Source organism: Tauraco erythrolophus, chromosome 3 (genome assembly GCF_009769465.1).
Source record: "Tauraco erythrolophus isolate bTauEry1 chromosome 3, bTauEry1.pri, whole genome shotgun sequence".
Taxonomy (NCBI): Eukaryota; Metazoa; Chordata; class Aves; order Musophagiformes; family Musophagidae; genus Tauraco; species Tauraco erythrolophus.
The window spans coordinates 26817505-26889593 of NC_141467.1; the positions used below are offsets into that span (position 1 = coordinate 26817505).

General features: G+C 39.1%; 2 protein-coding genes across 2 annotated transcripts; one reads left to right on the forward strand and one right to left on the reverse strand.

Moving 5' to 3' along the window:
- Positions 1 to 1794: 1794 nt before the first annotated feature.
- Positions 1795 to 23973, reverse strand: ZPBP (zona pellucida binding protein). The gene is given in 7 exon segments (XM_086608937.1): positions 1795 to 1866; positions 2738 to 2853; positions 13585 to 13803; positions 15516 to 15659; positions 20488 to 20613; positions 23594 to 23674; positions 23952 to 23973. Coding segments are annotated over 7 exon segments (780 nt in total).
- A 778-nt stretch (positions 23974 to 24751) lies between these two features.
- SPMIP7 (sperm microtubule inner protein 7) lies at positions 24752 to 60188 on the forward strand. The gene is given in 7 exon segments (XM_086608938.1): positions 24752 to 24870; positions 43575 to 43618; positions 44280 to 44416; positions 44873 to 44940; positions 46053 to 46088; positions 46638 to 46745; positions 60077 to 60188. Coding segments are annotated over 7 exon segments (624 nt in total).
- Positions 60189 to 72089: the final 11901 nt, after the last annotated feature.

The following is a 72089-nucleotide window of genomic DNA, read 5'->3' on the forward strand; positions in this document are numbered from 1 at the left end:
GGCAAAAATACCACATAAAACAGTAAGCACCCAATTCCAGCAGGATATAGAGCACCGCTGCAGATTTTTAACAAACTGCAGGCCATCTGCAAAAGTGGAGTGTGCTGAGTGTTTCTGTGCACACAGATTTTACCTCATTGTGAAGAGGTGAATTTATGAAAAATTATGGAAATAGAAATGCGAGTATCAGTTCACACACAATGTGGAAAACCAGCAAACACATAGTAGATGTAACACGAGGAAGTGAAAACAAATTTAACATGTCAGTCTTTCGGGGAACCGATAAACAAGGAAAACTTTTCTCCATGGTTTTATACTCACATTTCTTTATTCTGGCTCCAGTCACGCAAAACAGTAAACCTAAAATATTTTAGCAATGTATATTTGTATATATAAAGCATGCATGCAGTGACAAATGAGAACTTTTCTTGGTTAAGCCAGCATAAACCAAGAGTAATTTAGAAGCCCAGGTTAATACTGTTAACTGAGATCAGGATTTCTTCCACAGAATGCACCTATAATAGAGCATCTGTACTTGACTGCAGTAAGTGAACGAGAGAGAACATTCAGAAATACTCATGTTAAGTGTTTTTGTTCATAGTAGGCAGAATTAAAGACAAACCTTTATAACCACTTACTTTACTTTTTCCAGTAAGCCTTAAAGGGCATGGAAACTTTGTGAATTAAAGTGAATTTCACCGATCATGAAGACCAAGAACCATTGTTTCTATATCCTGCTAAAATCCGTAAAATATGTGCATGGAAAGCCAATATCCGAATGTGTATAATAACCCAGTGAAAACTGCATCAGCTTTATTATTCTTCCTGCAAGTATAGATACAATACTATAAATGCATTTAATTGATGAGATGCTCTGCCAACCAGAGCTTTCTGTTTCTGATACGCAACAGGAAGGTAAATATATTAAAAAAAGTCAAAATGCTGCTTAGTCTATATTGTTGTTGCCTTAAAAAGCTGCATCCCTTTCACAGGGTAATCCTAAAATTAATTTGCTATCCGTACTGTAGGAGGCTCCGTGTATTGATACAACTTGGTACAGTGTTTTTTTAACAAAAACAAAGTCTATATTTTTGCAAAGACAATACTGCATACTATGCTTTCTTTTTAGCCATTAATAATTCAAACTAATGCTAACTAATTTAGTGCTGTTGTGAGCGGGATATGATAGAGATAACATGGATGTGCAGTGCTCCAGCCTAATGTAACGACCCTGTGGTTTGTTCATTTCTAAGTACCACATGAAAATAAGGAATAAGTAGCCTTTAGTCATAGTGCTAAACATTTTTTTAATATGCTCTTTCCCAGCTATTTCTTTTCAAATGGCATTTGATAAAAATAGCTATTTTATATATTCTGCTAGTTACGCTGTTTGTACTAGTGTTTGAGCCATACTCAGTGTCACTCTGTGGAATCCTCATAATGCTTGATTTCCCTTTTTTTCCAAATGCCTTAGTAGCATATGTTTTATTTAGTTACTTTAGTTCATTCAAACTGGAAAGGCAAATCGTCAGTCTTACTAGTTACTTTCATATGTACTGTTTTCATTTTTTGTGTCCTTCACATCAAAATATAATATATTTGGATCTTCAGGCTCTGTCATGTAAACAGTATACTAGTGGGATGCTTGTAGTATAGTATCTTTAGATAATATATCATATTTAAAAATTACTTCTTAGAAGTAGCACGGTATTTTTTTATTCCTTTTTTCAGGATAAGGTTCCTAAAGACATTAAACCTGTGGTCCGTATTTGTGCCTGAAAAAACAAAACACCTTCAAACCTCATTTTCCAGATACGACAAAGAGCTAAAAAGGGGCTTCACATCTAGCTCATTTTTATACATGAACTAGATAGGAAAAAGAGCTAAGGGGAAGAAGAGTATAAACTTACATTTTTATTAAAAACTTCGCCATTTGCATGGGGTATGATCTGCAAATACAAAACAAATAAGACTTTAAACAGGATTCTGTTACTGAATACCAACTTGAATAAGGCTGTTGAGGAATGACAATGACAAGGAATGCATTGAGCCAACCACTTGGTAATTCTCAACAGTTTTACAAAAGAAAATAAGATGGGTGTCATTAAAAGTACCATGGTATTTTATGTTAGTGTTTGTTTCCTTCAGGTAGGAGCAAAAGTGTTATGCTCAATGTGGTATCTTTAAGGGTGGAACAGATGACTGACCCAAGTGGAATTCTGCATTCTTTGGGAAGAAGTTACCAACCGGTCAGTAGTGATATTATAATTCATCTTGAAATAAAGTTTTTAGGATGTTTTTGCAATTGAGGCCACATCGAAACATTCATGACCTCTCAGTGCTGGATGTACCTCAGGAGCTGTTCCCTATAACCCTCTTAACCAACGACTGAATGGACAGGTAGATGAAAACTACAATATAGACTCCTTACACCAGTCCGTGTCAAGAGGAGCTGTGGTCTGTCAGCAAAGGACTAAGTACACAAAATACCTCTACTTTTATATTTTCTTCTTGTGATTTTAAATTGTTGTCTCTACGGCTATTAACCTGGCAGATGTTACAAAGATCTTAAAAATGAAGTAGTCCTGAGTGGTATGACCTAAAACATTTTACCAATATGCTGATGAATCATTATTTCTTTAAAAAAAGGGTATTCTGTTGACGTAACCAAAACAAACTGTACACATTTAAAAATATCTATTAGTATTAATGCCACGTTAAAATACATAAAACCTACTGCAGGAGTGCAATCCCTCAGCCTTTGGCACTTTGTTGCTCCATATATCAAACTGCTGTCACACCGAAGACAGTGAATTCCATCACAAGGATTGTGTGATCCTGGGCTGCATACAACTATGGACAAAAAAAACCAACCAAACAAACAAAAAATGTGGAATTTAAGTTATGTTAATAAAAAAATATTTACTTTTGAAATGTTTAGAATGCATGTTTATCTATTTGAAAACAAGATCAGATTTTTTCCAGCATTCTGCTAGTTGATTAAAAAAAATATATATTTTATACATATTTTATATATGTATAATATATAATAATATGTGTATAGATATAATATATGTATAAAATATTATATTGCATATTATATATTTTATACACCGCCTATTTATTATACCATACTTTTCTGTTCGTCACTCTCACTCCATCTAATCACAGGTGATTTGTCCATCCATTACATTTTAAGGTGGCGTGTATCAAATAATGTTTTAAATAAACTGTATAGCTACTTCTATAAGTCATACAAGGCAAAATAAAGCTGAAATCTAAGCTCTGATAATTATTAAGAGGCAATGCAAAATCATACATCAAACCAGAAATCTCTGTATGATGCAGAACAAGTGTTCTGAATGAAACATTTTTTTCTGTTGGATCATGTTAAGCCATTTGATGAAGTCTGTACAGTCATCTGTAGAGTGACTTCATCACAAAAGACTAACTCAGCATTATGCTCTTGGCAGAAAAAAAGCAGAATTTGAGCTATTTGGTTATGACTATTCTGAGTCATACTTCAGTTTGTCAACGGTAGCCTTCCTTTAGGATAGTTCTTTAATTAACAGCATTAGTGTTCAGTATACAAAGGTAATTAAGACCTTCCTTCCTTTTGCAGAGTCGGTGCTTACTTGGTTATTAGGTTTTGCCTGGCTTAATGTTATGACTTCTTAGTCACTACTGCAGAAACCTTCAGTGGGATTTTCAATATTTGGTTTGGTTTATCATTTGTTGAGGCGACAGGTTTCACCCTAGTGGCTGTTTTTAGCTTGCTCCGCATTTTTTACCACTGCTATTGACTGAAGAGGGTTTTAGAGGTCTTAAAAAATGTGACAGAGGAGTCCTCTGCAGATGACATCAAAACCTTGCTGGTTTTGTTCATTAGTATAGGCAGACCAAGATGGCTTAATGGGAAAGAGAAAGCTTTACACATACATGTAACTAAAGGCATTTTTAAACCTTTCTGTTTGGAAAATCAGTCATATTGTGTACCAGAGGCATAATCCTGCTCTTTTTATTGAAAATTATAGGCGCACTTCTCATAAATTCTTCGGAATTTTCTGTTTATTTAATTGGAGCAAAGTCGACTTCTCTTACAGTGGGATAAGAAGTTTATTCTCCGAAGTGCGATCTGTTTGCCATCTAGCAGAAAGCATGAAAAGGAGAGAGGAATCTGAAGTGGGGATCTGTGGCTTATTTAGCCAGCTGCTGGCAAGTTTCTTTAAGCAGTAAACTTAACTTGTTTCAATCTCTTCACAAATGGAAAACTACTATCCTTCACTTTGGAAGTATAAACAAAATATTCTATCTTTACAGCATATTTTATATACTTGACATTTCACACCTCACAAACTGAAATGCACACATCTTAATTTGTATCCTGTAAGCTAACTAATATTTTGCAGTCTCTTCTGATTTTAGGACTATTTAAATATTCTCTTGAATAATGTATTACATTTTGAACTTTCACGTTACTATGTTTCAGTAATATAAATAATCACCATACTGTGTGAAAGAACTGAAGAAAATCAAATTAGAACTGACTCTTCGCTATCTGGTCTGCTAAAAATACCACAGAAATCAAGCTCTGGAAAATAATAAAGGACAAAAATTATTTCATAAAGCTAGTATGGGGTATCAATAAATTGTCTCTACAGAGATGCTCTAAAAAACATTGGACATTTTGTACTGTATTAATCTCACAGCTGCATCTGATTTAAAAAAAAAAAAGAAACAAACAAACAAAACCCCCCAAAAATAGATTTATAAAAGCAGAAAAATTCTGTTTAGAAATTTTGATGACGTGAAAGTGACTCAGTTGCCTATGTTAAGGAAAATTTAATGATGGATCATACCTCATGTAGCTACCAAAATATTTAATTAACTTATCCTGGAATAATGTGCTTTATTTAACACAAAACAGGGCTTTAAAAGCAGAAAAACATTAAAATTAAGATAAAATTACATGAAATAATTTCTAAGATGTTTGTACTCATCAATTCTGTTTATTCAAGACTGCTTTACAGAGACAGAAGACTAAATGGAATTATTAATCAGCAGTAACTCCATGTCTTTAAGTCATTGCCTCTACAGAATCACTCAGCAAAGGGTTCTGCCTGAGGCTTACCTGGTACCCGATGAAAAAAATTTGTATGTGATTTACTACCAGTGTTTTCTGCCAAAAAGGTTTCTCTAAAGAGAGGTACATCACACAGTGACTAATCAGCTTAACATGATTAATTGACTAATTCAGAACAAGATTTAGACTAGAAAATGGGAGTAGAAGGTGAGACAATAGCTCAATATTTAATGCGATTTTAATATAAAAGCAGAGGGGGAATAAACAAGTGAGGATATAGTGTGATATAAAAGAACATGAGATGGAAGCATGAGGAAGAAAATGAAAGCAAGTTCTAATACAGGAGAATTAGATTTGTAGATGATGCAGTGAAAGTGAAAGGGTTATGCTTAGTGCGCAGATTTTGTGATGGCAGTGTGAAATAAATGATGCCTTGTTCACAGAGCACTGCATAACAGCATGGAGGAACCAGAACTACTAGAACATTACATAAAACTAGGTATTCTAAAAATAGGGGAAAGTGAACAGGTGTAACTGAACATCCAGCTAGTTTGCTGTACGAGAAGTAAAAATAGCGAAGGTTTGTTTGTGAACCCTGCAGAGGCTACGCATAGGTTTTCATTTCTCCATGTTCCTGTGCCTACTCCGTAACTGTTCCAATCGTGTCATATCCGTATCAAGACACAGAGACTAGAAACAGTCGCGCTATTCAGAGTTTAATGTACTGAAATTAGAAAGTCTGAGTAACATCAGTTTCCATGTTCCAAAATAGAACTGGCCCAGGAAAGGGTACACAGATGATAAAAAAGAAAGTGATTGGTGACAGCCAACATGGCTTCACTAAGTGCATATCCTGCCTGAAAATTTGGCAGCCTTTTACAATGGGATTACGGCATTGGTAGATAAGGGAAGAGAAACTGACATCATCTACCTGGACTTGTCCAAAGCATTTGATGCTGTCCCACATGACATCCTTGTCTCTAAACTGGAAAGACATAGATTTGATGGATGGACCACTCGGTGGATAAGGAATTGGCTGGATGGTCACTCTCAAAGAGTTGTGGTCAACGGTTCAATGTCCAAATTGAGGCCAGCGACGAGTGGTGTTCCTCAGGGGTCAGTACTGGAGCCAGTGCTATTTAACACTGTTAAATTAAATTGTTGGTGACATGGACAGTGGGATCGAGTGCACCCTCAGCAAGTTTGCAGATGACACCAAGTTGTGTGGTGTTGTGGACACGCTGGAGGGAAGGGATGCCATCCAGAGGGACCTTGACAGGCTGGAGAGGTGGGCCTGTGTGAACCTCATGAAATTCAACAAGGCCAAGTGCAAGGTCCTGCACATGGGTCGGGGCAATCCCAAGCACAAGTACAGGCTGGGCGGAGAATGGATTGTGAGCAGCACAGAGAAGAAGGACTTGGGAGTGCTGGTGGATGAGAAGCTCAACATGAGCCGGCAATGTGCACTGGCAGCCCAGAAAGCCATCCGTATCCTGGGCTGCGTCAAAAGGAGCGTGGCCAGCAGGTCAAGGGAGGTGATTCTGCCCCTCTACTCTGCTCTCGTGAGACCCCACCTGGAATACTGTGTTCAGCTCTGGAGTCCCCAACACAAGAAGGACATGGAGCTGCTGGAGCGAGTCCAGAGGAGGGTCACGAAGATGATCTGAGGGCTGGAGCACCTCTGCTATGAAGACAGGCTGAGAGAGTTGGGGCTGTTCAGCCTGGAGAAGAGAAGGCTCCGGGGTGATCTTATTGCAGCCTTCCAGTACCTGAAGGGGGCCTACAGGAAAGCTGGAGAAGGACTTTTTACAAGGGCATGTAGCGATAGGACAAGGGGCAATGGCTTCAAACTGAAAGAGGGGAGATTTTGATTAGATATAAGGAAGAAATTTTTCACATTGAGGGTGGTGAGGCACTGGAACAGGTTTTCCAGAGGAGTTGTGGATGCCCTGTTCCTGGAGGTGTTCAAGGCCAGGTTGGGTAAGGCTTTCAACAACCTGACCTGGTGGAAGGTGTCCCTGTCCATGGCAGGGGGTTTGGAACTAGATGATCTTTGAGGTCCCTTCCAACCCTAACCATTCTATGATTCTATGATCTGAGGTTTGCAATGTGTCTGCGATGATACTGTAATACCAGTGCTAAGCTATGACTGGTAAGAAACGTATTATAAATTTTTCAGAAAAGGAAAAAGGAATCTAAGAAACCACAGAACAGCTGATCAGGCTTCTATACTATGTAAAGATTTCATGAATGAATGCTGAAACACATGCAGGTAAGCGGAAAGTAATACAATTTGATGTTTTACAATGAAGATAAACACGTAATTAATTTGAAAGCACCTGATATGGCACCACATACAAATGTAATCAACTACACGGACTATGATTAGAATGAAATTTTAAAAAGAGTACTGAGTGATGCTTAAAAGGGAAATAACAGTTGGGGGGAAATTGCAAAAAGGATTACTCATGAGCTTGCTCTTAGACAGACTTCACTATATATTTCCACTAACAAGATTATTAGAAAAAGTCCCAATGAGCTATGCTGACAACAAAACTGTGAAAAGCTGTCAATAAGGACAAGATTTAAATAGACAGAAAGAAATAAAAGAATGAGAAAGGCCTGTATATTTTGTTTGATTAAAGAGAACCAGGAGCACGATCAGTCACAATGAAAAGGGGAACCATGGTACTATTACATATGAGAGAGAGGTTCTTAGGACCAAAAGAAAAGCACTAACGATGTAAAAGGCACTGGTAAGGGCTCGTCTGAAATACCATGTGAAATTCCAGTCACCTCTGTGCAAGAAAATTAAATTCAAAATAGGGCATGTGCGATAAAGGTTTGCTGAATGCAAACTTTTACAAAAGCAGATAGAAAGTAGTTGGCTTGTTCTGATTATAAATTATCTACTTAAGCTAAGGGGCACTCTCCCCATCATGGCAAATGAGTATGAACTTTCCATGAATTAATTTAGATTAATTTGATCTTCCAACTACAAAACCTATAAGATACATATAAAGTATACCTAAAGAGACTCAAACTCCCAAAGAGTTCTAAAATGGACCTTAAAACTATTTTAACTGGATTACAGGACCTGGTTTCTGCAGCTACAAGGGAAACTATTTGTCAACCCAAGAAGCTGAACTATGCTGTACTGCCATGGAAATGTGTTTATCAAAATGTTACTACAAGTAAGTGGATGTTTCAGAAAAAGCTCCCCCACTAACCAAGATACAGAGAAAACAGTTCATTTTCTATTTAAGTAACAGCTAGAGATTATAGCTAGAGATGTAGTGATCTAGGGATCACAACTAATTCTCCCATGGTCTCCTGAGAACTGCTGCATGATGGTTGAGGTACTGAAAACAAATGTGGAGAACCTATAGTGGACAGTTATAAAGCTGATCATAGGTCTGTCAAACGTGACCAAAAAGACTGAACTTGAGGTGGTTTAGTTCAATGAAGACAGTATCAGAAAAAGAAAATGGTCAGAGTCTTCTCAGATACACAAAACCTATTGCTAATATAAAGTTGACAGAACCATTTCCAGATATACTGAGACAGAAGAAGTAGTAACAGGTATAAACTACATCAAAGAAATTACAAAAATATCTTAGAAAAAAAGCTTCCCAATGGTGAGGATGTTAAGTACCGAGTTATATTTCCTTGGAAATCTATGTAGTCTGCCTTCTGGGTTTTTTTTGCCCATATCTTGCCTTGAGGTAGAATGATAAGCAGAGGATCTCTTCAGTTTTAATGCCTATAATGATGGTGTTTTGGATTTTGGGAAAGGAAATTATTCATTTTACCAAGAGGTCAACTAAGGGAAAGAGTGTATGTTTGAGCAGGCTGACAAAATGACATCCTCAACTATGGGAAGTAGTAAGCAGTCAAGTTTCAAGGCCGGCTGTTTCAGATTCTTGGGTACCTCGGATGTGAAAGCTTGTCCCTGTATCTGCCAAAGAGGTGTTTGTTTACGATCCCAGCTGAAAAGGGACCAGCTTCCTGGGCTGGGCACTGGTGTAGGGCTACGTAGTGTTTATGTCTAGTGCAGGTGGTAAAGGAGCATGGCAGCTAAGAAAACAGTATTATTTTTTACTATATTTGTTAAACAGCCATCAGAGCTAAGATAAAAGTTCTGTTTTGAAGGAATACAAATTAGTTTAGAATGAAGTAAGATTTTTTTACAATGAGTGTGGTGAAACACTGGAACAGGTTGTCCAGAGAGGTGGTAGATGCCCCATCCCTGGAAACATTCAAGGTCAGGCTGGACGGTGCTCTGAGCAACCTGGTCTAGTTGAAGATGTCCCTGATTATTGCAGGCGATATTGGACTAGATGATCTTTAAAGGTCTCTCCCAACCCAAACTATTCTGTGATTCTATGAAGATGTTCTGGGGGAAAACCCAGAACAAAACCACAGTCTGTACAAAACAAGTCATATTTAAAAGAAGACGTGCTTTTCTAAACTTCATTTTCATGTACCTTTCCTTGAAATCATGTGCAACAACATTCTGTATTACAATAAATGTAATAAATTCTATATTTATATATATCCCTGTAGTGGTTTTAGGCTGATCCAGCAACTAAAACTCACACAGTCTCTCCTTCTCCAGTAAAGTAGAGAGGAGAGAAAAAAACAAAGGGACTGAGGGTTGAGACAAGAACAGAGGGAGCACCCACCAACCATGGTCCTGGGCAAAACAGGCAGAGCTTTTCTCAAAGCAAAACAGTTTATTAATGATTACTTAGAAGGACAAAGGGAAACAAAAACCGATTACTTGAGAGGACAGAAAGAAACAAAACCAGATCTTAAAACCGACACCTTCCCCCCCCCCCCCCCCCTCCTTTTCCTCCCGGCTCTACCTCCTCCCCCCAGCAGCACAGGGGGCAGGGACTGGGGGAGTGCAGGTCAGTTCATTCCGTGCTGTTACTGCTGCCTCTTTCTTAAAGGAGAAGGAGTCCTTACACCCTTTTCCCCTGCTCCAATGGATCCCCTACCCACGAGGAAAAATCCACAAACTTCTCCAGCGTTGGTCCAGCCCACTGGAAACAATCCTTCCCCACAGATTGCTCCGGTGTGGGCTATACCACAGTCTCGGGTACTTAGGGAGCTGTAGCCACTCGCTCCGGCGTGGGTCGTCACTCAGACTCCAGATGCCTCTCCGCCTTGTCGTGCACCCCAACACGACCATCCTCAGGCTCAGGCATCTTCTCCCCACGGGCTGCGAGTGGGTCGCTGCTCCACCGAGGCCGTCCTGGTTGCAGGGGGGCAGCCTGCTATCTCACCATCAGCCGCAGGGGAAACTCGGCTCCGGCACACCTCCTCCCGCTCCATCCTCACTGACCTGGTGTCGATGCATCTGTTTCTCTCAGATCTCAGTCCTCTCCAGGTGAACTCAGCCCAGTGGGCACCCCGGGAGTGGGGCGCCCCCGAGTTCCCCAGCTGGCTCCGCCGTCGCCATTCTCCGTGGGCGGCGCCGGCCCGACGCAGGCAGCTGCCCGGCCGGGAGCCAGGGAGCGGGGGCAGTGCCCTCCTCCCTTCTCTGGTCGATCCTGGGCGAAGCACCTTTTCCGGTTCCCTTGTCCTGACTTAAATAGGACAATTCGCAGAGGCGCCCTATTGGCTCAACCCCGAGGGGGATGGCAGTCTGATCTGGTGGCCAGAACTAAGCCTAACCCGGTTCCAAAACCGGGGAGGTCGCAGGGAGCAAAACCCCTCTCCTGCCACCAGAACCATCCCCCCCCTCCACATCAAACCATGACAATCCGTTACAGATATTTGTCACTTTTTGCTGGAAGACAGGGACCAAAAGATTTAAGTTCCTTCTGATGAAGATGACAAATCAGAAAAAACAATCACATATGGAAACATTTCACATGTCCTGCAATTTTAGAGTTGTCTCTATTTTCTTCCATATTCTTATTATTTCTTTTCAAAGTGTATTCCATCAGTAAACTGTCTTCAATACATAATCCAGTGTTTTCTTTCACCATTTTTAGGTCTATAGGGAATCATCTCTGTCAAAAGCTTGATTACACATTTATTCTCTATGTATCTGTCTTCCATTGTTCCCTTAAGACTTCCTGCTCAATATTTGGGAATTGTGTGAATAACCTTTTCTTGGGCAAAATGCAATCTGGCAAAGCCACTCTTTAAAACACTGGTCTACTCCTTAGCATCTAAGAAGGGTAGTAACACTTGCTTTAATATGAGGATTGACAAAAATAGAATTATCAGAATTCAGTCCCCCACTTTTCTTCCAAACGGATCACAAATATTTACAAATTTAACTTTATTTTGCAAAGCTATACAGAGTAATTATTTTATGTATTATTCTCACTTTACACAGATGTGGAATGTAACATTTAATCATAGAATGGTTTGGGTTGGAAGGGACCTTAAAGATCATCTAGTTCCAATCCCCCTGCCATGGGCAGGGACACCTTCCACCAGATCAGGTTGCTGAAAGCCTTACCCAACCTGGCCTTGAACACCTCCAGGAATGGGGCATCCATAACTTCTCTGGGTAACCTGTTCCAGTGCCTCACCACCCTCAGAGTGAAGAATTTCTTCCTTAGATCTCATTGAAATCTACTCACTTTCAGTTTAAAGCCCTTGCCCCTTGTCCTATCACTACACGTCATTGTAAAAAGTCCCTTTCCGGATTTGTTGTAAGCTCCCTTTAAATACCCTTTAGATATTTAAGTTTGTAATGAGATGAAAGCATGGCATTAATATGCCCACCTTTATAAATTTACGAACAAAAATAATTGTCTTGTTTGTCTCACTGTAAAACAGCACTTGAAACATACTTTGTCAAATTATGGATTTTCTGTGCTAACTCCCAAAAACCCCACTGCTATGTAGAGGTCTGAACTTAATCTGATTGATTTTAATTTAAATCAGTCCATAGAAATTGTGGGTCTGGCTGGAAATCTAAATCAATAAGGCCTTATGAAATTCTAGCCAAGTACTAACCTGATCAAGTACTGGTTACCTTGACAGACTTGACAGGAACACAGTCCAAACCAGCATGGCATAGTAATTTTATAAATTTAAATAGCAAAGTATCGAGTTCAATCAGAGCAAATTCAGATACGTCAGTGCTATCCACTACAAATACAGTTTTCAGAGAAACACAACTGACTAATAGTTTCATTGTTTTTATAAGCACCTATAATTTTCCAGAACATTAAAACTGGAAAGTGGAAAATGAAGCCCAACTGGTATACTTTGTTCAGAAAGGGATCTTTTCAAACGGTATGTTTTGATACATAGTGACTAATCTAATACAACTTGTGAAAACAACGGCCTTTTTAGAGCTGAAATAATTAGAAACAGTAAGTTCAAGAAAATATTGCAAATGTTCTTACGTACAGTCAGCTCAACAATTACAAATGGCATCTCTTCATGTTTTAGACATCTATTTTAATAACAAAGTACTTCAAGCACACTGAACATGTATTTGGACTGTTTTACAGGTTCCTTCAGACCTTGCTCACAGCATAAAGGAGTTGAGACTTTCTTTACATATGGTTTCAGTATTCAGAACGAATATTCTGAGAACAAGTCTCAAGAAAAAAAATTATCTTCTTTGCATTGACAAGTCACTGAGATTTCTGACGTCCACTGTTAATGCATTTGGTGAAAAGCTGGTAATGGAAACATTGTATGGAAAAAAAAAATCATAGTTGTCTATTTAATAACAACTTTATCAAAGGAGAATAAGTAACTAAGACACTGTGAGGTCTTAATTTATGTCTAAACACAAACTCTTTTATGTATAAACACACCCAAATATCGGATAAAAAGTTTATAATTACAATCAGTAAGAATCCTTAAAGAGACCATAATTTGGTGGTATCTTCCCAAGCCTTTCCCAAGGTTTGATTTAAATCAAGCCAACTCAATTAATTCTGGCAATGCAGTTTTACCTAGGCCTCCTTTAGGTTCCTCTTGTTTTAAAGAAATGGAAAATTATGTGATCTCCCTCTTATTGTTCCCACTTAAAGAAGGAAGAGTACTGAGCTTCATCTCATTTAACTGTATGTAGTTCTTGAAAATAACGCATCCAGCCTTAGTCTATCATTTGGAAGCTGTTTATATATAAAGACCAAGGCACATCCATGGAGTTATTTATACACCTGTTGTAGGTGGCTAGATGAAGGTAATCTAGGGAGTTACAGAATGCACTGTATCACTTTCCTTCCTATGTTAGTGTGCAACAAGGGACATGATAATGTTTTATGACACAAAATTAAAACCATATTGATCTATCCACAGCTATAAAATGTTCAAAAGCTCTTCTGAAATAATGTAAAATGTGCACTTGTGAGTAGATCCACTGTCTTTTTGCTATTGACATGAATTTCACATGCAATACTTTGAAGTATTTTTACATTAAACCCTTACTATACTTTCTGCATATAAGCAGTAAATACATTCAATTAACTGTAAAAATTCTAATCATTCTTTAAAAGCAAGGCAGATTTTACCTGAAAATATAAAGAAGATTTCATTCTGTAGACCTCCTCTCTGCATTTTTACATGATGGCATTCTGACTTAATTAATGTAACCTCACAAGAAAGTTTGGCAACAAGTTTGCTTAGTATCTGAAGCAATGCTTTCTCAAAGGAAGTGTTACGACAACTGTTGCAGGGGACTGTGTGATACCGGGCTGTGAACTCACAGTAATTTTTAGGATCAGAATAAGCTGCAAGAAAAAATGTGGAAGATGATGAGGAACGTATGTGAAGTAAAAAGAAGTAATTTGTGGATTTGAAAATAAAATTGCCAATTTAAATCCTTAATTTATAAACAAAACCTATTTTGTACCCCTAGGGAGTTTTTAATGATAAAATAGTGTATGCTGTGCCAGTTGAAAATACATAAGAGATTTTTACAAGTCAACAATCTTAGTCTTACTCTTTATTATTGTGATTTTTTTAAATTTTAAACCAACGGGAGATTGCCGTAAAGGGATGAGGAATACGAACACTAAGGTTAAGAAGCATACAAAGTGCCCTTTCGTATGTGGCACAACATTTCATCTCACACATTATGGCCAGCTATGGTAGTATGTTACATAATTTTTAGTCAACGATCACGAAAGTATTTTAAAGGGCTTAAAACCTGAATCCTCTTCCCCAGAGATCAATAGAAGACGAAGTAATAAGATGAACAGGAATTCCATCTCTGTGAGCAGAAGTAACTGAAAAAGCTTCCATATAGGTATGAAATTTCCTTTTATGATGGATCAGCTATTTCACCTTTACTGCAAAGCTGAATGCACACCTGGGCGTCTTTTACATATAAGCCAATGTACCATAAAATTTATATTTCTAGTTATTTCATGATAACCACCCTACTTACCCAAAGCTGAAGGTCAACAGAGCACAATGTTAAAGAGAAAATAGCAGTAAAAGAATGAAGAACAGGGGTCATGCTGTGGGTATAATCACAGAAATGAGAAGAGGCGGTGGGAAGGAAAGAATGAAGGAATAGAAACCAAACCAGCTGAAAGAAGCAGCAGAACATCCAAAATATGGTACCCAATTTAAGACAGCTCATTAGATCCTCTACCCTGCTTTTGCCTGCCCCATTTCCTTTCCCTTGCTGCTGCATATTCCAGACTTTTTAATATGTATGTATGTATGAAACTTGAATTTTGTATGCTAACATTCAGATTTGATACTTATTGAAGGATGTAAATCTGCATTACTGAAAACTCTAACCTTTTCCATCAAAACTGCTTCAAATAAACTTCTTCCTTTCCAGTTCTGTCAAGCAAGCTAGCTGCAATAGGAGCTCTTGCCTACAATTCCACAAGAATAAAATATCCTTTAAAGAAGAAAAGGAGAGTTAGTAATGAATAAATGACATTGGCTTTACGATCTTTCACTTTATCAAAGACCTTTCACCAGCTGACAGAAAGAAAGGTAATCAAGAACAGGAAAGAATAAGCTACAAATATTACATCATTAAATGATATGTACTTAAAAAGCACAATGAGGAAATAATTAAGCATTACCATGTGTGAAGTAAATCCATATGGCTGTGCTAAAATTAATCTAACAAAGAATAACTCCATTTAAAATTATAGTATTTTAATGTTATTAAGGATTATTGCCCATTCTATTTGTTACATTTCATTTCATTATGTTTTATGTTCCTTTTTTTAAAAAGAACTGTATTCACAAGTTTCTCAGTCAGCCACTGAGCTTCATTTAAGGCCCTGTAAATGGCATTAAATGAATTGCCTGGTAGTTACTAATACTAAAAACAATTTTCCTGAGAAACAGAATGTCTTTATCTCTGCAAATTAAATTCTAAGCAGGCCTACTTTTTTAAAAAATAGCAATACATATTTTAAAAAATAAAACTTTTTCAAGGCAAGAACACACTTAACCTGGATTGATAACTTACCATAAATAAGATATTTTATTACAAGGTTTCTATCAGGTTGCGTTGCCATTAGCTTATAAACAATGGAGCAAGTGTAAAATCCAGTCAGGTTGAAGTGTCTCAATGTTAAAGTGCCTGTTGGTGATATTTGCACACTGCTATTTTCTAGTAAACACAATAATGAAATAAATTTAGTTGTCATCATGGGAAAATGCAGAAAGTAAGGGTCCAAATGGTTATCTACTGTTAGCCCATGCACAAAATAATAATATTAGGGATTCAGCTGAAGCCACAGGACTCAGAAACTGAAGCTGAGTGGGTGTCACTCAGTTCAGCATTACACAAATACGCCTTATTGCTGCTGTGTTTTTAAGTATTGGTTGACAAAGCAGTCCTAGAAAACTGGTTTTATTTGATCTCAGACATCTATCGTTCTCTCCACTTACCACTTTAAGGACCAAAAAACTCCCAGAAAAAAGGATAAAGTGAGCAATCTCTTTTTATTCCTCTACATAGTCAGTCTTAATTTGTCAGTTCTTTTTGTTACAGAACTATAGTATACACTTTTTTTCAGTCCTGTGAAAGGAAAGTCACAATCTTCCAACATAAATATTCCTTCTATGCATATATTAGGTGGCAGTATGTATGAAAAGCAGTGACTTTCCTGTAAATCCAAATTCCTAGGTTCATTTTCACCAAACTAGAACAGACCTATTCCAATGTTTGCATTTGGAAATAAAGATAGAAATGCTTTTTCTTTTCTGTTCTATTTAGCTGTTCAGAACACCATCAAAAATGCTGTTTTATGCAGTAAAACTTTGAGATCCAGAACATAAGAAGCAATTATTTTGAAGTTTTTTTCATCTTAAAGTACATTCTGAAAACCTCTTTTTCTCAACTGGCCCAACAGCTGTTTAAACAAAGTAAAATTTCCAGATCTTGGTACAAAAGAGTCACGATGGTAAGTGAAGAAAAATGACTCCCTAATTTTAAAGTTGTAATGATTTTAAATTACATTTTTGTGGAGTATTTAATTTTTCATTACTCTCTCAACTGCACATAAGTGGACAGGAACTATCTGTGAACAAAGCTGCTTGTTCAAGAAACAGAACTTTTTTAATGGCTACAGAAAGAAAAGTGTTTACTGCTCTCTGTGAGCTTTTACTGTAGTCATGATGTTTGCTAGACAGACTTTTGGGGCACAGAACACCTTCTTAGGGTGTGTGCCAAGGGCTGGTGTGCCTGAAAGAGCATCTGATTTTTCTAACTATGACAGATAGTACAATGAAAGATAGTCTCTCTTCTACAGATTTTATGCTTAAATAATTGCATTTATTTTGAAGCATTCAAAGAAGCAATATTTTATTAGTCTTTCCTAAAACTCAATTCACAATTCTACACTTCCACTGAAAGGACTCTTCTTTCCTACAGTCACACTGAACAAGCATGGAATAATGTATCAAGCAAGGTTTATGAATCTTAATTTCCCACTGTTATGGAGTATCACTATGATAGGTATTAGAAGACTAACTTCTCACACCAAAACCCAGATAATTTTTATGACTTTGAGAGGATTACATTCATTCTAAAAGGAGGCCAAGTAATCAAATTCTTTTACATAGCAAACTTTTCATGAGCTATAAACTTTAAATAGCTTTTTGGCTGTTTATACTTTCTTTGAGGCAAAAAAAAAAAAAAAAAAAATTGAATATGACAACAGCCCTAGGAGACTAAGAAGTATCTTTGTGGTATTTACCCAAAATTGTGGTGGCTGAAGCTGAAGTCCTCTCATTACTGCTTTTTTTAAATATTTTTTCTAAAACCTCTCTCATCCCTATGTCAGGAAAACACAAGTTTTCTTCTCCTACTTAAATGGTTTTTGCCAGCCTGCTGCTGATTCTAATACACCTGAAGTTGCCACAGAGCCAAGAACTCCTGCCACCATAGCTTTTTAGCTAGTGAACCAAGGTTGGCATAGCAACTTGAGATACTACTGAAGCAATCTGCCTGAAAAGGTTTAAACCTGTCAACTGGAAGAAGTCTGATGTCTCCATGGTCTTCTGTTCTACACTGTTGAAACTGCAGTTTGAGTAAACAGAAGCCAGAGGAGTGAAACGGACAATTTTTGTCAGGAGGTTGTCTTCTGTCTGATCAGATTAAGCTCACTATTTAAACACATGACAATATACCTGATACTATGTCTGTCAAGCATCACAGACTGGGCATCAAAATGTATCAGTTACAATGCAGGACACTCAGCTAACCAGAATATATCCATCCCAAGGGAGATAAGCAGTTTCACGTAAAACAACATAGCCCACAGGCTTAAGTACAAGCAAAACCACCTGTATCACTTTGGGGCAATGAATGCTAAAAATTCTGAGGGTGAAGTCTGTTATCAGATTCAGAGCAAAAGCACAGTGTAGCATTAGATATCATATAAATGTGAAATGCTCTACTGCGAAGGCTGGCATGTAGAGGATTAAGAATGAAGAATCGCTATGGTGTAAACAGCATTTCAGATTGTGTAACAGGAAAATGTAAGACCAAGGACAGAGTTCTGATAGACACTAGTACAGACTAAGAAGAAAGCAAACAGGATTTGGAAACACTGCCATTGTAAAAAGGTGAATAGTTCATAACCTAAGTTATAAACTAAAATAAGAGATTAAACAGGTTTATAAATTCATCACAATGCTTATTATTCTTTTTAAAAATGAAATTACAACAAAAGTTAAATGAGACATACATGGAAAGAAACAAAAACCAGAACTCGGGTTCCCTGCGCAGGCTTGGAAAGATATTGCTGATGAACCAGTCATGATCTCTAAGCAATCTTTATTCTGTGACAAAAATAACGTGTACAAGTAGCCTAACGTACTCCATACAGAAACAATGATTTGGGGTTTTCATGCCGTACTAGCAGATTAGGACCATGATTTCATTAGAGACATCTTTCTGAAAAAGAATGTTTAAATTCTCCATCAGCAGATTAACCAGAAGTTGAAACTGGCAAGGGATGTGAAGGGCCAACAGAAACACATGCAATTGAGGAAGGACAATAAAAATGTTGGCTCCAGGCTAAACGAGGCTGAATGACCTAGTGACAAATGACACGGAAAACACTGAGGTACACCTTTGTTTCATTCATTCCTAGCAAGGACTGCTTTCCAGCCCTGCCTCAGGCTCTACCAGAGTTTAGGGGAGATGCTGCAGGGAGACAGAAGTGTGGTGTTAGGGACCTACTTAAATGAGCTGGACATATACAAGTTTATAGACCAGAATTAGATGTATCTGAGGATGCTGAGTAAGCTAATTAATGACTGTTGTGTGTTTTGATGGTGATACGGTCCCTAATGACCAGAAAGACCCAAAAAACACATCCATCATAAAAGTAGCCAAGAAGATCCAGGGAGTCACAGTTCAGCCATCCTCACTTCAGGCCCTGCTAAGATGACAGAACTACTGGACATCATTTCCAGATGCTTGAATGACAAGGCAGTGATTGAGTACAGGCAGCATCAATTTGCCATTGGCAAATCATGGCTGACCAGCCTGAGTGCCTTCTGGAATTAATTGACTGCCTAGATGTCATATACACTGAAAGTCTTTAGCAAGGATTTCCATATGGTCCTCCATCACATCCCTGTAGCCCAACTATGGACATACGGACTAGATGAGTAGAATGCAAGACGGATGAAAAACTGTCTGCATCATCATTTTGAAGATAGGTCTGCCTAGCAGCCAGTTGTGAAGGGCTTTCCTCAGGGCTAATAAAAAGCACCAGAACTGCTTAACATCTTTATGGTGACCTACACCACAAGACTAATGCCTTCTTGTCCAGCATGCAAAAGACATCCAATTGGGGGGTGGGGGAGTGAGCTGGGGCTGATACACTACAGGACATTGCTGCCATTCAGTGGGACCTTGCACGACTAGAGAGACAGTCTGCCTAAAACCTCATGAAGTTCAATAGTGACAAACACAAAGCCCTGCACCTGGGACAGAATAAGAGCAGCAATGGATGCTGCTGTGGAACAGATAACTGAGGAGCAGCCCTGCAAAAAAGTACCTGGGAGCCCTGGTGGATTTTAAACTGAGTATGAATCAGGAGCATGCTTTTGCAGCAGTGAAGGCCGAGTACTGGGCTGCATTAGCAACAGTATATCCAGCAGGTCAAACAAAGTGGTTCTTCTCTCCCTACTCAGCACTCGTTTGGGTACTCTGGAAGACCCTGCCCAGTTTTGACTCGTCAGTACAAGACAGATACTAACAAACTGGAGCAAGCCAACAAGGTTTCTGAGAGGATTAGGGAGTTGGAGCATAGGACAAGAGGCAAAGAAAACTAGGATTTTTACCCTAGAAAAGCCTGAGGAGGGAATTGCAGTCCTTCACTACCTAAGGGGAGATACAGGAAAGAGTTTTAAGAGGTGCACCACAAAAGGACCAGCAGCAATGATGACAAGTTGCAATAGGGGGAATTATGATTGAAAATAAGAAAAAAAAAAAAAAAGAGGAACAGGTTGCACAGAAAAGACAGAAAATCTCCAAGGATAGAGATTCCCCAGACTCAAGTGGTCAGGCCCTGAGCCACTTCATATCTGAAGGTAGCCTGTCACTGAGCAGGCAGTTGGGCTAAATCACTCTGCCCATCATCCTATTATTCTGTCCTTGCGGAATGCTCCCGGCTGTCTCTCAGCACAGCAAAGAATGTCATCCTCAGCCTCTGTTGCATCCAACATGCCCTGCTCCATCTAGCATTCTTTAGAGACGGCACCATTCTCTACAGAGACCTGCAAATATGTTTTAGTTTGGTATCCTACCCATTTCTTTCTGAAAAGTGAAAGTTAATTTATATGATATACATACAAACACAATGTATCCTCAGTTACTCCTCTATTTACATTCCCACTTTTATAACCCTGGTGCTTTCAGGGGAGCAGGGGAGAAGGGGAGAGGGTGCAGGGAGACATGTCAGAAAATAAACCCTTACTTGAAGAAAGACTGCCACCTGGTCCATTCCACTGGAATATTGGATCAATCAGTTGTAAGTTTCACAGATGATTTGTCAGATGACGAATACGTGAACTGTTGTGATTCAGCTTGACATAAACTTTGACTGAAAAAAATTATCATTAGCATCAAATATTTATCAATGGTATCCTTACAGTGAGCTATATAAATGTCAAGATAGTGGTTCAACGATGATCTTGAATGGAGTTCTAATTTTGGGACTGGTTCTGTTACCTCCACCATCAAAACGAAATACCGAATAGACAGCAAGTTTGCTTTCTCCAAAGAACAGAATTAAGAGAATTCTTTCTAGTTCTAGGCTTTTCTGGTTGCGTAAACAAGAACCACAGTGCACTGCAACATCCTCCTGACTTAGTTGGTTCAAAAGTACAGGCTTCTGAAGCGTTCTGCCTCAACTGGTGTCCAACATACACATGGAAAGAGTGAAGTTGCAGTATGTTGGCCCGGCATACTCAGACCTGAAAGCTTGCTGTTTCCATTGAATAGCAATTGCCTTTTACCAGTGCACAATGTATTTGCTTAAAAAGGGTTTAGTGTTACAGCTCACTAAATGGTGAGCTGCCTATTGTTTAATTCAGACAAAATGAGATAGGAAGCAAACTAAGGCAAGGATTTACTTAGTCTTTTCCCACAGTAAAGCAGGTGTGCAAGTCTTGTATGCAGTTTGTAGCATACAGGTGCTTCTAGATCTTCAATTTTTTCTACAAACAACAATTGGTGTAGTCATTATCACTTCCATAATATGCAGGATTTCAGTGTGTACAATTTGTTTCATTTTCCTTCCCACTGACATTCTGCAAACCATTTGTCCTCATCAGAAGTATGGGATGCCAGATATTTATGCACTAGTGAGGTCTAAACTTGAATATACCATGCTCTGTATCAGGCTACCCTAATGCCACTGAAAAGCTACAACTAGTATAAAACATTACAGCTACTACAACATTTGTGATTTGGATAATCAGACTAATAATTGAAACTGAATCAAATAAACAAATTGACATAATGCTATCTTACCATTTACTATTTCAGATTCCTTGCAAGTGGAAAACAGTTTAAGTATTTGATGCAGGAAAGGATTAATGCTCAGAAAATTTTTTACTTTTCCATTATGGCAACTGGCAGTAATGCCACCACAGTTTTCTCTCCTGTCCAAGTATGATTGTTCACTTTATTAAAAAATGAAAAGCCACTTACATTCGTATTACAGTCTTAAGTTATTTAAATGGAATAAAGACTTAGATATCACATTTAATACATAAGAATAACTTCAGAATTTTGATAATCTTAAGATCAGTAGGTATGTTCATTCCAGCTAATAAACAGTCTTTTACTGTAGCTTATACTGCACAAAACAGCAAAGTATATATTTTCAATTGTGTAATAGTATATAAAGGAAAAAATGTCATTTACAGATGGTGTTTCAGTTTTTAACTCTGAAGCATGAAAATTAATATGTATTCTACATGTTAATGCAGAATTGTCATTATGATTAGTCTTTTTCCATTGCAAATTCTTAATATTTTTTTTTCAAAATTTACTAACCAACTGGCTTTAGTAGTAGTATATTGGGGCAAAATTGTATACATTGCATATCTCTCCCACTTCACATTTTCGGTTTTATTTCCTCAAGGTCGCTTTGTTCTGTCTTACAGCAATATGAAAAAAAAAATATATCTATAATAAAAAGTAACAAAATTATGATGTCATTATTGTCATAACCTGCCAAGATGGTAAATTCTGTCCCACCACTTTAAATTTCCATGACAGTTTTGTAAGCATGTATCATAGGGTACAGAAGGGCATCTGATGAAATATAATGGCTGAAAAAATATCTACCAGGTATAACCTTATTCTTCTTGAATTCAAAATAAAGTCTTACTCTTTTAATTAAAGTTCTTTGCTATTTTTCTTATTTGTTCATATTCTATCCATGATAAAAATATTTACTTTGGATAGTGATCCAAAAAAAAGAACATTTATGTCAGGTATTTTAAAACTGTAGGATTTCAAAAGTGAAGAGTTGTATTTAGTCAAATTTTGGTGAAAAAAAAAAAAAACTCAAAATAGAGATTTTTTTCCAGCATCTCAAAAGAGCACTGGAGCCAAATCTAGTTTACTCACAATGGTCTGTCTCAGAGAAGGTAGAAACGTTCTTTATTAGTAGTAAATTGTTTAGAAACAGAGTTGGGATAAAACATTTTAATGTTGCCTTCTAACTTTCAAATTGCCCTGTGCCATTCAAGTAATAGCCATGCTTACAGACATGAGTCAGAATCAGAAGAGAGAAAAAGTACACTAATAGGACAAACCTTTAGACCACTCAGAGCTATTATTTAACATTAAATAAGGTTGTAAGATAAACTACTAAGAGAAACCTTTAAAAACAAATGATTTCCTGGAATTGTTTTACATTTGGACAAAAATTGTTACGTCCTTTTTTTTGTACCAAAAAAAAGATCAAGAAATTCAAGAAATATTGTCTTTTAGCTTTCTCCCAAACAATAGAAGTATCGCTTCTAGATATGCTGTGAGTAAAGTTGTTACTGGAAAGCACAAACGGAGAAAATTATAGGGAAGAGTATTACCAAAACCAAGCCAGCAATGTGCATTTAGAGAAAAAGCAATGAGAGTAAATACATCACAATGAGGAACAGCCTGGTCTTTAATTGAATTTTCAGGTTCTGTGTACATAACAAGTAAGATGAAGTTGAAATACCTACAGTGGAAGAAAGCAATGTTTCGGAGCAATAGTCCTACAGCCAGGTGGAAGAATACAGAACATTGCTATTGTTATAACAATTACACAAAATATTTATCTTGGTTTCATAAAAATTATGAGAAAGAATAAAAAAACAATATAAAAAATAAATTCCAGTGACAGAAATACATTCTGTGGGATGGCCTATTAAGTATACATAAGTCAGCAGAGAATTGTAATTGATTAAATCACTTAAAACAATTTAAAACAATTCAACAACAACAGATATGATAAAAAAGAGCCTTTTGTTGGTAGAAATAGTAACTTCACTAAAGTTTGTTACATTATGTTTGAAGAAAAATACCTGGAAATACGACAGATCCCACTATTCTTAAGCTATTGTGTCTTGGCTCTGCACTTCTTAAAAATCTCTTTGGGGGTTGAACTGTTAAAAGATAAAACAATTGAATTAATACAACTATTTAATTAATCTGAAAAAGCAAGCAGCATACTTCAGCTTAGTCTACACTCTTTAATAGACTTGTTCTTCACTGGATATCAAGTTAACATCTGCCTAATATCTTATACAACGTATGACTCTCATTAAGGCAACAAAAAACAATGGCAAAGGGCTGATATCAGAAAAAGCATCCTTATTCTCAACAGCACTTAAATTTAGATTTAGTTTTAAATATATTCATGTTTTACAAAAGAACTCTCACATTTTAAGTTAAGATTGTCCATAATGTGGAAAATGGGGATAGGCACTGTCCAAATTGAGAACAAATTTAGCTGCATTGTTATGATACCTTCAGCTGGGATGTCAATCAATGTGTACAATGACCATTAATGATGTAATGAACTTGGGTACTGTCATGATTGTGATTTTCTTAATTTCCCATGAAATGAAATAGAAGGTATTTTATGGCTATTTTAATTCACATTCCTTCTATTTTAAATAGAAATTAAAAACATGTTCATATAGATTGCAAAGCTTTGCAAGGCATACAAGGTTTCTGAAAGAAAACTGAAGTATCTTTCAGGTGGACATTCTAGTAAAAGTCAGATCTGAGTTGCTTTTATAGTTTCCAGGGATACAGAACTGAAGCCAGCAGAAAGAGAACAATGGCTATTCGACCACTCGGCATTTTGTGTTCTTTGTCTCCACCTCCTGCTTGGAAAGAAAGTGGGTTGCTGGGAATTAAGGTATGCTTGTGCTTTCTGATTCTTATGGAGAATCTGGGGAAGAAAGCAAATAACAAAGGAATAGAAAGTCTTGAACACAAAAGACAGCAATAAAATACTGAACACGTCATCAGTAGCAATTATGTTCTGAAGGTGGCCTAAAAAATTACGTGGTACCAGATCCGTGCTTGTTGCTAACTTAGGTTCAATATTCAAAAATAAGAGCAACAATAAATACTCTGGTAAACTGGTTATAGATTAAAGCATTTGTTGGGGGCAATGAGAGAGATGGGGTCGAGTACCAGCTTTGTTTTGATTTATCTTGATTTAAGCAATAATGGAAAATTATCCGTTCATCCCATCTATTATACAAATGGTAATTGTACTTCTCTACAATATTATTACGGAAAACAGAAGCAAGGCAAATTCTCCAGCTATCAGGACAAGATATTCAAGGTAAGTTACAAGAACTGCCTGTACTTGTCATTTCAGAATGAAAGCAGAGTATGCCATTGAAACTATTTAGAAAGTAGGAAGAAATAAAACCTTCTTGAGGAAAAAAAAAAAAAGAGAGAAGATAATAAGAGTAGTTTCATATATGATGGATTTCTGTGATTAACAGTTCAATTTCATTGGTAGTATTTCTTCACCATGTATCACTTCCACAACTTTGTCTGAGGAGCAAAATTTGTCAAATAACTTCATTTTCCCCAAAGACCTCCCAGAAGGATTGAAAGGGTTTTCTTGAAAAACAAAATTGATTAGAATTTTCTCACTGGAATATTTGTTAAGTCTTTTAGAATTCTACTGCACTGGCAGAAACAAAACTAATTTTTCACTAAAATTCAGCTGCCAAAAGAACATGATCAGATTCTCCATTGACAAAAATCACCATCTGCTTTGATTTTAACAACAGCTTACTAATTTATAAGAAATTATAAACCCTACCTAAAACCATCCTGTTTTAAAATTCCTTCTGCCACTATTATCTGTCCACATGGCCCATAAATATTTTATGAACTATCAAGTTGATTTATGTATCATAATTGAAAAAGAAAAATATAATCCCCCCCCCAAAAAAAAACCCAAAACATCAATGAGAGAAAAAACAAAATCTACAATTTTACACAGTAAGTATTCAAAGTTTATCAAAAGGCAACGGAACAAATGCATCTAGAAAAGTGAAGTATTGCAAACTGAAAAGGTATGAGCAGACGTACATAAGTTTATGGGATGTTTAGGCACTACTTAATCAATGCAAAAGGAAATTAACACTTTTTACAATAATAACTTAAACCCGAAGATGGAGCTCTTGAACTGTTTATTTAAAGGGAACTAGAAAAAGTGGAAGCAATATAGTTACTGAAGGAAGATAATGTAAAACTTCTGGAATTACTTTCTTGGTATCTTCAATGACATTGCAAGCTAGATTTTGAGGAAGCCAGCCTGAATGCTCTTTCATGTGTATACACGTTTCACTTGCATAGCAGCCATTCCAGTCAGTAAATATTTCTGTCCACATAGGAATCCCAACTTTCATACACTTCCTCTCACTTTCTACACTATCTTTCAAATTTTTTTCAAGGCTTTTTTTCAGATTTCCTTCTTGAATTCCTTTGCTCTCATCCTAATCACTTCGAATTTAAAGGGCACTTCCTGCACCAGTCTCTAGCACAAATGATCTTCACATTCTCATTCTCTATTTTAAGAGTGCATGTGATCAGGTCAGATATGACAGGTCATCAATTCCCACAGAAAGAGTAACGAAAAACAACAAAGGACAAAGGAAATGTTTAGACTGCATTTTAAAGTCATTAAATATATTATTCCATCCAATCCGAACCTGCATTTAACAAGCAGTGGGAAAAACTGTTTCACCTGCTTTTAAGAAAAATAAGTGAGATTTCTGAATTAATTCCCCAAATTAAATTTTTTTAAGCAGCCCGATGCACTAGAAATATATAGGGTCCGACTCCTCATTGTCTTGTAATTCCTACAGGCATAATACAAGGTGTCAGCAACAGGTCCTTTTGCAGAACACAGATGAAGAAAAACAGTTTTACATCACTATCAGACACATGGAAGTTTGGGGTAATTCACCCCCAAGTTCAGGGTGATCCAAACTTCTCAGCTGCCTGAAAAGCCATTCCCGAAGACTGGAATTCAAGGATACCTTTGCCATATAAAGTATCTACGTTAATTGAGGATTCATCAGGCGACTCTAAAATCTGATGGGAGTTAAATTCAACAGTTTTACTACTAATCTTGGCCACCAAAACAGGCCAAAGATCCTGCAGTGAGTTAAATTTAAGTATAAAATGCCAACACCTTGTTTGGTGCATTTAAAATCTACTTGGCAGATGTGTAAATTCTACTCAAACAGAGAGGAATTGAGCTCATGTATTTCTAAGGGATTCTGCCTATAGAGGGAGGAGTCTCAATTCAAGATCAGAAGTAGCAGGGGGATTGTACCTGCACAGACAAACAAACCCTCCTGCTCCTTCCTGGTGGAAGGGAGTTACAACAGTGTCAGGTAAAGAGGAATCCCTTCCCACTGCCTGCCCAAAGGAGGAATCTGGGTAGGCTGGTGCTGACCAAATGAGCATTTGTTCCTGTGCCCATTGAGTTCCCTCTGAACAGGAATGCCATTCGTTCACTGAAGTTTCACATCAATATATTCTACGATTTCATAAAATATTTTATTCTGAATCTTTTAATCTTAGAATGACCATTACAGTTGCAAAATTAATCATCTTCACAATAACTCATCAGAAAATTAAATTTGGTCTGAAAATTGCAGTGGCAGGAAGCAGAGTTTAAAATGAGCCTTTTAAACAATCAATTTATTAATAAAATACTGTATTACTAGAATGTTCAATTGGCATAGTTTCAATTCATTTGTTTAGAAATGAAAATTATATGAAGCAATAGCAATAGATATATTTAAGTCATAGTAATTGCTAAAAGTTTTTTCAAAGTACTTATGTTTTGAGATAATTTTTGTGAAGAGATTTCTGCACTGAAAGAGTATATAAATAGCAACGTTACTTACTTATTTTTGCTCAATCATGCTAATAGTCAAGTGTTTTCTATATCCAAGTATTTTAATTACAGCTGGCATTTCTAAGCTGCCTATTGATGGTAAGTGCTGTGAAGAAATATTACCATTTCTATTACTAGTAATATGAAAGTCATATGGGAGAAACAGAACTTCAGTTTTTAATCTGTCTCAGTTAAGTTTAACCCTTTTAACAAAAAGCCTGCAAGATATGAACTATATTGTTTTTCAACTAGGCCCTCATATCTCCTTTCTGACAATTACACAACTAACACATTTCATAAGTTTAAGAGATCTTTTTTCCTTATCATATAGCAAGCTAAAGTTAAAAAAGTTGCACGTTTTCAGTTCAGATGGCTCAGAAAAGTCAAATGTAATTAAGACATTTCAAGAAACATGGTCCACATCATCACCAAAAAGTTCTTAAAGAAAAACCCATAAGTCAAAACTGTCAGCATTAGCAAACAAAAAAACAGAAAGAAAAAACCTTAAAGAAAAAGGTTCATGTTCTTTCCATCAGTCTGAGCTCAGACTATTTTAATAACACCTCAATGCAATAATATTTAAACAGGTGTCTTTCTCGTAGTTGATGATGTCTATCGTGCCTACTAAAGCCAAAGAGACAAGAAATAACTGTGACGTGTCAGTGAATATACACTGAAATACTGCACATGGTTTTCCCTTTTTTGGCAGAGAGTAGAAGAAGAACTTTGACTTCACCTCTGGTCTTGCTCCTGAAAAAGACTTTGTCTTTCTAAAAGAATTGTTGAAACTCCATCATAATCAGATCATGGAATAAGATCTGACACGTATGCTCACTAATGTACAGAGTCTTAGTGTCCTACTACATAACTATTTCTGTACCTCAGAGCATTCAACAAAGCGATGCAGCTCTTTTAGCTGAGTACCAACGTTACCAGCTACTCACAGCCCATGCCACTCACCTGTGGTGTTACACCCCCTCGAGCATGTAGCTTCTTTGGTCCATAGGAAGGAGAAACACCCCTCTCCTCAGCACCCACTGTTCATTTTTGAGAAAAAAAAAAAAAAATTGCTTAGATAATCCCTTGGCCTTTCTGCATCCAACTCCACCTCCACCTGTGGAAAGGAAGTTTAATCCCACTGGTGGATATGGTGGGTGTAGATGGGTAAAACACTGGGAGGTGTAAAACAACACCCACAGGGGAAAGCTGGATGCTAAAGGACACAGCTCCTGTATCATGGAACAGCTCGCCCCTGACAACAACGCCAACTTAAACCTACCAGGCTGCAAAACAGGGTCACATACGCAGTGACACCCCCCCCCCCCCGCTTTTGCAGCACGGTGTAAATAAATGCATGAGGGCAAGGAGAAAGGCAGAGGCGGGGAGTGACCTCAGGAAAACCTGTAAAACTCGCACCCGATGCTCCAGGCAAGGACAGCGACGGGAGACACTGAGGTCTGGGAGCTGCCACCACCGCCTTCCCCGCGCTGCGCGCCCAAACCCCGCGGGAAAGGGCAGCCCGGGCCAGACCGCACCGCCTCGGCTCCTGCCCGAGCCCCGACGGCGAGCGCAGGGTGCAGGCGGCTCCGCCCGCTCCGGCCCTCCCTGCCGCCGGGAAGCCAGCGGCGGGGCTTTCCCAGCCGCGGCGCCAAGCGCTGCGCTCGCGTCTCCGGCGAAAGAGTGGCGGGGTGTGGCGGGGGGGTGGAGGGGCGTGGGGAAGGCTTTCACATCCTCAAACCCCGGGGAAACATCTGCCGCCGCGGCAGCGCCATCCTAAATCGTCCAGCTGCCGGGTTATACCTAATTAATCCCAATCCATTAACGCACCAGCACGCCTGCACCGCCGCTCCAGGGGCAGCTCCTTTGAAAGAGCCGGGCCTGCGGGGGTGCAGACTGCCCCTCGGGGTGACCAAAGGCAGAGTGAACTGGCTTCACGCTCCGCGCGGTGGTTCCTAAAGAAAAAAAAAAAAAGAGCAAGGAAGTTTGCATTGCAAAACCAAAGAACTGTGCTGATCTAGTCGCTGCCATGAGCGTTCACGGCTGTGCAACTCAGTCTTTACTGCACTGTGACAAAAAGGCGATTAAGAAGGTGTCTGGAATCCCAGGACGTTTGCATGTTCCTGTGGCATGAGGGTAATTAGTTTGTTCTAAGGTAGAGAAAGGATTTTTTGAAAGAATGGAGGTGGGAGCGGGGAAGGGGCTATCTGGGAAGTGAAGCCTGGCAGGAAAATTTGACTGTATTGGAAGATTTGGTACGTTGTTACTGTGCCAAAGAAGAAAAATAGCCGTTTACATCAAAGAACCCAAAAGACTGCTCCACAGGAATCCTGAAGCAAAGTAAAAGGCAGACATCTAGTAAAGAGGACTAGCTTAGACATATGACCAGCTCATCCATGTGCTTTTCAAAGCACGATCACTTCTGAAAATTTGCAGTAGAAATAATTCAGCCTTACTTGGCAAATTTACTTCCCAAGATAATCTGGACAGAATCCCTGTCAACAAAATCCAAAATAAAGCTTTAATTGCATTTCACTCTGCAAAATGAATGCAACAAAATGTGAGTCATCCTTGCAATGTCTTCCATCCTGTGCCTTACCTGAGTCCCATGTCTTTGCCTCTCCTGCCATCTCTTTCTAAAGCTTTCCAAGGAAAGACAAGCAGTGGGGAAAAAGGTCTGTCTGCAACACTGGATGTTATTTCTAGTGTAAAACTGATTGTACTTGGTATGGAGATTACTGAGTGTCAGTAAATACAGACACCAGTATGGCATTTTAAGGGCTTGTTACTGGCAGAAGTCAAATTTTGGAAGTATCTTTTCACTATCTTGAATGTGCAAGCGTGATAGAAAGTGGACATAAGATGTGTCAGACAAAGAGTTCCATGTTTTCATAGTGTTGACTTAGCCTACCAATGCTGGTACTACATACACAATGTTCTCAGCTGTCACTTTTTACCCATTTTAGTTCTTGTGACCTATATATGAAAGCTGTCTTAATAAAGAAGGAAGCTTTATTTGTTTATTTTTTTTCTGCTCCATCAGCACACTACTCAAAAAAAACCCCATCGTGATTCTGCATTATGGAACACAACTTTTTATTACCATAAACCTGTACTGTAATAAACGTTAGGCCCATTTCTGATTTCGTGTTTATCAAGAGCAAGTTAGGAATTCAGGAAAGTTACATCTTTGTGAGACTAACGTAAATGAGAGAATGATCAGACTCTGTGCCCTAATTTTTCCTGACAAGGCCACAAAATAACAGCTCCCATAGTGTGAATTGAGCTGTCCAAGTAAACATAGTTTGATTTTTCTGAAGTGCCAGACCTTTGCAGATGGCACTGAATTCATGCAGAGAGGACCACTATAAATCAAACTGCTTTTGTTTAGATTGCTAAATGAATACTGTCGATCTTCAGATTAGGAAATAAGTGCTGCACATTGTGAGCTGAGACATTAATGGATTTGCCAACATGATAGAACAAATGGCAAAACTCTGGAGGTAATTAAGCTGCGTGGAAAACTCTGATGTCAATGTGATTTACTTATTCCAAGTAATAATTGTAAGTTTTCTGAATTTGCATTTATCTGTGGTTGTGTTTGATAAATTTTGTTTGCGTTAAATCTATTTCAATTTAATTCATATTTGTAATTAGATACCAATAGAATAGCTTATTTTAAAATACTTCAATGCAAACACCATATAATTCTTAGTAAGATTGAAAATTTCTTCATTTGGTTTCTGCTAGATGACTCAGTAATTTGTAGAGCCTTTCAAGATGCTATATGTGTCCCCTTGAAGGACTAGATTACTGTGGTATGCATGAACCATGTTTTACACCAGAATGCATTTTAATTGTGAAGTGGTTTCCATCGTTAACTAAATGACAAAAAAACTTCTCTGCTCATTCAATGGCTCTGTTCCTTTTGTACCACACTTGACAAATCTCTTTTCAGGAATGAATTCACTACTTAAACCACTGCCTTGCTCTTCATCGTTTCTATGCACTGATCTTCTGCAGGATGACTCTAGTTTTACTGAGGTTTGTTGGCTAGGACTTCAGAAACTTGGAGAAACAGGAGCAAGTGGAGTGTTTTAAGTTTACTGCCACATAACAATGATAGAAGTTGATGACCATGGTTTCCCATGGACCTGAAAGGCAGGCAAGTGCCTTTAAAAAGTCCGCCTGGTCAGTTGAACAAATTCACAAGATGGATCGTCTACAGTAACGAAGTCTATTAAAGATGTGGGTGTGTTGTGAGAGGTCCTGAGAACAGACATGGCTTTTCCAGCTTTGATGACTAAAAGAGTAATTCTGTCCTTAAATTAAATCTATTCATCCTTCCAGTAGCACTGAATTACTCTGTATCTCCATACTGGGATGATGTGCCTTTAGTAGATCCCTGCTCGGGTTTTGAGTCCAGAAGCAGATGTTGACCTGCAACCCTATGTTGGAAGTGCTTTTGAATCCCTGGTAGACTACAGTGATGTGAAACTTCACCAGCGAGTGCCCATCACAGGACAGAGAGGGCAGCCTGTCTACAGGAGGCAAATGGTCCTCCTGGAGGAAACCAGATAGGACAGAAGGTAGAATTCCAGGGCTGTGTCAGCTGCTTCTGTTGGGGCACGACTCAGAGGTAAAGCAAACTACAATTTTTATTTCTTAATCACAAAAAAAATTGGAAATGGTTAACAAATAAATAAAATTAGTTTCTGAACTCCATCCCCCAAGGTCCTGAAAGAACAACCTTATAAAATATATTTGCCCTGGATATTTGAACTGAACAGGACAACTGAAGTAATGTTTGTACGATTCATTGTCCCTGCTGTAGCAAAGAGGTACCAGTCAGCAAATTCTAATGAGCATTCTAATGATATTAAAAAAAAAGAAAAAATCTTTGAAGGTAAATAATGTTTTAAAAAAATCTATTTATGTAAATTATGAAGTTATATACAATAGTACTAATGAGAACCTGTTTTAATGTAAACCAAAATAATAAACCACTCCAGAGTCAGGAAATCCCCTGGATATTTCTGTGTCTTTTAGTATTTCCTGGCACAGGAAATTTCCTGACATTGCGCAGTTGCAGTGCAGCACATTTAAAGTCCTATTCCAGTGTCTAGCTCATCAGAAAACAGAAGTTCTCTAGGACTGCCACCACATGTTGGTCAAAATACATATTACCCTCTTATTTTACATCAGTGTTACGCAAAAGTTGAGTATGATCATTTTGTATTGATTACAGCATCAAAACGGAAATTCACTCTTTAACATGAAGCGAAATTGGGTTGGTGGTTACTACTCAGAATTTTCATCAGAAAATTCTGGGAAGCAGAAGTGTCTTCCCAGGGCTTCTAAAGGCAGACATAATTAGCAGTAAGCAATATGGTTGATTTTTTATGAAGATTAAGCCAATTCCAATGATTTTCATAGAGAAATGCTCATTTCAGCTAGAACAAAATTTTATGAGAACTCAGGCAACATGTTCATAGATGAGGAGAGGCGTTTCTTAGAACATGGTAAAGAAATGTAAATAAGTTTCTTGTTCCATTTTATTATACAGAGATAACATTCTCATTTCATGGTTAGTTATACTTTATCCGTGTTATTGTCACCGTAAAGTCTCTATGTGCTATAAATTCAGGCACTGTTTTTGGTTCCTTATTTCTGTCTTTGAGCTTTGCATTTTAAATCATTTTAAGCTTACCACAGTCATACAACAGAATCAAAAAGAATCCAAGAAACCACAAGGGATAAAAAAATAGACTCCATAATTTTCCTTTTTTTTCTTACTCATCCCATATAATTTTCACTTTTATTTCTCAATTACTGTGTTCTCCATTTACATATGAAATTAGACCTCAGACATCAATCAGAACTGATCAGCTTTTTTTTTTTTTCTGCAAGCCTCTGGAAAAGTGATGGGGAAAGAAATTAATCTGACCATTAATTTTTCCAATGCAGAGAAAAGCAGAGATAGAGATAGAGATACTCTGGCATACAGAGACATTCCTGAAATGATCAGAGACAAAATCTGAAACTGAATGTCATCAGGTCAGTAACCTGGGTTACAGTGAAAAAGGTGGTCTGAAATGGAGAGTAGTTCCAGAAAGCAGACAGAGACTGTCTGGTGGCTTTCTGGTGAATTTTCATTGGGAAAAGTTCACTATTAGAGTGAAATACTGACTCCAATGAAGTTGTCAGAAAAAGTCAAACTTAACTCATTGACAAACCTTGAAACAGATATAGTCCAGTGTAAATTTGTTAAGGAGAGCTGTGCACATGTTCTTCTAAACCTAGCATTCATTTGCAAGCTTTCCTGTGATGCTGAGGTATGAACTATAGATGTGTAAATATAGATATAAAAAGTAGTTGAGTTTTAAGGTACTGTTTTTAATGAGACTGCATGAACAAATTAGAGATTTCAGCTATATGATTCAGCGCCCAACTACCAACTCCCAGGCACGTGATGTGATGAAAGTTGCTAGTATTTCTAGATATCAGTCCCAAGACATTCCACAGCGAAGTTGTTTGGGGAAGTTGTGCTGAAAGAGAGATCAGTCAGGCATTTTGCAAGCGAATTCTACAGTCACTTTCTCCACTGTGTTGGGGATGAATGGAAAAAAAAAAACAGAGACAGAAGCAGCCTGTGAGATGGATGAGCTGAGGTATATAAAACATCTGCAGTAGACAGGAGGTTCTCTGTTGTGAGAAGATGTAGTTGACAGTACTACTTTGGACTTCCCTAGCAGTCTTTTCCATCTACTGAGCAAAGCAAGTTTATTGAACAGTGAGGCTCTGTGATAGCAAAACAAAGGTGAGAAGCTGACAAAGAAGGTTTTTCTAAGACTGGAGAATCAGAGCCTGCCAGAGAAGTGAGACAGCTGAGGATCTATTCTTCACGTATTCTTGCTTGGTATAGAGAAGGTGCTCAGTGCTAGAAGACAAGGTCTTTAGGAAGTTGACAGTATTTGCCTGTAGAGTCCTCCTCTCCCACTCACATGACAACAGAATTTTGAAACCTTTTCTCTGCGGTCTCAAGCTTCTTTGCAGAGTTTAGGAGGACCTCAGAATTTGACCATTCAGATATATTTGTACCTGGAAACCTGGTGACAAAGCCCTCATATCCAGTTCGTAATTATTATTCTATTTTGTACAGCTTAACACAGAGATGAGCATGGGGATTGCAGAAGGAACCAGGGTATTTGATAAATCTGATACAGAGCAGAGATGAATTCTTGCCCCTACTGGAAGCTGACACATCTGTAGACACAGTTTTCTTCAAAAACTGGGAAATGGGAAGCACTGTATAGTTTACCTACAGACTTGATAGTAACGCTTTTCTGTAAAAAATAAGCAGTTAACTCATGCTGCTATTAGAGTGGCCATATTTGGATTTGTCCAAAATCCTGACTAATGCAGTATTCCATCCCAGACTGTGAATATTTAACAAAGAATGTCATCATATTTCATCCACGTATTTTCCTATCATGTGATGATTTGTTGACCAGAGATTTGTGACCAGGAGGTGGTGTGTTTGTAGTTAGTAGTCATGGATTCATAGATTTGCCTTCATGAATACATCCATTTGCTTTTTGAACCCATCACTTAATTTACAACGATCTATTTCCAAGTAATTTGTGAATATGTTAAGCAATAAAAATCTAAGCTTAGATGGGTTACCTTCAGATCTCCCTACCAGTGACCTCCATTCACCCTTCCTTCCTTCTCCGATCTTCTAATCAATTATTTATCTGCGTGAAGATCTTATCTTTATTCCATTGTTGCTTTAAGAAATTCTGTTAAAGAATTGTATGCAGAACTTGTTGAAATAATTGTGGTTGCATTATACTAATTTCCCAATGGCTTTTGTATAGGGAGAGTTCCCTTCCTAGTGTTTCCTCTCCTGAAGCAAGAAGTATTTTCTCCAGAGTAATCATTACAGGAGTAATCATCCAGGAGTAATCTGGGATAAAGCAGCACATTGAGTGTGAGGCATATCAAGGTAGGATTCCAGCCTCTTCTACCTTTCAAATAATGATAGAAAAGGACTGTAGGCTACAGTTTGTGATACAGGTACTTAGTGAGATAAAACCTTTTACCTGCCTGCAGAAAGAGAAAGATGAAAGGATAGTCAGAGGCAATAACATGTAAAGCAAAGAGAAAAAAACTGTGCAACTTGAAAAACATCAAATTAAAAATTCAAGGACACTCATAAATAACATGCGCAGCTCATAACTATTGTAGCATATAAACAAAGTCAACTAAGAACGAAAGATGGCCTACAATGGGCTCAAGAATATATAGGCTATTAAATAATTACCTGTAACACAATGAATTGTGTAATAGCATACTGCCTAATAAACTAGTAGGTCATTTGGAAATAATGCATAAAAACTCAGGATACTATCTCTTGAGTGCTGAGTGCCATTGAATAAAATAACTGTGGTTGCACTAAGGATTTGATTATTTATCATCGCTGCAGTTATGTATTTCACTGTTTGTTTTTCACTTGCCCAATAGCAGAGTGATGCTTTGTTTATTCAACAACTTTGTTCTATCTCTGTTGCTTCTTTTGTAGTGCATGCCTTTCCAGTATAAACTGATAGTTTTTATGCTTATTTATAATTAGTTTTCGGGGTGTGATTTCAAAGAATCATAGAATGGTTTGGGTTGGAAAGGACCTTAAAGATCATCTAGTTCCAACCCCCCTGCCATGGGCAGGGACACCCTCCACTACACCAGGTTGCTCAAAGCCTCATCCAACCTGGCCTTGAATACTTCCAGGGATGGGGCATCCACAGCTTCTCTGGGCAACCTGTTCCAGTGCCTCACCACCCTCAGAGGGAAGAATTTTTTCCTTATATCTAATCTAAATCTCCCCTCTTTCAGTTTAAAGCCAGTGCCCCTTGTCCTATCACTATATTCCCTTGTAAAAAGTCCCTCTCTAGCTTTCCTGTAGGTCCCCTTTAAGTACTGGAAGGCTGCGATAAGATCACCCTGGAGCCTTCTCTTCTCCAGGCTGAACAGCCCCAACTCTCTCAGCCTGTCTTCATAGCAGAGGTGCTCCAGCCCTCGGATCATCTTTGTGGCCCTCCTCTGGACTTTCTCCAGCAGCTCCATGTCCTTCTTGTGTTGGGGACTCCAGAGCTGAATGCAGTATTCCAGGTGGGGTCTCACGAGAGCAGAGTAGAGGGACAGAATCACCTCCTTCAACCTGCTGGCCACACTTCTTTGGATGCAGCCCAGGATATGGTTGGCTTTCTGGGCTGCCAGTGCACATTGCCGGCTCGTGTTGAGCTTCTCATCCACCAGCACTCCCAAGTCCTTCTCCTCTGTGCTGCTCTCAATCCATTCTCCACCCAGCCTGTACTTATGCTTGGGATTGCCTCGACCCACGTGCAGGACCTTGCACTTGGCCTTGTTGAACTTCATTTGTAGCCTTTTCTTTCAAAGGTGTAAAAGAGAGAGAAAAGTAGTAATGTTAACAGGTTATATTTATTTTCCATATATAAAGAGAAGTAGAATAATTAATCAAAGAACTAAGCAAAAGAATCTTCAAGAGTTATCTGTAAAACTTTCATTTGGCATTATCTCTTGCTAGGCCCACTGAAGTCAGTACGCCTCCTAACGTTAAAATATAAGAGGTCAAAAATAGTACAGTCTTCAAATGATAGTGAGATGCACTGAAGCTTGTGAGACTGCTGGTTTTGTGAAACCTCTCTGCATGTTTCTTTATGTGGTGACATAAGAATTTCGCTTTTTCCTTTAAAAACAAAACAAGAAGATGTTCTGGCTTTCATGGTTTCTGGCAAAGAGCTTAGAAATATGAATGAGAACATCTTCAGTTTCTGACTAAGAATCCAAGCCAGAAGTTCTCTAAATTCATTGAATATTGCTTTGTTAGATTAGGAGACTAGTTTAAGTAATAAACTGAAGCTGACAGTATCATTAAGCTTGTCTTTAGTTAAAAGTGACCGAGCCAGGACACTGAGTTCTGCACAGCTTCGACACGAGCAGATCATACCATTTTCAGTCCTATGGACTGTGCAAATCATTAGTGGCATTGAAATCTCCAGAAAGCTGACTTAAAGAAAAAAATTATTGTGGTTTTAATGCTAGATCTTTCCACTGAAAGAAAAAAGGAGAAATAAATGTGAGAGGATTAATCATCCCAGCAGTAGGACAGTAGTGTCAAGGTGGCAAATTACAATATATAGTGCAAGAGCAGAGGTCTCTAGAAATTCATATGTGTAATTATCAAAGCAAGTGTAAAATGATATACATGTTCTCCTAAGGACATTGTAGCTGACACCTGTGTTTTACACATATAACACAAGGAAGAATAGTTGCAACTTTTAGCTCTTTAATCAACGAATCAGAGGAAGACTATGGAACTACTTTTATGGAACTACTAGGGCATATGGGTGGATATATTTGAGCCATCTACCTCTTTACTGTAGAGAGCACTAGTACATGCATACTTATAAAGTAATTACAACATTTCAGACATAAACTTTATGGAAACATTGCCATATGAGTACAAGTCGTATATTTGCAGGTAGCATTTAAAGTTTACACAAAGCAGAGGCTATGAAGATGCAGCCACCATCTTTACTGCAAGCACGTTACCTCTTTAAGAGACACTATCCAAAATAATTTTTAATTGGAGAGTGTCTCCATTTGAAAGCTCTTCACGGTGCAAAGCTCCACAAATTCTGTCAAGCTTTTCACAAGCAGCAACTTGAAGTTATAGAACACTGTGCAAAAAGCTCTTTTAAAAACCACGTAATGTTATTTCAGTGTCTACATCTAGCATTAGGATACTAAGCTTAAGTCTCTTTTACTGAAAGCCATGATTTTCTTTTCAACTTTGTCAGAACCATTAGTTCTGACAAAGCCAGAACTAAAGGGAGCCCAGCTAAAGTGTATGTACACCAACGCACGCAGCATGGGAAATAAACAGGATGAGCTGGAGATGCGTGCACAAGATCAGGGCTACGACCTTATTGGCATCACGGAGACGTGGTGGGACGACTCCTATGACTGGAGTGTCAACATGGAGGGGTATAAGCTTTTTAGAAAGGACAGGAAGGGGAGACGAGGAGGGGGTGTCGCTCTCTATGTCAGCAACCGGCTGGAGTGCGTGGAGCTTCGCCTGGGGTCGGAGGAGGAGCTGACAGAGAGCTTATGGGTCAAGATTAGAGGACGGGGACGGATAGAGGATGTTACGGTAGGGGTCTGTTACAGGCCACCTGGCCAGGAGGACAGAGCAGATGAGGCGCTTTATAGCCAGATAGGAGCAGCCTCGTGGTCACAAGCCCTGGTCCTCATGGGGGTCTTCAACCACCCTGACATCTGTTGGAGAGACAATACGGCAGGGCACAGGCAGTCCAGGAGGTTCCTGGAATGCGTGGACGACAACTTCCTCCTGCAGGTGATAGAGGAGCCGACAAGGAGGGGTGCCATGCTCGACCTTGTGCTCACCAACAGGGAGGGACTGGTGGGCGATGTGAAACTTAAGGACAGCCTTGGCTGCAGTGACCACGACACGGTGGAGTTCAAGATCCATGGGGCAGCAAGGAAACCACTCAGCAAGCTCTGTACCCTAGACTTTAAGAAGGCGGACTTCGGCCTCTTCAAGGACCTGATGGGCAAAGTGCCATGGGAGGCGGCCCTGGAGGGACGAGGGGCCCAGGAAAGTTGGTCCACATTCAAGGAGCACCTCCTCCAAGCTCAGCAGAGGTGCATCCCGACGAAGAACAAGTCGGGCAAAAAGGCCAGGAGGCCTGCGTGGATGAGCAAGGAGCTCCTGGACCAACTGAAAATTAAGAGGTTAGCCTATAGAAGGTGGAAGCGGAGACAGATAGCCTGGGAGGAATACAGAGTAACTGTACGAGTGACCAGGGATCAAGTGAGGAATGCTAAGGCCCTGAAGGAATTGAATTTGGCAAGGGATATAAAAAGCAATAAGAAATGCTTCTATAGGTATGTAGGGGACAAAAGGAAGTCCAAGGAGAATGTAGGCCCCCTCCGGAAGGATACTGGTGCTCTGGCTACCCGGGACATAGAGAAGGCTGAGGTACTCAATGAATTTTTTGCCTCAGTCTTCACTGATAAAACCTCTTGTCTTACCACCCAAGCTGTGGAAAGAACTAGCAGGGTCTGTGAGGATGAACCACCGCCCACTGTACTTGAAGAGCAGGTTCGGGAACATCTGAGGAACTTGAAGGTGCACAAGTCCATGGGACCTGATGAGATCCATCCGCGGGTCCTGAAGGAACTGGCGGATGAAGTTGCCAAGCCACTGGCCATTGTATTTGAGAAGTCGTGGAGGTCTGGCGAGGTCCCCGATGACTGGAAGAGAGGGAACATAACCCCCATTTTTAAAAAGGGGAACAAGGAGGACCCGGGCAACTACAGGCCGGTCAGCCTCACCTCTGTGCCTGGCAAGGTCATGGAGCAGATTCTCCTGGGAACCATGCTAAGGCACATGGGGAGCAAGGAGGTGGTGGGTGACAGCCAACATGGCTTCACCAAAGGCAGATCGTGCCTGACCAACTTGGTGGCCTTTTACGATGGGGTGACAGCATCGGTGGACAAGGGTCGACCAACGGATGTCATCTACCTGGACTTGTGCAAAGCTTTTGACACTGTCCCACACGACATTCTTCTCTCTAAACTAGAGAGGCATGGGTTTGATGGATGGACCACTCGGTGGATAAGGAATTGGCTCAATGGCCGCACTCAGAGAGTAGTGGTCAACGGCTCGATGTCCAAGTGGAGACCGGTCACGAGTGGCGTCCCTCAGGGGTCCGTGTTGGGCCCGGCCCTCTTCAACATCTTTGTCGGTGACGTGGACAGTGGCATGGAGTGCACCCTCAGCAAGTTCGCCGATGACACCAAGCTGTGTGGTGCCGTCGACACGCTGGAAGGGAGGGATGCCATCCAGAGGGACCTCGACAGGCTGGAGAGGTGGGCCCGTACCAACCTCATGAAGTTTAACCAGGCCAAATGCAAGGTCCTACATCTGGGTCGTGGCAATCCCAGGCACAAATACAGACTGGGTGGAGAATGGATTGAGAGCAGCCCTGAGGAGAAGGACTTGGGAGTACTGGTGGACGAGAAGCTCAATATGAGCCGGCAATGTGCTCTTGCGGCCCAGAAGGCCAACCGTGTCCTGGGCTGCATCAAGAGGAGTGTGGCCAGCAGGTCGAGGGAGGTGATTCTCCCCCTCTACTCTGCCCTCGTGAGACCTCACCTGGAGTACTGCGTCCAGTTCTGGAGTCCCCAACATAAGAAGGACATGGACCAGTTGGAGAGGGTCCAGAGGAGGGCCACGAAGATGATAAGAGGGCTGGAGCACCTTTCCTATGAGGACAGGCTGAAAGAGTTGGGGCTGTTCAGCCTGGAGAAGAGGAGGCTCCGGGGTGACCTTATAGCGGTCTTCCAGTACCTCAAGGGGGCCTACAAGAAAGATGGGGAGAGGCTGTTCAGGAGGACCAGTTGTGATAGGACAAGGGGTAATGGTTTTAAAATAGAGGGAGGTAGATTCAGGTTGGATATTAGGAAAAAATTTTTTACCATGAGAGTTGTAGAACACTGGAACAGGTTGCCCAGAGAGGTGGTGGATGCTCCATCCCTGGAGACGTTCAAGGCCCGGTTGGATGAGGCCCTGAGCAACCTGATCTAGTTGGAGATATCCCTGTTCCTTGCAGGGGGGTTGGACTAGATGGCCTTTGAAGGTCCCTTCCAGCCCTAACAATTCTATGATTCTATGATTCTATGATTCTGTAAGAACTAATTTTGCATTCTGCACAGTGGTTTTCAACTTTTAGTCTTTGAATTATTTTCTCCAAAGTATACCTAAAATTTCTACAAATGACTAGGAGAAGTAACTCCCTTAGGAATTAGCTTAAATTTGCTAAATAAAGGTCTTCATACATGTTGGAGATTTTTAGAAGTCTGGAAGCAAAAAGCAGGTTGAAAACTACTTAATTAGTACATTCTTGGTACTAAGTAACAGTTCCCAGTGCTTATAGAGAGAGTGGTGCGATGGCTGTATGGCTGCCTACCCCTTTTACTATAGCATAACAAAGTATATTTAGAAATACACCTTTTCCAAATCACCAAAAGCATTATGCTAGTTAATGGCACAGCAGTTTGGATGATACTCTCATACATATCCCTTTCCTTACTTATGGGATTATTTTGTGGATTTTATCCTGATTTCCTAAGGAGACAAATTATTTCCATTCATCTTGTTTATTTATATATTGATTCTCCCCTAATAACTTTAACCTCATATTTATATCTCTGCCAAATTTGACAGAGATATAAACATCTCAAAGATAATTGCATCCCTGCAAGATTTTTGAAGATCAAAGTCTGGGGAAAGACATAAATTAGTGTTCCTTTTGAGAGAGCTGAAACTCAGGCATTTTAACAACATCTTTCTATTTGGCAGCAGCTCACTTGGTTATTAGCATGCGTGTACTGGCTCGCCAGTCAGCACAGATGTGACTCTACACTTACTGCAGGACATGACCTGTCGGTGGGTAAGGCTGATTTACAGGAACTGGTCAGGGAGAGCTCAAATTATTGGAATATGAAGTTTGGAGGATGAAAGAGAGAGAAATATTGTTAGGAAATCAGTCTGCTACTGCTCATGTAATAGATTGTTTGTTGATTTCAGGGTTGGCAAAAATTATGTAACTGTAGAAATGCAATATGTAATTACTAGTTCGGGTTACATTAGCAAGCTTTTGTTGTCATGTTTGATAATTTGGATACTTCCCTTTATACAGTTAGTACTATACATGACAATATGTGAAGTAGGCCAAACCATAGCAATGTATGTTGTGATACTATTCATCTTCCATGCAATGCAATATATTTTTCTGGCAGTTTGTAATTCAGAGTGGTAACAGGTAACTGAACATTGGTGCATCAGTTTTTATGGGAAGCTGTGAATTGTTTTCATCCAGTTTAAAACAATAAGGATTGCTGCAAATTGATTAACACAACAGGAAGCCCTTTCTTTCAGGTTGGAGAACTTCTGTGAAAGTTGCTCCTGCTCTACTTGACCAAAATTATATTTTTGCATTTTGTATGGATTCTGATCTGAAGGCAAGTGTCTCGTGCTCTTCTTGTAAAGACAGAAAATAGATTTAAATCATTTTGTTTCTAGTCTGCTTTCCACTCAACACACGTTGGCAGTAATTAAGTAGTGTAGTGACTTTTTCATTTCATCTGATTATATTGAAACAAGCTCTGTATTTCAGGTAGCTGTATGTTAGCATGACTAGATTTTGATGGTGGATATTTCTCCAATAAATTTTATTTTTTATACTGTTACTCTGATTAAGGCATTTAGACTGTAATGTGAGACTGATACTACCAATGCCAGTTATGTGTAACTGGAGACAGAGTTAGAGCAAAAATACTAGAATGTACAAAAGATGCCAAAACCTCATACTTACTATAAATACTCATATATTAAATACTTAGGCACTGCCTTATTTGGTGCAAGTCACAAGCAAGTAAGTAAATAAAAACCCATCAATGATTCCATAGCACAAGTCTAATTAAGTCTTTCACATACTGAAAATGCCATGACATCCTTCATCCTTCTACACTTAGGAGGCTGTTCATAGTCCTTAAAGTGTTGCATGTGCTTAAATAGCTCTTTAAGTTGGCCCCTTTTGTAGCAATGAACATCATACAAATACATCAGGCATATGTGAGGGCCTGCAAAGTGCGTTTGCTATGCCATTTTATAAATAGTATAATAAACTGAAAGGTACATTCTTGAAGAGTAGAGAGGCAAGGACATTCTATCAGTTTTTAAACTTGTATTCACTATATTACATTTTCCTTCCCGAGTAAAAACTCCTCAGAAATAGATTCATTCTTGATCTCTGCTGCTAGCTAGTGATGTATGTGAAATTGCAGGTTTCACATTCTGATGCAAAAGAAGATAGCAAACTAGGAAAACGCAGATACATACAGTTCACTCTTTAAACAAGCGATCATAATATCCTATATGTTGATAGTATTGCTTTCTGCTATGTGTTTGATTTCTCTTAGGAATCAAGTGATCCTTCTGCAAGATGAAGAGAAGAAAAAGCAAGGAACCATTTCTACAAGTCAAATACTAAAAGTGAGATGCCATTTCTTTTACAACTGGTTTTAGCTTGTGCTTTGCTTCATTTTTTCATCTTCTTTTTGCTACTATGCTCCTTTAGGTATCAGGATGTACAAGACTACAAACAATTTTTCTATCAGCCAGAACTTCTGGTGCTTTAGCGGCGTTTAGCATAGGATTCATCTCATGAACTTTAGTTATCTAAAAGCTTGCATCCAGTCTGTGCCTTTCATCTCTACTTCCTCTACAGACAGTGAAGAGAAACTGGAGTTTCCAAAGGGGCGTTATGTACATCTCTCTTCAACACCTGTCACAGGCATGTGACTGGTGTCTAATCTCTATTTATGTCTCGTCTCACTTAACTGATTATTCAAATTTAGATAAAATAAATCCCATCATCACTGTAAGCCTGTTGAAAGGTAAACTACCTCTTTCAAGTAGTGAGTGAGACAGTTTTAAAGAAGATAAGCCTGTGAAACTGTGCCATAACTAGTTGTTCCACAACAAGTAACATTTAATTCTAGGCTTTTAATTTCCCTTTAAACTAGAAGTATGCAGCTTTGTTATTTTCTGCATCCTTCTTTGTTACATAATTCCTTATTATCTAGCTGCCGATGTCATTCACTAATGATTATACAGGGACTTTTTTCTCTTCTTTTTTATTGTTGATCTATAGCTTATGAAGAAGTTCCTTGGGATAACATGTTACCTTCCAAAATCCAGCCTCCAGAATCAACAGTGCAAGTGTTGACTGATCCTGTTTCCCAGTGTTTCACGAAAAGGAGTTACAATCCTGAACCTGAAATAAGCCAAGTCGATGAACAATTTTTTGCCAACTGGTTTTAGGTTTTGCTAATGAAATACACCCTAAATTTTGTGTAGGTCATACACATAAAACCGCAGCAATGCTTTCAAATAAAAGCAGTCCCAAGTGAGCTTTTAAGGTCATCAGCACACTCCAGTAATTGCCTCAAATGATTTCATATTTTTTCCCTTCCCTCCCCCATAAATTGATATAGAAGATGTGCATGCACAGTACCAAAGGAAAGGACAGGGATATTGATGAAAATTTGATTGATAGGAACAATGCTGTACCATAACAAATCTCACATTAAGTTAGTTTACTTGTGATTATTAACTGTAATAATTGTTATTTTTACTAAACTAAAATTCAGTCCTTCAATTGGTTGTGATTGCTGCATGAAAATCTATTAAACCAAATTAGTTAGGTAATGTTGGCTCACAAGAAGCATCTAGTTATGATTTTAGGTTGTTGGAGGATTCTGGGACAGATTTCAGACAAGATCTTTTACCTCTCCACAGGGACATGTTGATTTGTAAGATTTTTTGTTGTGGTTTTTTTTTGTGTGTGTGTGAGTATTGGGGTCCTCTGAACACTTCCTTTATGAATTCTGCATACAGATAATTATTTCAGAAGACTAAATTCACCAGCATTCTATAACTAGAGAAGTTAAGATACCCAGTCAATAATTATATGAAAAGTATACTCTGACATGTTTCTCCTGTGAGAGAGTTAAATATAAAAAGCAGAACAGAAGAAATCTGTAAAGGGAATGATTGTCATGACTTCATACATCCGATGTTTTCATGAAGACATGATATTTATGAAAACACTATGGTAATCATACACATGTACAAACTCAATGTTTTATCTGCTGTTTGTAGAATCCAAAACAATCATCTATGAATCAGTGTCTTTTCTTCACTCTGTATTTCACCTATTCTTTTCTCTCTGAATGGAACATTTTAGATAAGCCCAGTAAAGGGTGACAGGCATTTCAGAAGAGCTCAGATAACAGACAAACAGAGATGAGGAAGGAAAGATCGGTCAAAGCAAGACAGGAAAACTAGAACTCACCTCCTTTCCATGCCATGAGCCAACAGGTTTGCTCGGGCAAACTCAATAGACAGGTGTGCTACTGGGTACAGTCAGGAATACAATGAGAGAGACAGGTACCTCTGCAGGGTGGAAGAGAGATAGAAAATGCTATCTTTATGGTTTCTTGAATGTTGCTCTTTCAAAGGAATATAGACCTGGACAGTGAGAGCAGTTTGCAGGGACAGACCAAGAGAGAAATTCAGACCTGGTGTTAAATTTTTTCGTGTTCTCAGAAGTGTTACAAGTAGAGAAGCAGTTCATTTTTAAAGAAAACTGGCTTATACTATCCTAGGAAATTGACTGAAGTCCCAGTATCTGAGGATGAAGATTAAAAGACAAGATTCTGCCTGCTGAACTGGGTCATTTAGCATATATGCCAACCTAATCATTTACCACAGTCTTTCACCAAATTCAAATGAGCATTGCATCATTCCAAGAGCAAAACTTTGACTTGTCACCACCTCTCTTTTGGGACCTCATAAATATTATATGAGAATATTCTGTCTGGTGAAAAAAAAAAAGGTGATTGATCTATCTTGTCTTTAACAGTGTAAGCTGAAGCTCTCAAACCTGTCATATCCCTTTATATACATAAGTTCAATGTCCCTGAGTTGTTTCTACTTTCTACTTTTTTGATTAAGCCCAAGCAATCCATCTCTCATTTTCTGAAGCAAGAGTTGTAAATGGACTATGTAATCTAGTCTTAAGGTGTTCTCTGGTGCCAAGGGAGAGCGCATGCTGAGTCTCCTCTGCTTGCGGGTCGCTCCAGCATTTTACCTGTAAACTAGAAATCAGAATCCATTCTGTACTCTTTGGAAGAATATCCCAGTCTGATCATGGGCATAGCCAACAGAACGAGAGATGACACATTTCTATCTTATTTCTGTTCTTCCTAAGCCTCCTCTCTGCGCATATGTACTAGAGCTGTCATTTGTTACGTGCTGCAAGTTCAGCAGATGATTGTTTTCATCCTGGGACATGCCAAGCACACAGGGCAGTTCATCTCCATGTTTTTTCTTGTGGACCATTTTAATAAATAACTAGAATTTTGGAGCATGTAGTATATGGTTCAGCTGCCTCCACCAGCTGTCTTATGAATAATGCACATCTTTGACTTCCTTTCTATCCAAACAGTGGCTACGTTGACACAGTAAATTTTGAAGACATTGACAATGCTGATGTAGACTTAATCCCGTTTAACCATGTGCAAACTTCAAAGCCTCACTACAAAAGCCCTGTGCAGTATGTTTCTCTTATTAGTATGATTTTGATGCTGCCTCTTGAGTTCTGGTTACTTGGCAATGAGGAAAAAACAGTTAAAGATCTGATCTCAGGCTCAAAAGAATGGAAGAAATTGGGGAGGGTGCTCCTTATTCTTTTTAATAACTTGAATGAGGTTTGTCAACAGAGGAAGCACAGTGGGCTTTCAGATTCAAGGTTGAACTTGAAGAGTCCTTTTTAATAACTGAGTCAGTAGTAAATGGCCTGCAGTGGTAACTGCCTACAGTGATCAGTGTAGGTCTGTATAAATTGAATCACAGAATCACAGAATCACAGGATGTTAGGGATTGCAAGGGAGCTCAAAGGATCATCTAGTCCAATCCCCCTGCCGGAGCAGGACCACCTAGATCAGATCACACAAGAATGCGTCCAGACGGGTTTTGAACATCTCCAGAGAAGAAGACTCCACAACCTCTCTGGGCAGCCTGTTCCAGTGTTCTGTTACCCTTACTGGGAAGAAGTTCTTCCTCATGTTTAAGCGGAACCTCCTATGTTCCAGCTTATATCCATTTCCCCTTGTCCTATCATTGGATGCCACTGAGAAGAGCCTGGCTCCATCCTCATGACAGTCACCCTTTACATATTTATAAACATTAATGAGGTCACCTCTCAGTCTCCTCTTCTCCAAGCTAAAGAGAACCAGCTCCCTCAGCCTTTCCTCATAAGGGAGATGCTCCACTTCCTTAATCATCTTTGTGGCCCTGCGCTGAACTCTCTCAAGCAGTTTCTTGTCCTTCTTGAACTGAGGGGCCCAGAACTGGACACAATATTCCAAATGCGGCCTCACCAGGGCAGAGTAGAGGGGGAGGAGAACCTCTCTTGACCTACTAACCATACCCCTTCTAATACACCCCAAGATGCCGTTGGCCTTCTTGGCCACAAAGGCACATTGCTGGTTCATGGTCATCCTGCTGTCCACCAGGGACCATTCAGTCTAGATATACAAAATTAGCCAAGGAAATGGATACAAAATGAGCAGAGATGTCTACTGAGATGATGGTATAACAGATTTTATCCTTCTACTCTGTTACAATAAGCTTAAATGCAACCTATTTTGACTACACGTGAATTTGTCATAGAACATTAAGGCCTGATTCTTTACTGTATCACATTAGTGTTATAGCTTCAGACAAATTATGCTCCTAATACCATGCATCACTCTTTTCAACCAGAAATGTTGATTAGGACTTTTTTCCATCCCAGAATTGCTCTGTTGCCCAAGTTTCCCTGACATCCATCTAATACAGAATGGTCATAATGGACTGACAGTAATTGGCTGTCGGACCAAAAGCTACTCTTAGCGTGCCCATCCTGGGATGCAAAAGCTGCCTGTGGTAATGCCAGTGCAATATACTGTCTTGGTATAAGGAACTCTTCGTGATCAGCAGGCTCTGACCTAGGCTAGGATGGAAACGAGAATATGCTCTCCCTCCTGCTGTTAACCTTGCTAGACTAATTGCACAACCAAGTTTTAAGAACTCGGCGCAGACACCTTTCCGTTTTTCTCTATTGAGAAAGGTTGCATGTGAAGCTAGTCTGAGTACACCCTGAAACACCTGACTCATGGTTCCTAATGATGCTGAGACTACCTAACACAGGCATTCCTGTAAATGCTCAGCAGCAGGAAAAGCTCAAGCAGAGTGGACATGGAAGAGAAGGTTCTGAGCTTAACAAGCACCAGGAATTTCTGCTGATGCCATTCTGAATAGAGTCCTTACTTGCAAAAAACCTGTTTCTTTTCAAACTGTGCCGTACTTTCATACTTCAAACGCTTCCTGTTCTTTAGTATTAATGAACAGGTCTGTTGAGTAGAAGTGCATGTGCCATTGTTTGATCGGTAGTATGACTCAAATATCACCATGTTAAAAACGTGTGATTTTTAACTTTAGTCACTAGATGGCCTTTGAGTTTGCAAAAACTCCCTGAATGCCATTAGGAACCTTACTTTTAGCTAGGTCACAAACTTTGAAATTCAGAAGTTTCCACTTTTAGACTTTCCTAGTTGTCTTTAGTAGCTTGAGCTGGTATTTAGCGTTTATTTGCGAACCTTTGAGAAAGTAAAATGATAAAAGTGACAACTTAATTGTAAGAACTAAAAATGATAAAACAAAAGAGGAAGGAGACCGTTCTGTTTACTTAATCAGATTTTCACTTTTCATAGGCCTTTCCTTTCTGTCCTTTCAATGATCTTGCACAGTCCACATTTGTGTGGAAACTGCAGAAGGGGTACTTCACTGAGGGAAGCAGAGGGAGAGAAGCTGTAAAAATATTGCCCTCTCTGTTCTGAAGAAAAGACACAATGCTGGGCCTTACTCGCATATGGCAGAGTATGTGCTGAACATTCCTAGTTGCTAGGAGCTGCCTTGGCTGTAGCTAGAATTTCTGAGCTCCACCTTAGGCCTGTTCATTTCTGTTTCTTACATCAGTTCCAGGGAGAATGCATATCTTTTTGCAATGAATCACATGCTGTCACATGCACGTGTGGGGAGCAGCACATCATTCTCCATACAGCATTACTCGTTATAGCAGTAGGTTCATAGGCAAAGGAGGCTGCTAAGCACTGTAAGATGGTCAAATTTGACTGACATTACTGCGACAAAACCTATTAATACCAAGCTTTTATGTTTATAATGCATCATTCTGATTATTTTATCTCACATCTTGCACAATTCGTCTGATTTCTTATAACCTTCATCTAACTTTTAACTTCTGCTTGAATTAGAACATAAAATAGTACAAAATTATTATTGAGAAATCTGCTTCAAAAGTACAGCACACATAGCATACAATATAGTGCTGAACAGAGATTTCTGAGTTTGTAGGGAAGTCAGCAGAGCCTTAACCCTTAGTTCTGCCATGTCATACTGCTATTGCTGTAAAGCTTTGAAGAATTGAGGCTGACTTGTACACCGTGCTGCAAACAGACTTCTTGTCTGGAGCTGTTTACAGCATATGGTATCATGGTGGATTTATAAGTTTGAGCAACAAGGTCTGTATTACCTTCTCTGGTATTCTTCGTGTAATTTTCCTGGTTTTTAGTGAGTGAGGCTATGGATTTCACTGATTTTTGGCAACCAGGAGACTAAGATCTCTGAGACCTAAAAGATTCTGACATCTGAAAGCCGTGAAAAACTCAGTTCCACACAAAAAAAATTTATTAAGATTTTCATATTTATTCTCTGTATATCATTGTCCGATATCGATATTGCTATGATTTTAAGCAGAAGAAAATCAGAAAGAAGACATTAAAGTGATCTCTTTTCTTTTTTTTTTTTCACTTTTTGTGTTGGCTAGTAGTTCTGGAAAGATACGTAAAGGTATTAAGGCTGCTAGACTCTCACCACAATCCTTGAGAAGTTAGATATATGCTTTGGATTTAGAAACCTAAGTATGCTTTGTAAGTCTGTAAAATGTCAAAAATCCCTTTGTAGATTGTCACTTTCACTCTTTCATGGACTAGCAGTTGCACTTCCTGCCTCTAGCAGTTGGGCAACAGCAGCAGCACTCAGGTATTACTCCGGAGTGAGACACAATTCTTCCTCAGACCATGCAAGAAAGTGGTTGCCATTCAAATTATTAGCATAGCTGAAACTAGCTAAGAGTCATCTGTCATGTAATTTTGCAGAGACAAACAGGAAGAGTGGTGAACCTGGGCATGTTTTGTATGTTACCCTTGCGCCCACCCTCTCTTCCTTTTTGGCAGAACAGGAAACCGTCTTCTGTTTTTCTTCTTTTTTCTTAAGGAATTAGAAAAAAAGATGTAAGTTATGACTTCTGCTGCAGTTGAGCCTAAAAGCCCATAGCATAAGATCAGTGTTGTGAAAAGCTACTGTGCATATATCCAGCACTCTGGATAATACCTTGAAGTCCTTACCATGCAGTTTGGGAGTTCTACAGGTGGGAATCCAGGTGCAGTGTGATTAAGTGGTTTTCCAATTCCTACTGGGAATCTGTAGCACAGTTAAGAATGAAACTTCATGTACCCTGAGCCCTAGCCTGTGCCTTTTTTTTTTCCAAACTCTGAGCTTTAAGCTACTGAACTGGTGCTTTGCTGAAATTTGGTTTTAAATAATAATAATTAGCGCAAAATGATGACCATAATTCTTAAAAGTTCAGCTGAGATGCAAGTGAAGACTTAGGAGTCTGAGTCATTTTTTATCCAGTTTTTCTCTGTGGTTCAGACATGGAATAGCTGTGGGAGCCTTCACAACATGTAAAAAGCCATGTCACAAGTGTTGTGATTAATCTAGAAGTGCTAAATTTTTGAATCTGATCTTATTAGTCAAAACTATGTGATCTAGTGGCAGCCTGGGATGATCAGTGGGTATTTCCCTAAGGGATCTGTGGAAGTACTTTTCCCATATTAGACTCTTCATTTTTGCACTGGACCAAAGATCTGGGATGGTAATTCAGTTCCTCTCATTCCCTTCTAGGCTTTCATTAAAGCCTGTCTTGGGTGAAAGGATTAATTACATCATCTCTTGGGATCTGTTTCAGTCCTGGACTACAGGGTCATTCTTAATATCCTTGGTTTGTATATGCACTCCTGAATTTACTTTAGGATGAACTTGTTCCTCTACTTCATCTTCTGTTATGTTGCAATGAATGCCTAGAAGCTGGAATCTTCTACCGTTTCTTTGCCAAGGGCAATATCGAAATCTTTTTTTTTAAAAAAGAGCTAGTAAAAAAAATAGGAAGCTGTTATGAAAGAGCTCTCTGACAATCTCTTTCTTTTTCAACATCAGATCTCCAAAAATCGTTTTTAAAACTTATCATGATCTCGTTTTACAGCTCAGTGCTCCATCGAATAGATTACATTGTCAGAGCAAAAGAGTTGTAGGCTTGAATCTCATCTTGTAATACCACTAACTAGCAAGGTTACAAATTGAATGCTTTGATGCTTTTTGGTATTATCAGTGTATGTTGCTCGTGTAATTTTCTTAGGTATACTGGACAACAATTGTCCAGTGGCTCAAGTGGCTTTTGTTCTATTTTTGAATTTACCAATTTTTTGTGCATATTTTTTGTGTTCTTTTTTTCATACTTTTCTACTTGTCCACCTGCTTTAAACTCTCTTCTTGTATTTGCTTTCTTTTCTTTCAAATCCATAAAGTGTAAATTCCATTGGAATCAGTGACATAAAAATATCTACTTAATAAGATTTCCTGAACAGGGATAGAATTGAGTATCTGTTCATATATTTTGCACAATTGAGACCTCTGCAATTTGTTTCAGAAGACTTTGAAATATGAACTGATTATTTCTGTTTTCCTTGGTTATTTTTTCATTGTTTCTGATTTGATTATTAATTCTTTACTGGTAATATTTATTTATTTATTTGTAGGATGTGAATATTGCATTTGGGTTTATCTAGAATCACAGAATCGTTTAGGTTTGAAAAGACCTTTAAGATCATCGAGTCCAACCATTAGACTAACACTGCCAAGTCCACCACTAAACCATGTCCCTAAGCACCACATCTACACCTTTTAAATATTTTAATTTAATTTTAAATTTTATTTTTTCTAAGTTTTAATTTAACTTAAAAATTTTAAATGGTGACTCCACCACTTCCCTGGGCAGCCTGTTGGCAATGCTTGACAACAGTTTCAGTGAAGAAATTTTTCCTAATATCCAATCTAAACCTCCCCTGGCACAACTTGAGGACATTTCCTCTCATCTTATCACTTATTACTTGAGAAAAGAGACTGACAAACACCTTGCTACTACCTCCTTTCAGGTAGTTGTAGAGAGCAATAAAGTCTCCTCTGAGCCTCCTTTTCTCCAGGCTGAACAACTCCAGTTCCCTTATCTGTTCCTCATATGTCTTGTGCTCTAGACCTTCATCAGCTTCTAATGTGCTCTTCTTCGGACACGCTCAAGCACCTCCATGTCTTTCTCATAGTGAAGGGGCCAAAATCAAACTCAGTATTTGAGATGCAGCCTCAGCAATGCTGAATACAGGAGGACAATCATGCCCCTAATCCAGCTGGTCACACCATTTCTGATACAAGCCAGGATGCTGTTGGCCTCCTTGGTTACCTGGGCACACTGCTGTCTCATATTCAGCTGGGTGTCGACCAACATCCCCAGGTCCTTTTTCCATCAGGCAGCTCTCCAGCCACTCTTCCCCAAACCCGTAGCATTGCATAAGGTTGTTATGACCCAAGCGCAGCACCAGACACTTGGCCTTGTTGAACCTCATACAATTGACCTCGACCCATCAATCCAGCCTGTCCAGATCCCTCTGTAGAGCCTTCCTACCCTCAAGCAAATCAACACTTCCACCCAACTTGGTGTCATCTGCAAACCACTCAATCCCTTCATCCAGATCATTGACAAAGATATTCAACAGAACTGGCCCCAATACTAAGGCCTGGAGAACACCACTTGTGACCGGCCACCAACTGGATTTAACTCCATTCACCGCAACTCTTCCAGCCCAGCCATTCAGCCACTTTTTACCCAGCGAAGAGTATGCCCATCCAAGCCATGGGCAGCCAGTTTCTCAAGGAGAATGCTGTGGAAAACAGTGTCAAAGACTTTACTAAAGTCTAGGTAGACAACATCCACAGCCTTTCCCTCATCCACTAAGTGGGCCACCTTGTCATAGAAGAAGATCAGGTTAGTTAGTTAGCCTTTCATAAACCCATGTTGTCTGGACCTGATCACCTGGTTGTCCTGTACGTGGCACATGATGGCACTCAAGATGATCTGCTCCATAACCTTCCCCAGCGAGATCAGACTGACAGGCCTGTAGTTCCACAGAGCCTCCTTCCAGCCCTTCTTATAGATAGGCGTCACATTTGCTAACCTCCAGTCAACTGGGACTTCCCCAGTTAGCCAGCACGGCTGAAGAATGATGGAAAGTGGCTTGGTGAGCACTTCTGCCAGCTCTCTCAGTACCCTTGGATGATTCCTATCCAGCCCCATAAACTTGTGTGTGTCTAAGCAGTCTAGCAGGTTGCTAACCATTTCCACTTGGATTATGGGGGCTTCATTGTGCTCCCTGTCCCTGTCTTCTAGTTCAGGGGGGTGGGTACCCGGAGAACAATTGGTCTTACTATTAAAGACTGAGGCAAAGAAGGCGTTAAGTACCTCAGCCTTTTCCTCATCCTTTGTAATTGTATTTCCCCCACATCCAATAAAGGACGGAGATTTTCCTTGGCTCTCCTTTTGCTGCTAATGTACTTCTAGAAATGTTTTTTATTGTCATTTATGGCAGTAGCCAGATAAAGTTCTAGTTGGGCTTTGGTCCTTCTAATTTTCTCCCTGCATAACCTCACGACATCTTATTATCCCCTTGAGATGTTGTGAGGTTATGCAGGGAGAAAATATGTCACATAGCTAACGATATAGTAGGTAGGGAAGCAACCGAAAGCTAAAGAGTATGTTTTGTGCAGCCAGCCAGGCTTTCAAAAATAGCTCAGCAACCACACATGAAAACCAGAATTCTGAAAGAGCTCACATTCTGGCTGCACGTTGATTGCTAAGCTCCTGTGAAAATCTGGCCGCAAACACCACAATGAAACTTCTAGGTGCTGAGCGCTTTTAAAAATCTGAACCCCTATGTGTAACTGTTGCTCCAACCCAAATGTGTATCAAGGAGGAGGAGGACAGTCTGAATTCTGAAGAAACACTGTACTTTTAGCACTCTTGGGCAAGTTACTCAGGGGACAAAACTTCACAGCACAGCTACAGTGACTTCCAGGAAGGCTCAGACTGCTAAATTCTCTGGGCTCTTTTGAGAGGCTCCATGTTATTAATAAGTGAAAATAAGTAATGACCCAATTCATTCTTTCTTGTTATTAGCAACCACTTTGAAAAAAAATCTTTTTCTTATTCAGAAGTGCATTTTGAACCTAATAATTTTGAAAACCATAGAGAAACTGGGTTTTAGTGCATTATATGGATTCCCAACATAATCATCTGCAGTTCTTTTTTTCTTAAACATCTTTATAGGTATGTAATTTTTTATAATTCTCCTCCACCCCTAGTCACCAACTTTTTCCTTTGTTGACTCCTTCCCCAATCAGCTGCTGAAACAGGGTTATGCTCTGTGTGGTATTTTAGTTCTGCAGGTGTTTTAAGGGTCAATGGAAAAAAAGCCTCCGACGCTGGTGATGGGGATTTCCTCTGTAGCATTCATGGGCAGGGCTCTGATAAATGCTCAGTCTGACAGACACAAATAACTGACAGGCACAAATAACTCTCCTCCTTGGCATTGTTAGAACTCCCTCATACTCTCAGTGAGTTGGCAGTACTTAGTGTAGTACCAGTGTAGCACACTTAGTGTATTCCATTATACACAGCAACAGTTCATATCAAGACAGTGTTACATCTGCCTCGTGCTTTTCTCTTTTGTGTATCTTGTGTATTGTAGCACAGCAACTTCCTGATTTTCAGTGTGGTACTTATTGGAACCTACCTCTTGAAATCTGACAAAAGCAGTTAGGGCAGAGATTATGTTTTCTTGTTCCACATTAAAAGCCTCTGCCTCCAGAATTAACTAAAAATCTATCAGTCATTAACGTTTTAAAACTTACTACTCGTAATTCATCAGCTCTTATAATACTCAGTAGAGGGCAGTGCTTACACAATCCACATCCATTCCAACAAAGTGTTAGTTACTTAGCAGCACTTCTGAAGCATCTACTAATTCATTGCCATAACACTGGTAGAGTAGATTAGAGTGTTAGTTTTTGAAAGATGAAGACTGAAGAGGCTGAAGTGACTTGTCCAAGGCCATAGAAGTTGTCCGTGTCAGAGAGAGGACAGGATCTGACCACAATCAATTTCTGGAAGCAGTTGATTGAAATGGGAACTTAACACATACAGTTTCTAGGAAGACGAAGTCCTAAGTGTTTCAAGTCCTGCAGTTCTTACACAAAGCTATTCTATGAAACCACGCTTTATTCTTGGTTTCTCAAGCACATTGGGCAAAATGCTACTATCACATCAGTATATCTGTAGTGACTTCAGTCATATTTCTTCAGTGTAGTCAGCTACCAACTGACTGTGTGTCTGCATCCCTTATCATTTCAAGTTACCACAGAAACCTCACAGGCCACAATTAGCTAGGGACAGGACCCTCTGCTGCCTTGTGCCTTGCATAGTCATTTTCACGGGCTGCCTAAGAGCTTTCCCACAATGTATCTTTTCTTCAGAAACTGACAGCTTGTCCACCATGTACGCCTTTTTAGTGATTTTCCAGTTTGAGTCATCCAGGAGGCTGAGGGTGGGGGATGCTGAAATATCCTACTTTGACATTTTCCAAATGAGATTTCATTGCTGGCTTGAAATGCTTTCTTGTTTCTGAAAAATATTACCCCATACTAAAAAGGGGGGTCAAAAAATTTAGAAGCTGAATAAAACTGTTTGAAATGGTAGAAACAGAACATTCCAGTTCAACATGATTACAAATATTTCTGGGGAATTACCACTGTGATGGTCTTACGCTTTTAGAAACCTCAAATCCATTTGTAAATACCCATTCCCTATCCTGCTTTGATGGCTGAGGGAGAAGGGTATGAAATGCAACCCAGAATGCTGTGTTCAAAAATCCTGCCGGTCCCATTCTTCACTCTGCATGGAGCACCTTTTTTTGACTTCATAAGTTCTCTCAGCTATACTTCTTTCCAACAACTATGCATCGAGTTTCCTGACATGGGATCACAACTGAGGCATTTTTACCACAGGTTATTCTGCGTGTCAAGTGGGATCATGGAGTAAAAGAAGGACCACAAACACGTGACGTATCAGTCTTCCTGGAAGGGAATTAGAGGTGGAAGCCAGTTGTGAGCCTTATATACTGTGAGTGAGACCTGAGAGGCCTGTTTTATAATTGAGGGAACCAGAAGAGATAGATAATGACTTAATCTGGTGACTTAGTTCTATGAGGTTTATGCAACAGTGTTTCTAAGAAAGAGTGAGATATTAGGAACTCTTTGCTTGTAAGTGCAAGGTAAGAATCTACTGGATTGCTTTCACTCGGTGGAATTTTTGCACAAAGACTTTGGCCGGCTCAGTCACTCAAGCTGAAGTGCTAGATCCAAAGTTTTAAGAATTGCATATTCTTTGAGGGAATCTTGACTTTTCCCCCATAAAACCAGCTGATATGGAATTTACATGGCAAACCTGAGCATCCAACGCCCTGAAGACACCCTAGACACCTTCCAGCTGCTGCATCAGAACAGTATGGATCTCCTGCAGGTCCTTTGATATCCAGGGATATCTCAGATGCTTAAGGCATCTCAAATATCTCTAAATGTCCCTATGGGTGGCCAACTGAATTAAGTCTACACTGTTTTTCCTGAACACTATCAGGAAGTAAAAATCTTCAAAAACATCCAGAGATGGACATATGAAACACAGGCACACCAAAGCAGAGGTACTCAGAATCACTACATTCCACTTGAAAAATCTTAGAGCTTGCTCAGATTCAACTGTCAACACTGTATGTTTCTTAGTGTTGGGGACTAAGAGCTGCTAGCATGAAGTGTATGAACAAGAGAGATGTCATGGTTAGAGAAAGAAAGCTTGATGACGACAGCATAACCACAGAGGAGTTTTGTATGTTGCCCAGTGGTAGCCTGGCATATAGTTGTTTTCTTTAGTAGCAACAACCTGGTTTAGCAGCTCATCAAAGAAAACACACAGAGCTAGACAGCATTATCCAAAAACAAAAAAAACAAAAGGGTATTTTTTCAACCTCAGTTTCTTCTGCTTTATCACATACATAACCACAGCACATTTTTGCATCTTCTTTGCAGGTTCCCAGGAGAGCAGCTGCTTTACTGTACTGTAAGCTTTATTACTCTCCTGGTACTTTTAGCTTCTCTCTGCCTATCACTCTTCTCTTTCAGAGCTATATCCTTCCCCTATGTTATGAATATACCAACTTCTGTCAATCCTTTCTAACACACAGTCTAGAACAAGTCTTCGTCTTGGGTCAACACTCAAGTTTGATTTTTGTGTCACGTTTGCCCATTTATGATGCTTTTCTATTTTCTTCTAGTTTCGCAAGTTTTAAAGGTCAGAAGATTTTATCAATCAGATGCCTCACAGTGCATAATGGATTCTAATATCTCCATAGTTGTATAGTTATTATGTGAGCTAACTGCAAATAGGCTTATAAAATGTTGCAAGTTAATATGAGGCTTCTTGTTGTGATGTCCTTCTCTGTGATGCTCATACAGTTTCAAGGAAATCAATGGAATTTCTTTATTACATGTGAGAGATGTATCTTGGTCTGTAGCACATCACCAGGATAATAAAACTCTGTTCACAATCTGACTGCTTCCTTCCAAGCGATGCCACATTTTCAGGTTTGGATGGATGAATGTGCTTATACTTAGACACATACAGTGTCCATTGTGTCCCTCAGTGGGATCTCTGCATATGCAGATGAAATTTTCTACAGAGTTACCTAATCTGCACATAACCTAACGATTGTCTACTTTGACATGAAAATGCAAATTTGTCTGCAAACCATTTTGGCCAATTCTAAAAATATGTCCTACTGCTGTACTATATTCTCAGGTCTACTTGTTACCCCTGCATGGTTGCCGACAAGACACAGAGCAGATTTGTTACTTGCTCAGCCAACTACTTGGCGATTCCCTATAGGCAACTGTTTCCCAAGTGCTACAAAACTGCAGCACTGATTCTACAAAGCCATCTTCTCTGAATGGTCATGTACTCGAGCATGGCCCAGAGAGTACAGCAGTGTATGAATCTATGGGTTAGCGCAAGGCTACTCCAAAATAAGACAAACTAGACAGTCTTTCTGCTAACTATGGGTACAAAGACTACAACATATACCGCCAATACCTCCTGTGGCAGGTATAGTTCACCCACACTTCTTTATTATAACTGTGGTAGGTAGATACAGCATGTTGTCGTTACCTCTGCTACTCTGGTGAGGAATTTCAGAGCCAAGTTTCCTAGTACACAAGTCAAAGAATTTTCTGATAAGCCGCATCTCACACATACGTCCAGTTTTGCATCCTGTGCTGAACTTAGTTGTAGAGAAGTAGCTGATCAGTTGTGCTGAAACTAATAGCTCTATGCACTTTATAATTAAATGAACTGTTTATTTTTACCCAGAGTAGAGGGAAACCAAAAAATACGTCAGAGATTATTTTAAAGGAGGCGCTGTTATCATTCATGCTGTCTAAAGGCCCACAAAAGACTAAGGGAGGCAAGGTTTACAATCCCAAGTATTTAGTTGATTCAGTGGATGAAAAGCTTGTCATGAGCTCTTACCTCCTTGTGTATGAGCAGTCTGGATATATGTATAATTCATCAGTGTCCTGTTTTGAGCTGTCAATATAGACTAGTACTGACAATACTCTCTGAATAACTTTGTGCTGAAAAAAACCTGTCATATTGAGGGTTTAGATTGTTTTATTTTTAATCTTCATGGATTGTCTCTCTGAATTCATATTGATACCTTCTTTTTTTTAAAAAAAATTTTTGTTCATCCCTGCTTCATCTTGCAGCTATTGCTACCAATATTTTCTGTTGTGCTACCTCAGGTAAGTAGTTCTTTCCGCTGTCTCTTTAAGGAACTTTCTTTTTGAATTTCATGATAAAACTTAGCATCAGAATTAACAAAGATGTGGTACGTACCGTCTCAGTCCACTGGTGTACTTGAGCTAGAATTTAAGTTGACGTGTCTAAGCAGTGTTAATACTATTGCAAATACATGTAAATACATTCTTAATAAATTCTAGGGGAAATTCAGAGAACTTTAGAATCATTTGAGAAATCATTTGTGTTTTAGGCCATGAGAAATCACACCTGTTGGCTTAAAGCCTGCTACCTAAATTCCGTATTTGAAGCTGGAACCTAAATATGAGCTAAATCTGCATCACTTTTTTAAAGAATATTTCCTTGCTTTTTGTGGTCTATGCAAACCCCGTGACTCCATTTTTTCTTTGAGATTAAATGTTGCTTGTAATCATGAATATCATACAGATATTCAACCTAAACAACTAGGGGAAGGAGAGGAAAAGTCACTAAAGAACTCACTTTTGCCATGTCTAACCAAAGATTTTGGGTCAGATCATCAGCTAGATCATGATAAAGTTGTTTCGCTGATCTTAAAGAAACTGTGCCAGTTCATACATTCTAAGGAGTACTCACTATATTATGAAGAGTTTTAACTCCATCCATCTTTGATAAACACTAGCTATTTCAGAACTGATCTGTAAGTCATATTTCAAGCCTACAGTCATTTAATTTGCCCTTTCTCCGCCCTCCATCCCCTCTTTAACTTTTTCCTTTAGCCCTCCAAATATCCCTGGATACACCAGCAAGGTTCATTGGTCAGCAACTCACCCAGCAAATTCTAATCTTCCATCAACAATCCCATCAATAATTGCACGAATGCATGGGTAGGTATGAGGTATATTTCTCAGCTTCTTCAGAAAGATTACAGGGAAAATCCTAATTGCATTTATTTAGTTAAAGAACAATTAAATGGTAAGCATGACACTCCATTGGCTTAAAAAATACAGAACAGTTGGGGTTAGATCCCACCACATTATTGTCATGCCAATCTGAAATCCTTTTTAGGTTTTAGAATTTTTCAGGAATATCATAAGGTAGGTCTTGGGAAGGTACCTTAACTCTGAGGTAAATCATGATTTCTAAATGTGGATTGTTTCTATACTGAGAAATTCTTTAGCTATGGTCACTAAGTCATGGTTTAAGTGATTTTTTTTTTAATTGATTGATCTTCGCATGTTTTGAAAGAGGGCCACGAATGTCAACGTTAAAATTTCCAAAAGAAAACTATATAGCGTTGCGTTTCCAAATTGGTTTTGGCAGACTTATGAAATGGGCATTTGCTACACAAAAATAGCTATTAAAAATGGGTGGGTTTACTTAGAAGGTAGTGAAAGGCAAATTCATGCCTGATGCAGCCCAGGACCCTGTCACTGTGAAATCATCTTAACCCCACATCACTGTTGTGGCTATTTCAAGAAGTGAATTAGTAGTCTTGATTCGCTCGTGTTCTTCTATACAAGGCTTCTTAAAACTATGGGCCAGTAAAACTATTCAAGTGTCTAACTCTTGTTGGTTTCAAAAGAGCTGGACACTTCAGAACAGCTGAAAAACCTTTTTCCTTTTGTTAATTCAAAGAGCTTCTGACATTGGTGAAGGACCAACCTAGCCTTTCTCCGTGTAGCTTCCAAATAGCTTAATAACTATTTGTTTCCCCTCTTTCCTTTATGATTTTGTGCTTCAGATTATGATTTCTTCTTGTCCATAATGATCTAGGACACAGTGACACTATCCCAAGTTTCCATGTTTTCCTTAGAAATTTATGTTCCATTAAACTGTTTAATTGGCCTTAGGATTCTGTTCACAACACATCACAGTTCTTTTTCAGCACTGTCTGTGAAGTATCCAGAAAAAGCTTGAGGAGCTTTAGGGAGCTGCCTGGGTTTTAAAGAATACACCTTGTCAAGTGTTTCGTCATTGTGCAAAATGCACTGACTTCCATTTCTGCTGTCCTCCATCCATTCACCTTTGCTCTTTTTCTCTTGGGGTTATACTGAGAAAACAGGCAGTCACCTGTAGTCACAGCCTGCTGTTGACAGGGAATGAGAAGAGGCAACAGAGTCCCGAGTCTCTGTAGGCTAATAAAGCTGAACTCGGAGCAGCCTGATGCAAGACTAACTTGCTTGTAAATGTCACAGATGAATAAAAAGGCAAATGCATCTTAACAAAGATCATTGACAGACTTCAGATAGATACCAGATTTCAAGAGCAAAAAGACAGGCGTGACTGTGGTCTAAGAAAGGAAGACACATCTGTTGCTTCCTTTTAGTTTCTACAGGTGTTACTGTAAGCGTAGTTCATAGTGGATGAATTTTCTTTGGTTTTAGTGGATAGCAAGAACAGGGTTCTCATTCCGTGCTAATGGAGACTTTCCAGAACCAGGATGGAATCCCCTGACTTTTTTGAAGAAGGGTGTGTAGGAAACAGATAGCAAGCATAATCATACCCAGACATTGCAGACGACATTTTACCACCCTTTTTCTGAGCTGAGTGGAACATTACCCTCAGGATAGAACCGCTGGTTGCAAAATTCTAAGTCCTGTTTTACTTTCTCTGGGGCTACTTGTGGAGTAAGATAGTGTTCACTGACTTAAGATGTAGGATCACAGCCCTCTGTGAAAATGCTATGTTAAACTATTGGGGATGCTGGAAATCTCCCCCCAAAATTAGTTAGTGATGCCCATAAAAGAGAGATGCTTAAGATTTGATTCCTTCTCTTTGTAAAATAAATTATAAAAGTCCTTCTGATTTCAGTGGTCCCAAGTCAAGCTAGACGATAGTGGAGAGGTGAGAGAAGAAAGGTTATTCCTGGAATTTGGGGTGAGACTACCCCAATTTACCTCCACATGCTTTTCATGTAGGACATGATCTCATTCTTACTGGTTTTATGACCCCTTTTTTTCTCTCTTTGATCATTCTTAAGCCATGACTGTAATAATTTCTCAGAAAGCAGTAAGTGATTGCATGTGGTAGATGTTTTTATAGCTGCTTTATTTGACATGTCTACAATATATGGTCAGTCTCCTGAAGACAATTATGGGTATCAGAGGGAGTCTCTTGTCTACTGCTAACATGGTCTAATAAATGTTCCTGTCAAAAGTATCAGCAACATCAAGATAGACCAGGCAGCATGCAACCACTTCTGCACTGTATTTCTGTCACGTGGAACTTCCACAGTATGTGGGGCAAAGTATTTTATACCTGTTTTAAGCATTCTGAAATCAACAGGATTGTACAGGATATAAAACAGAAGAAATATGGTTTCCACATCTTTGAATATGAATAGTATTTGCATATGTCAAACTTTATTGATGTATTTTTATGGCATTTTTATTTCCAGATAATCCCATAGTGAATTAAGTTTCAAAGTCCTTTAATGCAATTAAATTCTGGCAGTATTGTTTAGCTTTTGCATAGGAAGAAATGTTTTCTGTGTGGTTTTGTGTTTTATTTTGTGCTTAAATTAACTGTCCATTGCTACTCAGAAAACACAAACCCATTTTCACCACGAGTTGTATGGAAATGTATTTGCCTTGCCACAGTTCATATAAGGTAGTGCTGGATTTAGTTTGATTTTTGAGAGATGGATTGCACATTTTCAGCAAGTCGCTTTGGAGATTTCAAAAGGGATCTTTAGGTCAGAAGAAAATGTATTTTGTTTGGAGAGTGAGTAAACATAAGAGTCTGGTCAGTTCTGTGTCAGCCCTGTTTTGATCAGGTGTTTTGCAGCAGAGGGGCTACATCAACTTAGCTTGTAGGTACAAGATTATTTATAGTGCTTCTTCCTGTAAAAGATTAGACGCATATCAGAACTCTAGCATAAATTGTTCCCTCCCAGACAGTCTCCAGCATATTTTCTAATCCCCATCTGAGTATTCTGTACCACGAAGACTGGGCATCTAAAGCAGGCAGGTCATGACTGCTCCTGGCAGTTCTCCACAGTGTGCAGGTTAGTTGTGAAGCAACTGTGTGTGTCCAAGAAAGGCTGAAAAGAGGCAAGAGGCAGAACATACCTTTCTTACAGCTGCTGTAGGTATCTGTCTTTCAGTACATTACATACATCCAGAAAATAAGATTTAAAACTCTTCGGAAGATTTGCCACTGTTGTTTATAAGGAGGCTGATTTTAATGCTATGGAATATTGCAAATTATTAATATTCTCTGGGACCAATGGGCATAACTGTTCATGAAGAAGGCAGTGAGAGAGAAGAAGAGGGAGTGTTTAGCAATATGAGAACATGTTTTAAAAGTCGTTTTTTCTCTGTCTTTTTGTGACTGCAGATACATAGCAAAACACAGAAACTCGTCTCAGTATAATCACCAGGGACTTTTTTCTTAAATGGTGACTCCAATTAGTCCTTAGAATTCTTTCAACAAGAGAGAATGAGAAACTATTACAGTTTAGAAAGTGTCAATCCTTTTTACCTGCATAACTGAGAGCCTCAGTGTCTGACAGTGAGGAGGAAGGAAATGTGTGAAGATGTATGGATGCTTTAAATATGAAACGAAAATAAAATAACATAGAAGTGGGTGTTTGTGGTAGTCCTTATTACATTATTCTCATATTTATGACTTACTAAAGTTGACAGTTAAAACCGTATTAAAAAGAAGAGGAGTCGTAAGTCAAAGGCTTGAAACTTGCTCTCTGTACTATATTGCCTTGTTAACTAAGGTAGAAAATTATTCTGTAGCTGTTCCACCCATTGGCATAAACTTTATATGTATATGTATATGTATATGTATACACACACATACAGAGACAGATACATATATGTAAATGCATTATTAAGTAAGAAATCTTTACAGAGCAGCAGCCCTTCTCACCAGCTGTCCTAAGCGTGCCTTGCAAAGATGGTTAAATGTCACAGAGTGAGGTTTTAACATTTGCCTGTGCTGGCTCTGTGTGTAGTAGTGAATAAAAGGAGCCAGGTTACGCTCTCAGGTCTGGAGGCTAATTAAGACTGTGTGGCTTGCACCCCCTGTCTTGTGCTTAAACTGAAAACAGTTAAACAGGGAAGATGGAGGGCCAGTACTTAAGCTGTTGTCTCGACACTGTTTTATTTTCTGTTGTTGGTGCAGACATCACGAGGAAGTTGCATCCCTGAGACAGAGAAGAACAAATGCAAATTTGTAGTTCAGGGAATTCTACTGTGCCACAGGGGCCAAAATAGTCCAAATAATTTTTTCTAATTTGGACAACCTGGTAGCTTGCTCAGAAATTTCTGTCCTGAGGTCTCTGGTGAGTTGTGTTACCCAAATCATCTATTTTGCTGCTTTATTACCTCTCCTGCTCGCTTTTCTCCAGTAGGCTTTTGAGGTACGTATGTGCGTAACACGTTTATGAGAAATAGCTTTCCCATATCCAGTGAAGGCCTTTCTGTGAAGGACTATAAAATGCACCAATGGCGAAAGGCCTTTTCAAGAACAGAGGAAAGACTCATTGGAAATACTGAAAGGTAAGGAATATAAACCACAGAGCCAGAAGACAGCAAATCCACGGAAAGGACTAACATCCCTCAGCAAAGGGGTTAGATCCTTAGCAACAATAGTGGGAATTGAGCATCCAAATCCCTGACGCTGCTGTGCAAATCTGTCATACAGGGTATACAAGCCTCTAGGGAATATGAGATGACAGCTAAGACAAGCACTGACACTGAAGTATGCCATTTCTCCTAATAAGACTGTAGACGGTGATCATTTATCCCAAAGTGGAGCAGAAATATTCCAGTTCTTGCAATGTCTGACTTAAACCAGAAACTATATCACTTTTGGCTCTCTGTATTTTCATCATGCACAAGTTACTGATACCTGATTTTTTAAAAGAGATGCTCTCATCTAATCGGTTTCTCTGTGTGCATTAAATTAGAACTTAAGTGTACATGTGCAAAATTAAAGCCTATGTACAGGTACAGGAAGGATGCAAGCTGCCTTTGTCTTTTGTGTTTGTCTGTTTCGGAGCTGCATATATATACAAGTCAGTGAATATTTTACATGAAAATACAGTCTCTTTTGCAAATTTGGCTTATTATGTCCCATTGAATTATTATGTACCGTACAAAAATATTTTCAAATTTGTTACTGGTTACAAAAGCTATGTTTTTACATGCTTGAGAAGAATTCCAATTAAATCTTTCAGACTCCCAACTCTGCAGTGCAGAGAGATGATCTAACTTTGGGTAAGAATGTAGGAACTGTCTTTATGCAACGCAATGCAGTGTCACAGGCTATATCTTGAACAGAAACCTAAATTCCATTCAAACTAGCAGATGAAAACTGATTACATTCTAAACCAGCAGTGGGCTGAGAACATTGACTGCGAAGACAGATGCCATCGCTTGAGTAAGTTCAGATTGGATGCTTTATGTATAAAAACATTTTACACATGGCACAATTAAAGCACAATAATCTAAGGAGATGGGAGCTGTGTTTAAAATGGGGCAGGCTCTCAGCTGGATAACTCAGCATAGTTTTCTCTGAATTTACAGATTGGGTAGGAGCCAGAATCTCTACATCTAAAGAGTAAAAGCTGTGTGTTAGCAATCTTCCAGATAAATCAAAATTGTAAAAAAATTTGTAAGGATGATTTACACTTCTCCATACTGCTAGATCAAGCTGAGGAAATTTATAAAAAAATAAGCAATGGGGAGGAAAGGTGGTTTTAAAGTTAGTTTCTAGTTACTTTCAGTTTCTCTGAAAACTTGAACAAAGAGCAGCAAGCTCTTGGGCTTAAAGAGCAAACGGAAGGGAAATACTTGTATCCAAACTATCCTCATTTCACTTAAAATAAACTAATTAAAACAACAAAAGCATGTTTCCAAACTTTTTTTCCCAATAAGAAGTTCTTATGGTTTTAACTTTTCTATATTTTGATCCTAAAACTATAATATAGTATTCCTTGAAACCTCAAGGAAGAAAAATTTTCACATATTGAAACAGAAAAACTTACAAAAGTAATAATTAAAAAATAAGGATGTGACATTCAATATAAGGCCTGTTCCTGTTTCTACTGGCTGCAATAGCATTGCTCTTGATAGTAAAGACAGAAGGGGACTCTTGTCATCATGCCAATCCTATAAATTGCACCACTTGATTTAATTGGAACCCTTCTAGATTCATGTGATTCATGGTATGGTGAGCTGGTTAGTGCTCAATAAAAAAATTTTTAAAATTTTTTGACTCTTCCACATTATCCTAAAGAGAAACAAACACCCGCCCTCCCCCAGAATACCCCTTCACTTAGTACTGTGGCATATGATATAAAGTATATGGTATAAAGTATATGAAAGATGGTTTCTGTTAAAGAATCTTCAGTTTTGTTTCCAGTTGGAAACCAGTGAACAAACACTTTAGTCCATGGGACAACTTCTGCTTTCTGTCTGTTAAACGCCTTGCTGAATCATAGGTGTTGTTAATCTATACGCGGTGTTCATAAAGCAGTCAAATTTCAAGTCGCTGAAAATCACTTTTGGATCTGTTCCTTTGAGTTACGGCATCGACACTGAGATGAACAGGAACAGAGCTGGCTTCCGGTGTGTAGTAAAACCACTGAAAAACAATGCTGCCGTGAGAGAAATGGTTTCCTGGGTAGAATTTAGTTGGTTTTCCTTCTACAATCTTCTAAAGGCTTCTGAAAGTGTACTCTTCTAAAGCGGAGCGTTTACACCACACAAAAAGTCACTACATTTGCAGCTTGTTTCACAGAATTTCTCTTTATAAGCAGCAGGCTTTGGAAGTTGAGTGATTTGGAGTCATTTTGTGTAAAGTAGTTGTTAGCACAGCGACCACGCTTTTAATATGATCACTTCAATGTACACGGTAAATAAACATGTCTTCAACTATTCTATTTATTTCTAAGTATCTCTAAATAATATCTATATATTGTATGTGGGCACAGCTACTAAACCCCTTCAAATACCTTTTTGCATTATGTTGAATGGATTGATCATAAAGAAACATTTTGACATGGAAAAATAAGCTACAATAGAACAATTATCATAACTCTAGCTAAAGTTCATATTTTTTTAGACTAGATTTTCTTTCCCTCTTGCTTCTTTCAGAAATACGCATTTTAAAAAATTGGTTTCCTTTGGTTTGTTTGTTATTTTATTCCTAATGCTTCTCATCTGCCATCTAGTAAAGGTCATAGAAATATTAATGTACTTCCAAAGCAAGAGGACCAAAAAGCTTTGTTTTCAACATAGCTTAGAGTATGGGGATGCAAATTGCAAAAACTCAGTGGCCTGTATCTTCTCACAGAATTATTTAGTAATGAATATACCAAGTGAAAGAGAAATGTCTGTTGGATAAACAATACACATAAACAACTTCATGGTAGGAAAATAATATGATATAAGGGACTGTGGTGATCCTAGCCTGAAATCTTGAAAATGACTGGAGAAAATAAGGCACTTACAGAAGAGATAGAAACCAAAAGCATACAATAACTGGAAACTTTGGTTTGTTTAACTGTAGATGGAAATAATTTTTATTTAATAAAATACAATTAAAAATAGAAAAATATATGACCAAGTAGGCAATTTGTGTTGCTTTCTGAAATTATTTGAGAGATTAAGAATGATTTAGTTGGAGAAGTTTGGCAGAGCAGAGGAGAAAACAAAGTTTAAGCGGAGTATTTCCCTCCACTGTTGCCTAAAAGCTCCTTGTTTCGGGTCTCAGCATCTCTCATCCACTGTCATTTCTTCTCTCCCTCCAGCTATGTGGGACTCGAGATCCTTGTCTCACACTTTAGAACAGGACTCTGCATTCTCCCCAGTGTGCAGGAATGCAAGGCAGCCCTGCAAGGTGTATATCGAGCCGTCACAGAGGAGATTGCTCCCAAAATACTGACCTATCTTGTGCTAAGGCAGGACAGCTGCTTATCATCTCATCTGTGGTCCATTTGTACTTAGAAAATATAATTACTGGCTTTGTAGCAAGGAGTGAGGACACCCCTTCCCTTGCAAATACTGTTGTGTGGCATTTAATGACAGTAAGAAGTCAAGACTGCCTCGTATCTCCTCTGAAGAACAGCAGCTCCGAGATCAGCCTGAGGAAATGTATCTCAGTAAAGGCTGAGAAGGAAAATAGCCACCCAAATCATCCCCTCATTTACTAAATTTGATTTTGATTGGGAGTTTCTCAGAGAAATGGGAATCAGGCCTAAATGTAGTTGCTTATGGGACCTGACAAAGCCATTGCTGCTGCTGTGTGCTCATTACTTAGTCTAATAATGAGCATACGTAGAATGTTTATGACATACATATATATACAAGTAGGTCCTACAAGTCAAAGGTCTTTAGCCACCCACGCTCCACTTACTCGTGGTTTCGCTTGCCTGCATGTGGAGCTTTGGAGCGTCACTAGCTCAGCAGCTGGGTAACATTAGAGCATGGTAAGTGGTGTTCTTTTCACCAATGGCTTAGTCTGCAAACCTCTGACAATGTCCTATCTCTGCTACCATTAAAAAGATAATAATCAAGTTGCATCTTTAGATAAAAGGGATTGTATGGCTCCTTGTTGTCACTCTGCATGAAACAGATCTGTACATGTGAATGATATGTACACTCATTAATTTAGGATTTTGCCGTGAATTTCTCCAGCATTCTCGCAATTGGAATACAAGATGAAATTTCCAGGACTTCCAGATCCTTCTAAGATATAAACCACACAGGTGTCAGTATGAAGGAATTCAATGGAACTATTCACATAAATAAAATCACATTAGTGCAGCTTCTCTCATCTTTAATGTGGCACCTTGATTCCAGAAATTATCCCTATACAACAAAGTACTTACAGACAAAGCTGAGCACAAGTACATTGCTGGCTCTCAATTTTAGAACAGTGTACACCTTCTCGTTTATACCAATGATCACTAAAAAAACTATAGATCACTCACTCAACACCGATTAAACTAGGTAACCCTTTCAATGCCGATAAGAAGTCTAACAACATGCAAATATTGAAGTTATTCAGTAAAGCAAGGATGTATCTATTAAATCCAGACATTTCCTTCAACAAGGACCTCTGAGTATTCACTGAGTTCAATAATTTTTGGTAAAAAAATCTTAGGCTTTCTCCTTAAAAACTGAACTAAGTTTCTTTCTTACAGGACCTCTATGCTTTTTGAAGGAAGAATGTCCAATGTATTCTTCACAGGGTAAAAGTAAAACTCTCAGCTGATAAAATTGCTTGTGGCTTTCTGTCATGTTCTGTTCACCAGTGACTACCAGTCAATTCAGGATAAAAAGCCTACCCAAGTTCAGAAACAAGTCCAGTCCAGGTAACCAGGCAGAGACTTGAGAGTTAGGGCTTTCCAATTTACCTACATGAGGCTCTCAGTTCTTCGTACCTTCATCTCCTACACACACACACACACACACACACACACACACACTCCTTTAGTATGGGGATAAGAGCGCCTGCTTTGTAAAGAAGTAAGAAAATCAAGGAGGAAAAGGGACAGACAAAACCTAAGTGCTCACTATTATTCTGTATCGAAACTAAAATGAGAGCTAATTTATTTTCCTGCAGGATCTCCATGTTGCTCTTGCTGTTTCTCCATTTGTCTAATTCCAGCCCTAACCTGAAGAGCTGTTAGTGTGAAATCTCACAGAACTTCCTAGGCTTATTTCCATATTCTTTTGCTGACAGCCTTGTGTGGGACAATTAAATAATTTGGGTAAGCAGTCACCCCAATCAAAGTATTTTCCAGTTAATTAGCAGATCAGGTATCAGTGAAAAAAAGCATATAATTGTATTAGCCACCATCAGTTTGACACAGTAAATATGCTAGTATGTACACATCTCAAATAATGACACAGTCAGCAGGCTGTAAATCAAACTAATTTACACTTAAAATAATTAGAGAATAAAGGAGAAATGACTGGAATGACTGAAGATTTCGTAGAAGGCAAGCCACATCACAAAGGCAAGTGATTAAAAAGAAAATTCTTAATGACAGCCTTGATAAAGCTGCCTAAATGCAAGGTAACTCGAATCATTTGCCTTATCAGTAAACTGGACAAGCTTCAAGCAAGAAAAAAAAAAAATAAAAAAATGCAAAAGCATCCACAGACTTCAGTGCTGTGTAGATCAGGCTGCAGCTTTCTAATGGCTAAGGATTAGGTGCATGGAGGTTAGGTGCAATATGTGCCTAAAGGAGAAGTCATGTGGAATTTAATTACTCAAATGAAAAACTGAGATGAATTCTGCCCTCCACAAGATACATCAAGCTGCACAACTGCCAACTCATCCTGATGTCGACCCTTTGGTCTGAATGTTCCTTAGACACTGAGACTGTGTCCACACTAGTGAATTAAAACACATAAAAGGCTACTTGATGGCACTTGGGTCAAGGAATGGCCAATATCGGTACTATTAACAAGACTCCAAAACAAGGACATCACTGGCAAGAACTGGTAACTCTTGTCAATTTCCAAATTTATGTCAGATGAATGGAGAGGAATGCTGTTCAGCATGGACCAAAAATATGCCAGACGCCATGCGAAAAATCTAATAGTATAGCTGGCCCAGTTGTACAGCCAGGAACAGCCTCCAATAGTGTTCACTTTGTTCACGTAGACACAACTGTAGAAATTTGTTTCAGAGCTTGCACAGAATTACCTGACATAGTGCATACATAAGCCAGATCTAGTTCCAGAAACCAGCAATAACAGTAAATAAATTGTTTTCCCAAACAGCCTGTCCCCTGTGAATTAGAATATGTCCTTGGGAAGATGAGATATGGGTCGGACTCACAACTGCAAAGGGAATAAGATGGCCATAAGCCTCAGGAAAGAATCATGGAGTCACAGAAAAATGTAGTTTGGAGTGGAGCACTGGAGCTCATCTTTATAGACCCCCTGTTCAAAATGAGATCAACGGTGAAGGTAAAGCATGTTGCTCAGGGCCCTGCTCAGATGGATTACAAAAAATCTCCGAAAATGAAGACTCTGCAACCTCTCTGGGCAACACACTCCAACGCTTCTCAACTCTCCTTGTGAACATCTTTTCCTCATATTGTCTTTGTTACAGTTTGTGACCGTTGCCTCATGTCACTTGGAATTGCAGCTCACGGAAAATCTGTCTCTGTCTCTTCTGTAACCTTTCTTTGCTTAGTTGAAGACTGGAGTTACACCCTCCCATCTGACTCCTTTCATTCAGGCTAAAGTAAGCCAGTTCCCTAGTCCTTAGATGATGTGCTCCAGCCCCACAACCATCTCTGTGGTCCTCTCCTGACACTCTTCAATTTTTCAATAGTAACCTCCCCTGTCTCCAGGCAGCTTATGGTTTGTCTGGCCTCAGTGAATCCTTTAAGCCAGGAGACTACTGAACTTCCATACCACGTAAAAGAGATGTGGGAAAGAGGAAGGAAAGAAGGGAAAATACTTTCCCCGGCTTGTTTTCTATTAGAAAGTGTCCTGTAGACTTTTTTTTTTGTTGTAAAGGTTATACTCCTCAGCAAACAACAGGATTTTATACAGATACAGTAAATATGCTAGTGTGTGCGTGTGTGTATATACGTGTTTATATACATGGATACATACATACGTATGTCCCACCGGCTGGGTTAAAGTGGCTACACGCTGAGTGTTTCAGACAGCCCACCTGCAGGTTTTCTCCTGCTCCTGCAGCTCCAGCCTCTCCTTAGGCACTCTTTCCCACGTTCCCTTTGTTTAAATTAGGGATGTGGTTTCCCCTATGAGATGAGGATACCTGAAAATTTGACGCCGT